Source organism: Ursus americanus, chromosome 18 (genome assembly GCF_024610735.1).
Source record: "Ursus americanus isolate L20-20 chromosome 18, mUrsAme1.1.p, whole genome shotgun sequence".
In the NCBI taxonomy this organism is placed as follows: domain Eukaryota; kingdom Metazoa; phylum Chordata; class Mammalia; order Carnivora; family Ursidae; genus Ursus; species Ursus americanus.
The window spans coordinates 11,948,779-12,020,867 of NC_142144.1; the positions used below are offsets into that span (position 1 = coordinate 11,948,779).

The 72,089-nt window shown below is 40.6% G+C and overlaps 5 protein-coding genes across 5 annotated transcripts in view; all 5 read right to left on the reverse strand.

Moving 5' to 3' along the window:
• Positions 1-1,299: 1,299 nt before the first annotated feature.
• LOC123788063 (olfactory receptor 1L4-like) lies at positions 1,300-10,108 on the reverse strand. Its single transcript, XM_045791148.1, has 2 exons — positions 10,017-10,108; positions 1,300-2,236 (listed from the first exon to the last, which is right to left on the reverse strand). Exons 1-2 carry the CDS (start codon positions 10,106-10,108, stop codon positions 1,300-1,302), a joined length of 1,029 nt encoding a protein of 342 aa, XP_045647104.1.
• Positions 10,109-21,523: 11,415 nt separating this feature from the next.
• LOC123788090 (olfactory receptor 1L4-like) lies at positions 21,524-22,453 on the reverse strand. The gene has a single exon (XM_045791176.2). The coding sequence runs from the start codon at positions 22,451-22,453 to the stop codon at positions 21,524-21,526; it is 930 nt and encodes a 309-aa protein (XP_045647132.1).
• Positions 22,454-34,914: 12,461 nt separating this feature from the next.
• On the reverse strand, positions 34,915-35,862 carry LOC123788091 (olfactory receptor 1L4). The gene has a single exon (XM_045791177.2). The coding sequence runs from the start codon at positions 35,845-35,847 to the stop codon at positions 34,915-34,917; it is 933 nt and encodes a 310-aa protein (XP_045647133.2). The 5' UTR covers positions 35,848-35,862.
• Positions 35,863-50,940: 15,078 nt separating this feature from the next.
• On the reverse strand, positions 50,941-51,888 carry LOC123788092 (olfactory receptor 1L4). Its single transcript, XM_045791178.2, has one exon. The coding sequence runs from the start codon at positions 51,871-51,873 to the stop codon at positions 50,941-50,943; it is 933 nt and encodes a 310-aa protein (XP_045647134.2). The 5' UTR covers positions 51,874-51,888.
• A 20,061-nt stretch (positions 51,889-71,949) lies between these two features.
• LOC123788064 (olfactory receptor 1L3-like) overlaps positions 71,950-72,089 on the reverse strand; it is a 978-nt gene continuing 838 nt past the window's right edge. The window contains exon 1 of the mRNA XM_045791149.2: positions 71,950-72,089. This exon is cut by the window's right edge and continues 838 nt beyond it. Coding sequence (XP_045647105.2) covers positions 71,950-72,089 — 140 coding nt within the window.

The window sequence follows — 72,089 nt, forward strand, 5'->3', positions numbered from 1 at the left end:
TCCTCATGAAGATTCTCTTTGATAGTGAAATTCTGGGGTGGAGGGAGGAGGGATGGAGAAAGGAGGTTGGGGGGCATTTTGTTATTGTGGATATTAGGGAGGCCTTCTCTGTACCCACTGGAATTCCTAAGAAAGTTGACAGCATAGTGGTGAGGTCCTAAAGACAGACTCATTTATAGTGAAACACTTGGAAACACTGAAATAATTTCAGGAGACCCTTGGACTGAACTCACTTTGAGGATGTATGGCAGTCTGACCTCATTACAGATCTTCAAATCTTATCTGGGAAAGGCCCATAAACACACTTTCGTATAATTTTGATATAGTGTCTGAAATTTATCTGGGGCTTGCTATATGCCAGACACTGTCCCAAATACTTAAAACAGAAATAATATATGTCTTAGGACACTTGTTACATCATTTAATCCCCACGACAATTCACTTTTCATATGAGACCTGAGGCACAGAGAGGTTAATGTACTTGTCCAAGATCATGGGGTTGGTAATGGTGGATTTGGGCTTCCAGGCCAAGTGGTATAATTTCAGAACTAGGGAACAGAAGCTCAGAGGGGTTAAGTAAATGATTCAAAGTCACTAAATTTAGAATTTTTCCTTTGATGCCCACAACCATGTGGTGAGATTATTGTATTTATTAGGTAGATAAGGAAAATGAGAGTTCAGGACACTTAGTGGCTTGATTATGGTCACACAATTTGTGAGACCAAGTTGTAACTTAAGTTTTCACTCAGAATCTTGGGGGCTAATTACTATGCCGGTGAAGCTGCCTTCTCTGACAGATATGCAGACAGCTTGGAGATGTTATGAGCTGTTCCAAAGGTAACAAGAAAATCCATTAGCCAGACCCAAGGAGTTTGTGCACAAGATGAATAACTCATATGATGAGAACATTGACTTACTGAGGCTTCGTATGAGCTGCCCTATATCCTAACAGATTAAAAAAAATTACTACAGAAGTTTTTCCAGCTTTTCACCAGGATACTTTATACACAACACTGGTTATGCCTGTGACACACATGAGCCAGAGACTGCAAAAATAAAAAAAGGAAACTGTGCATTTGATATAGTAAGACATCAATATCTGTGTCTCATTTTATTTATTTTTTACCAAAAAGTATAATAACCTATGGCAATTGTCTCATCTCCACTTATTGGACTGTAATTAATTTTGAAGACAGAGCTATGATTGATATGTCTTTGCAATATTTTCATAATTCAGTATAGTTCCTGGCACACAGCAGGTGTTTCATGGGTTCTCGTTGAATGAAAGAATGGGTTTTGCTATTCTGCCCTTCTGATCAGCTTTTTCAAGGCCTGCTTCATGTCCTTATTCCTAAGACTATAGATAAAAGGATTCAGCATGGGGGTAATGACTGTATAGATGACAGTGACCACACGATCCTTTGTCACTGAGTAGGTGGATGAAGGGCGAATGTACACAAATATTATCGTTCCATAGAATAGTGCCACAACCGTGAGGTGGGATCCACAGGTGGAGAAGACCTTGTACCTGCCTCGCCCGGAAGGGACCCTCAGAACAGCACGGGTGATAAAAACATAAGAGACAATGATCAAGATGAAGGGACTCATGATCACAAAGGAGCCCTCTGTGAAGGCCAAAAGCTCATTGACAGAGGTGTCAGAGCAGGAGAGTGTCAGCAGTGGCTGGATGTCACAGAAGAAGTGGTAGATGACATTGGGCCCACAGAAGGTTAGGCGGGCCATGAGAATCGTGTGGGTGAGTGAGTGGAGGTGGGACAGCACCCAAGATGCCATCACCAGCAGGAGACAGCGCTGGGGGCTCATGGTCGTGGTGTAATGCAGCGGGTTACAGATGGCCATGTAGCGGTCAATAGCCATGGCAGCCAAGAGGAAGCTGTCAGTGATCCCAAAGGCCACAAAGAAATACATCTGTGTGAGGCACTGGGCAAAGGGAACCTTCTTGTTCTTGCTCAACATGTTTGCCAGCATCCTTGGCACAATGACACTTGTAAAGCAGATGTCCACCAGGGACAGGTTGGAAAGGAAGGAGTACATGGGGGTATGGAGGCGGGCATCCCCCCGGATGGCTGCAATGATGAGTGAGTTGCCAGCCACGTTGGCCAGATACATGGCGAGGAAGCTGGCAAAGAGCCACCCCTGCTCTTTGGGGTCACTGGTCAGTCCCAGGAGGAGGAATTCAGTGATGTGACTCTGGTTTCCCCTCAGCAGTGATTTCCTGTAAGTAAAAAATATGAAGGAGCGTTAGGTGTGTGTCCTCTCTTGGGGTCTTCAATCTGGTAGAGGAGCTATTTTATAACTTTTTCCAGCTTGTGCCCTGCAGAAGGGAGTCATCCATGTACCTCCCCATATATTTTATGATATGACTTCATAGAATTGGTGTTGGGTACCTTGATTTCAATTCCAACTTTGCATCTGACTAATTTTGTGAACTTGAACAAGGTACTTCATCTCTTATTTTTTATCCAAAAGACAAAACTTGTAATACCCATGTTCTTAGGCTATTCTGATGATATGTGGTAAAGATCTTTGGAAAAATGTTCCGAAAGTAATCATTTTGCTTCATTTCCCAAGTTGTATCTAAGACACATATTTTGCTGGCCTCAGGTGTTTTGTTTTGTTTTTTGAGAGGGAAAGAAAGAAGGTGGGGAGGGGCAGTGGGAGAGGGAGAGGGAGAGAGAGAATCTTAACCAGGCTCCATGCCCAGTGTGGAGCCCAACATGGGGCTCGATCTCACAGCCCTGAGATCATGACCTGAGCTGAAATCAAGAGTCAGATGCTTAGCCAGCTGAGCCACCCAGGTGCATCTGGCCTCAGTTTCTTTTTTTTTTTTTTTTAAAGATTTTATTTATTTATTCAACAGAGATAGAGACAGCCAGCGAGAGAGGGAACACAAGCAGGGGGAGTGGGAGAGGAAGAAGCAGGCTCATAGTGGAAGAGCCTGATGTGGGGCTCGATCCCATAATGCCGGGATCACGCCCTGAGCTGAAGGCAGATGCTTAACCACTGTGCCACCCAGGCGCCCCTGGCCTCAGTTTCTGATCAGCCTGCTAACCTCTTGTTGCTTCTACCTGGTGCTTCTGGCCAGGATTTCTACCTTCTGCTTCTGCTGGGTAAGGAAGGTAGGGTATCCTAAGTTCTCTCTATAGAGATCACATAAATATTATAGAGATTGTATTCTTGGATTCAACATTTCTTGAAAAAAAATGTGGTTTTGGAATGCATTTGAGAATTTAATTATGGCCAAGAAGGTCAGACTAGGAGTGGTTGGGACCTGGAAATTTGGCATGTCCATCAGGGTGTGGAATTGTGTAAGGTAAGAGAGAAGTTAGAGAACTGTCTCTGGTAGAGGAAGCATAGCTACCTAACATTGAGCTTGGTGGTTTAGGGAGGTAGGTGGCATCAAGGAAGGCACAGAGGAACTAAATGATGAGTGCTCTTACAGGCAAGAAGAGTGTAAGGGGTGGTAATGTGGGCAATGGAAATGTGGGAAGATACAGTATTCTGGCAAAAACACACTGAGAGGAATGCACAGAAAGGTACTGAGGTTCAGGAATGGGTTCTTTGTCCTCCCAAAGGGCAAGAGCCAAGGAGAATAAGCCAAGGCTCCAGCCTGGCAGGAACCGAGGCACTAGTCATCTATCTACCAGGGTAGGGACTCAGTCATTGGGACATAGAATTAAAACCAGCCAGCAGCCACCTGGGTTGATAGCGAGATGCCGAGTCACAGAACATATGCTCAGTATGTCCACCCTGCCTAAGGATAGGATTGGCTTCAGAGAAAAGAGAGACTCTAAGTAGTGGTCAAGTAATCCTAGGTAAGGGAGGATAGAGGTAGGGATGCAGTTTGAATCGGAGAAGTCCATATCCTGTACTCCTTTGTGTCCTCATCATCTTTCTGTTACTTTTGATAATGAGTCAGAAACAAACTAAGTGCTAATGATATGTTTTTAATGCTTAGTGATAGTGAAAGAAATTGGTGGTCCTGCTTAGGAGAACTCAGGCCTTTTGTTTCCCTTTAAACATCTGAACAGGTGCATGCATACAGCAGCATTGTTTTCTGAAGTGTTTCCTTCCTCTCTGAGATACTTGGTGCTTAGAAAGTCTGAATTGGATCCTTCCACTAGGCAAGGAGCCACTGAAGCCATCCACACAGCACCTGGATAGGTCCACGGTGAAAGTGCTACCAAGGCAGGGTCCAAGTCTATTTTGCTCCCCACTGTTTTCCCACCTGGCTCATAGTAGTTGTGTAGTAAATACTGGCTGACAGATTGAACCAGAAATGTCATCCCTGACCACTCCTTGTAAGACTGTGGGTTTTATATTAGTAACCGGGTGACTAGACTCCTAGAATGGGGAGAGTTGATGGAAAAAAATTCATGATTAGTTCTGGTTCAGATATTGGATCCAGAGTGGTTCAGATAGTTCCCCTTGGAAATGGGGAAAATAGAATGTCATCTCTTAAAGTTTATTGTTAAGTTCAAATAAGACAGCATATCTGAAAACGTGAGATCTATAATATTCTATGTAAATGTTGCTTATACTACGAATGATATTTCTTGTTAGTATTTTGTACCTAATTGTGTACAGCTGAAAAATAGTAGATGTAATCTAGAGGAAGCCAGGCAGAGGGTGAGGGGGTGGGTAAGGCAGGGTAGTGTGCTTGTGGGAAGGGACTGGTCACTGGGAGGAGTGTAAGTGCTAAACTGGAGGGCACAACAGAGTGACAGGGTGCAGACCTAGGACAAATTGGCCTTTCCTGGGAAGAGAGGGAAAAGAACAAAAGTCCTTAGGGATTTTCTGCTCTTTAGGATAATTCTTATTGGAGTGTGTAGTTTTCTAGGGCTACTGTAACAAATTACCATTAACTTAGTAGCTTAAAACAACACAAAATTTTATTTCACAGTTCTGTAGGTCAGAAAGCTGAAAAATCAAGATGTTGACAAGACTGTGCTCCATTCTGGAGACTCCACAGAAGAATCCAGTTCCTTGCCTTTTCCATCTTCTAGAAACTGTGCACAGTCCTTGGTGAGTGGCTCCTGCCCTTTGTCTTCAATGCCAGCAGCGATGGGTGAGTCCTTATGTTACCATCTCTCTGGTTCTCTTTTGCCTCATTCTTCCACATTTAAGGACCCCGTGATTACACTGGGCTCATTTGTGTAATTGAGGATAATCTCTTTATTTTATGGTTTTGGACTTCTGGCTTCCAGAACTGTGAAAGAATACATTTCTGTTGTTTTAAGCCACCAAGTCTGTGGTAATTTGTTACAGAAGCCCTAGGAAACTAAGATAGAAGTCCTATAAAATATCAATGAAATAGACCCCTTGGCAAGACTAATCACACACACAAAAAAGAATGCCTGAAAAAATCATCAAGAAAGGAGAAATTATTTCAGGCATTAGGGATAAAATAATAAGTCTTACGAAATTGAAAATTTAATGGAAATTTAAATGAAAGGGGTACATTCTTCTAGAAACATACAAAATGTACAAGAATTATTTGAATAGACTAATCAATTATTGAGAAATTATAAATGGTGGTCAAAAACCTTCCCTTTCAAAAAATACCTGGCCCAAATGGCTTTAAGTTCTACCAGACTTTCAAATAGCTAATTCTATTTTATGCAAATTATCCCAGAAACTAGTAAACGGAGGGAAGAGGGTGACCTTCTGGCCCATTTTGTAAGATTAGTGCAATACCGAGTCCAAAACCAGAATAAGAAAGGAAAACTACAAGTCCATTTTGTTTATGTATATATTCTTAAATATGTAAAATTTTAAATAAAGCAATTGTTAAATGAATCCAAGATAGCACTCAAAATATTACGTCATGAACAAGTGGGATTTGGCCCAGTGATGGAGATTTCACAAACTTCTTCACATTAATAGAAGAAAGGAGAATAATATTACATGATAATTTTCATTGAAACAGAACAATCATTTTGCAGAGTTCAACATCTGTCTACAATGACCTCTGTTTGATAACTAGGAAGAGGGGATATTCTTAATTTGGTAAAAGCTTTCTGTACCCAAACCCTACACTAAATGGATAAACCTTAGAAGTATTCCTTTTAAGATGAGGAACAAGATTAGGATATCCGTTATCATCTCAGATGTTAACCATAGTATTGGAAATTTTGTCTAACACTATAAGAAAAGAAAAAGGTGGTAAAGGGATGGAAGGGAAAAAAATAAAAGTTTCATTATTTAAAGAAGATAAGATCATCTTGGAAAAAAAGAATAGAATCAATCGACAAACTATTAGAACCAATAAGTGAGTCCAGCAGAATGGCTGGGTACGTGATCAATATAAAAAATCAATAGCATCTCTTTGGAATAGAATATAAAGAACCAATAGAATAGACTGGAAATAACCAATCAGAATATGTAGTAATACATAAGATGTTATTCATGAATGCAACGCAAACTCTAAAGCTCTAGGAATTAATTTATCCAAGAATACATGAAACTGCTATGTGGAAACAAAGTCTAATAAAGGACTTATAGATGATTAAAATGAGTGGCGAGAAATCCATCTTCTTGGATGGAATGAATAATATTACAAAGATGTTATTTCCCACGGTAATCTATAAGTTTAATTTAATCTCCATCAAAATATCTGTGGGATGTTTTGAAGTCATTGATAAATTTAGTCTCAAATTTACATATAACAATAAAGATCAGGAAATAACTAAGTCATACTTGAAAATAGAAAGTAAAAAGAGGGCATTTGTCTTATTAGAGATTAAGGGGCACCTGGGTGGCACAGCGGTTAAGCGTCTGCCTTCGGCTCAGGGCGTGATCCCGGCATTATGGGATCGAGCCCCACATCAGGCTCTTCCACTATGAGCCTGCTTCTTCCTCTCCCACTCCCCCTACTTGTGTTCCCTCTCTCGCTGGCTGTCTCTATCTCTGTCGAATAAATAAATAAAATCTTAAAAAAAAAAAAAAGAAACATACTTTGTTAAAAAAAAAAAGAATAACAAACATTCATAATAATAAAACAGTGTGGTTTTGGTGCAAGAATAGGTGAAAGACCAATGGGAAAAACTAGATAGCTCAGAGAGATACCTATATTTATATAACAACTTAATACAGAAAAATGGTGGTACTAAAAACCAATGGGAGAAAGGATAGAATGTTTGGAAGTATTGGGAACATTGGCTCATTATTTTGAAGATTATAAGAAAAATTGCTATCTAATATCATGTATAAAGGTGGAATCAGTTGGATTATGGGCTTATCTGTGGTAACGCATGAATCTATAAAGTTAATAGAAAAAAACCGTAGGAGAATATCTATGAGCTAGAGGGGAAAAAAGTCTTAAATAAGACATTTGTCCTTAAAAATGGCAAAAATAAATTGTAGCATAATTATGAATAAAGGTAACAGACAAATGAAAGGCTGGGAGATGATATTTGCAATGTATAACAAGTAAGGTACAAATAGGTGGAATAGACAATAATCACTTTCACATCAGAAAGAGAAATCTATAAATCTCAATAGAAAAATGAGCAAGAAAGCCAAAAAGGCCAATAAGCCTATGAAGAAACGTTCAAATCCATTGGTTATCAGAGAAATGGCAAAGTAGACAATGAGATTTCACTTTACATTTGTTAGCCTGGCAAACATTAAAAAGGAGAATATAGGCAGCTCTTGCAAAGGGATATGGCTATGTAGGGATCCTTGGGCACTGCTCATTGGAATGTAAAACCTGTACGTGTAAAGCAATAAACTTGTAAAAACAATGCTCAGAGAACAAACTGGCATGATTTAGTCAAGTTAATGAATATCCCATGGCCCTGCAATCCTGCTCCTAGATGGATCCCAGAGAGATTGGTACACAGGCAAATAAAAACTATGGAGGAGGATATGTCTGCAGTAACGGGGAGTTTGCAGCAACCTGGATGTCCGTCACTAGGCTGGTAAACGTGGATAGGAGCACACCGTGGGTATAGAACAGCTGTCTAGAAATGACATACTGGAATTACTCATAGCTGCACTGATAGACTTTAAAAACATAATCTGAGTGAAAAAGTAAGAAAACGAATGAGATCTATAACACAAGATGTTTGATATAAATTAAAAATTCAACAAATGGTAATCACTTCATGATGTGTACGTAGATCAATACATCACATTGTGCAGCTCAAAAATAATTCAAAAATGCAATGAAATAACAAGGATATCCATACACAAAGTTGAACACTAAGCATATTAGAATGGAGGAGGGCAGCAGTGGGGAGTGGGTATAAATGTTCATGAGTGAGTGAGGAAGCAAACAAAAGGAAAAGGGGCCTAGTGTTGGTAGTAGTCCGTGAACTGGGGGTATGTGTTTAATTCAGCCCTTTGCATTTGAAGTCTATGAATAAGAAAAAGAATATCAAGTCTTAAATAAAACTCAGGGATTTCTCTTCCTTTCTACTTCTCAGAGCGTGAACCCATCAGAAACACAGATGCCAGGTCATCCCTCTAAAATATTGCCAGTAAATGGAGTCCGCTGTCTCCTAAATTGTGTCTCTTGTCCCTTTGCAATCCAAATTGGATAAGTCCATACATCTTGGATTGAAATGCAAGAGCCAAGCATTCTACTAAGCCTGGCAGTACCAGCATCCTGTTAGCTGGCTTTTCTTTTCGTTAATGATATTAGGTATGCTTTTCTTTCATGGGTTGATGGATTGGTTCATAATTCGCTTAACAAATTTTCACCAAGAGCCAAGAGATAACCTAAGCTTTGGGAGCACAGAAGAATCAGATACCATGATAGCCCTTCTGATGTTTGCAAACAATGACTATGTCCCCAGGTTTCTTCTCTGGCTGAAATTCCCCCAGTTCCTTCCAATCCTTACCCAACTGGACTTGGTATTAAGTCATCCCACCATCTACAGTCGCCTTTTTAAGCTTCTGGCTGGCATGGCTAAAGCTCCCTGTGCGATGGTCAAGTGTTTCCTTTTAGAATGTAAATTCCTGGGGGACATTTATAAAATTCTAGGTTGTTGAAGATGGAAGTGATTTTAGAATTTACCCATTTTGTAAGTTTCCAAACTGCTTCTCTGGGGACTCAGGGACCACCCCAAGAGGGATCGGGAAGCTGAGGGGAAGTCTGAATGGGAGGTTCTCTGGATTTCTTTTTCTCTTTCTTTTTTTCTTTCTTTCTTTCTTTCTTTCTTTCTTTCTTTTTTTTTTTTTTTTTTAAGATTTTATTTATTTATTTATTTGCCACAGAGAGACAGCCAGCGAGAGAGGGAACACAAGCAGGGGGAGTGGGAGAGGAAGAAGCAGGCTCCCAGCGGAGCAGGGAGCCCGATGCAGGGCTCGATCCCAGGACCCTGGGATCACGCCCTGAGCCAAAGGCAGACGCTTAATGACTGAGCCACCCAGGCGACCCTGGATTTCTTTTTCTAATCAGAGCAATTCGGCTATCAGTGTGTTTTACACATTGAATTACTGCATAAGAAATATGAAGATATAGTTGAAAACAGTGTACTCATTTTATGTAGGGAAAACTTGAGGCCCAGAGAACAAATGATTTACCCAATACCACAGTCTCCCTTACCACTCTCCTGTGTCAGCTCATGGCCCATGCTATTCTGAAGGTGTTCAGGGGTCAGGGTAAGGCCATAGAATCTGGAGTCTTCCTCACCAGACCTGGCTTTGGGGACAGCTGGGGGCCAGGCTGGGTCTCTCTGACAGCATCAGAACAGCTACATCTATTTTATTCCAAGTGCAGAACTTCTTTCCTTGAGGTCTTACTCGCCAATAAAAAATCTTTCCTATGTTAATTAAATGGAGAAGGAGAAATAGAGGGGTGTGGAGACCATGGCATTGGAAGCTTAGGTATTTGACCTGATTTGTGGTTTCAGCTGTGCTGAGTCTCGGATTTTGTCCTTGTAAAAAGAGGATGTAGGATGTCATACAAAATGATTTCTTAGTTTCTAATGCTCCAGGGTTTGTGGGATTTGGGCATAACGATGGGGTGGAAGACAACAGCTACTTACTCAGAAAAGGGCCGGTGACCTCCAGGGTGGCCATTCAAGAGTCCAGGCATCTTCTCCTCAGCCTCACTGGCCTTGGTGTTTAATGGGGACATGCGGACTGGGGAGAGATAGACAGAGCTTTCATATCAAGTGAGGAAGGACAAGATCCGGGCTAGGTGTGGGAGCTGACGGAACTCACTACACCCTGAATGTTGTGTGTGTGATTGTCGTCTCAGACACTTCTCTTCCTTTAGAGAGTAATCTTTCAGTGTAGCCTCAGGCATCTGGAACCCAAGGCTTTCTCCCATGCCCAGCCACCATCACTGGCATCTGCCAGTTTACTCAAATGATGAGGAAGGGTGAAGACCTGGAAGCAGGTGATTGCCTTTCACGTAAATCATCCCAAGGAGGCTGACAGTCTTTCTATCCACTGCCCCCAGGGGAGCTCATTAAGAAGGAAGCCTTGGGGAAAACAGTAGAGACTAAGGAATCTCTGCATTCCAGGGTGACAAGTTTCTTTGAATCTCACATAATTAGTGGCTTGTTACCGTTGTAATTTTGAGGAGATTGAGGTAGGTAAATGGAGAAGGCTTGGACTTGGGCCATCCCTGGGGTGCTGGGGAGTGATGTGTGGTGCCATGGAAAGGATCCTGAGTGAAGATTCTTGCGTTCTAGTCAGCCAGTGAGTAGTCGTGATTTGGAGCAAACTCTTAGCCTCTCTGAATTTTAGGTTTGTCATCTAGATTTTAGTACCTGTATGGCAGAGCGGGTTGCCTGGAGAATTAAATAAACTCAAGAATATATTCATATAATAATAACAATAATAATAATAATAATAAATTTATCAAATGCTTATGTAACATTTTATATGTCTTTTTTTGGTAACTCTTCAAGTGCAGTGTTCTTGTTTTTGCAGATGAGGGAAGTGAGGCTCAGTCTTATTAAATAACTTCCCCAAAGTCCCATAACTAGGAAGTGCTGCAGCTAAGTTCAAATTCAGGGTTTCCTGTATTCCACACGTATTCTACTTTGTTAGGTGGAGACTACAGCTAGGAATGTCTTTGATGGCTTCCTCTCATTTTCGCCTTCAAGGTGCTAGACCATCTTCAGATGTTCTACAAATTTATCTGCTTTTCCCTCTATTCTGGTAATCCTGACCAAACTCTTCCTCTACTGATAAAATGGCTCGTTGAGAGGTAGGGCCGTATCTTCTTTTTAGTATACCAGTGCATCCCCTCAACATCTAGCACAGAGTCTGGCCCATAGTGGGCATTCAAAAGCATCTGTTAAAGTAATAAATAATATACAAGGCATAATATTTCTTTTTAAAATTTTTGTGAAGAATTTCAAAAGTAATTCCAAACCAGAATAAATTCTTGTTGCTGTGCTACCAAAACAATAATTATATTTATAAAGTGTTTTAAGACTTCAGATAAAGGAATATGTTAAGCCCAGGAACAGCAAACAGAGGGACTTAAAGAGGGACTCCTACCATATCTGATGTAATGCAGCCATTGTATCATCAGCTTCTCAGGATGAGAAGGCCAGAAAATACTCTGAAAGTGGTTTTGTATTTAGTTATGTTGATTAAAACCTTCAGTTCATTTACTTCAGTACTTTATTAGATGCTAGAATAAAGAAATCAGTCGCACCAGGTGAGTCCTTATTGATACATTCTAGAGGGGAAAGAGACATGTCATTACAACGTGGAGTGATCAGTCTTATACAATAGGAATATGTAGGAGTCTTAAGGGTAGGGAAGAATGAGCATTGAATTCATGGTCGGGTGAAGCTGGGGGTTAGAGATGGGTTGAGAAAAGCATTTAGAGTAGAAATGACACTTGAGCTGATTCCTGAAAGTGTAAGTAAAAGATGGCCAAAGAGTCAATTGCGGAAGAACTTTGATGGCAGAGGGACCACCTTGCAGGCAGACATACTATGTCTGGGGATCTGAAAATAGTCATGTGACTCGAGTTTAGAATGAATATGTCGGAGTGACCAGAGATGAAGCTGGAATGTTAGGCTTGCTATATTTATTGAAAATAATTCAACTCCTTAGCTTGCCATTCATAGCTTTCCATGAGCTAGTCCTATTCCTATTTTTCATCACCTGTCAGTACTTCCTGAAGCCATAGCCATCCTTGACTTCTTGCCATTCTTTGCACCCAATTGCCATGTGGATTTGCACGTGCCATTCACTTGGCACTAATCCACCTAGCCTCTCCATCTTTGCTTTCTTGGAAAATTTTGTCTTCCAAGTCTAGCCTTCCTCTGCTGTGAAAGCTTGCCATAGTTACTCACCTTTAAATATGACTCATTTGATACTTCCTTTGATTTCATGTAGTGCTGGCTTTTCCATAGTCACATGGAGACTCCCTTTCTATCTGGTATGTTTTTATTTGTGTTCTTGCTTCATTTTCCTTGATAGATTACCAACTCTTGGAGGGCAGGACACATCAGAGTGGGATGAAGCAGACACCAGAGTTTGGTTCACCTAGTACTCAATCCAATCCCCCTTCTCCTTGCCTACCTTTAGAATACAGGCTGGAAAAATTATACATTGGATTTTCAGCCAGTATTTCAGCTGGAGGAGTCAGTCTCAGGCAATGAGAAGATGTAAGCATAAGTCATACATTGCTATCCCTTCCCTTTCTCTTTTTTATTGCCTTTAACTATTTCAGTTGGATCTGAAGTAGCCATCAAATGAAGAGTCAAGAGATTGAGTCATGTACCATATCTGACATCACTGAGGCATGGACCTAATGCTAGCAGCCATCTCCTCTGATCTCTTGGGGGGTAGGATATAAACACTCCCCGCCCAATTGATTAAGCCATTGTGGTCATGTTTTCCATTACTTTCAGCCAAATGTGAATCCAAGTTATACAGAGAACTTTGAGAAACTCAGAGTAGTAGAGAGATGGATCTAGACAGAGGAGACACACACTTGAGCAGAGTCCATGCTTGCGTGGACAAGCAGGGTGTGATCATGGGAGGCTATCAGGGCAGATAAAGTATTTGGAGGTGACAGGTAATGGGTCACAATTCAGGCAAGTGGTATTCTTGGGAAGGTCTAGTAACAGGGAGGCTATGAATAGGCTACATGTTTTGGCTCTTTTGTTTCCCTTAGTGAATCTCGGCATATTCAGGCCTTGTTCTAGTCTAGAGTAGTAAAGCGTTCATAGCGGGTGAGATCTTAAATATCACTGGTCACTGTTTGACAATTAATTTTCTCTCATATCATCCATCATTTTCTGGTACACCCCTGTGGTGAAAAGCTCACTTCTGCCCTATCCATCTTTAGGCAGCACCAGGATTTGTTCAGGTGCTTGGGATTGTTCTAGCCATATTCTCTTCCTTGTACCCTGTGATGACAAGTACTTGGCTCCTCACCCATTGTAAACATTCTCCTTCTCCTAGCTCTGCAGGACCAGCTGCTCTAGTCTCCCTCTGACCTCTCATTCATCTGGTTGACTTATTTGCCAAGGAGAATGACAGACACATCTGGAGTCTAAAGAATACTTCAGCATTTATGAGCTAAAGTTTTTAATTGTTTGTCAGGTATTATAATTCACCTCAACTCAGAAAAATGATTTCAAACAATTCTTATTTCTCAGCTTTATTGAGGTATAGTTGACAAATACAAATTGTATATATTTAAGGTATACTACTTGATGTTTTGATATATGTATGCATGGTGAAATGATTGCCACACTCAAACTAATTGACAGACTCGTCACCTCACATAGTTACCATTTTTGTGTGTCTGGTGAGAACACTTAAGATCTACCCTCTTAGCAAATTTCAAATGTATGATATAGTATCATTAACTGTTGTCACTATGCTCTAAATTAGATCTCAAGAATTTATTCATCTCTCATCACTGAAACTTTATACCCTTCGACCAGCTTCGCACAATTCTACAGTTGTGACATTACCAGTCAAGGCTCATCTAGTGATTATCAAGCACATGTTATTTACTCAGTGTCAGTAGCGAGCCAGGCTGAAAAGTGATGTGCATTTTTCCCACCTATATTCCTTTGGCTGGAACTCAGTTCCTTGGCCATATTTAACTCTAAGAAAGCCTGGGAAATGTGGGATAGCTGGGTTCACAGGAGGAAAAAGCCAAGGCTTTTGAGTGTCATTTGAATAAGATCTGAATTTAGAGAGAGACAGAAGTGTTGATGTGTGTGAGTATCTGTGGAAAAAGCATTCAGACAGCAGAAATAGTGAATTCAAAGGGCCTGAGATGGAAGCCATCCATGTTTATTTAAGGAACACCAGAGATCAGTGTTTTTGGATCGAAGTAGGTGAGGAAGGGGGCCAAAAGAAGTATCCAAAATCTATAAAGAACTTATCAAACTCAACACCCCAAAAATAAAAAAAAGAAGTAGGAAGTCAAGAAATAGGAATAGAACATGAACAGACATTTCTCCAAAGAAGACATACAAATGGCTAACAGACACATGAAAAAATGCTCAATGTTACTCATCATCAGGGAAATATAAATCCAAACCACAATGAGATACCACTTTGCACTGGTCAGAATGGCTAAAATTAACAACTCAGGAAACAACAGATGTTGGCAAGGATGCAGAGAAAGGGGAACCCTCTTACACTCCTGGTGGGTATGCAAACTGGTGCAGCCACTCTGGAAGACAGTATGGAGGTTCCTTAAAAAGTTAAAAATAGAGCTACCCTATGACCCAGCAATTGCATTACTAGGTATTTATCCTACTATTTATGCACCCCAATGTTTGTTTGTTTGTTTATTTATTTATTTTACTTTATTTATTTTTTTAGGATTTTTAATTTTTTAAAAATTTATTTATTTTTTTCCCTTATTTTTTATTGAGGTATAACTTACATACAGTAAATTCATTCTTTTTTTGTGCAGAGTTCTATGAGTTTTAAAAATGTGTACAATCATATAAGCACCACCACAATCAAAACAGAAATTGTCATCATCCAAGCATATTCTTGTGCCCCTTTTTAGTCAAATGATTTTTTTAAATTATAATAATATTTTTTTATTATATTATGTTACCATACAGTACATCCCTGGTTTTGATGTGAAATTCCGTGATTCATTAGTTGTGTATAACACCTAGTGCACCATGCAGTACGTGCCCTCCTTACTACCCATCACCAGCCTATCCCATTCCCCCAACCCCTCCCCTCTGAAGCCCTCAGTTTGTTTCCCAGAGTCCATAGTTTCTCATGGTTCATTCCCCCTTCTGTTTACCCCCTTTCTTTATCCCTTTCTTCTCCTACCAATCCTCCTACTTCTTATGTTCCATAAATGAGTGAAACCATATGATAATTGTCTTTCTCTGCTTGACTTATTTCACTTAGCATTATCTCCTCCAGTGCTGTCCATGTTACAGTAAGTGTTGAAAAATCGTTCTTTTTGATGGCTGAGTAATATTCCATTGTATATATGGACCACATCTTCCTAATCCAGTCATCTGTTGAAGGGCATCTCGGCTCCTTCCACGATTTAGCTATTGTGGACAGTGCTGCTATGAACATTGGGGATATGCACCCCAATGTTTAGAGCAGCACTGTCCACAATAGCCGAACTGTGGAAAGAGCCCAGATGTTCACTGACTGATGAATGGATGAAGAAGATGTAGTATATATACATAGTGGAATATTACTCAGACATCAAAAAGAATGAAATCTTGCTATTTGTAGCAATATGGATGGAAGTAGAGTGTATTATGCTAAGTGAAATAAGTCAGTCAGAGAAAGACAAATACCATATGATTTCACTCACGTGTAATTTAAGAAACAAAACAGATGAACATAGGGGAAGGGAAGGAAAACTAAGATAAAAACAGAGAGGGAGGCAAACCATAAGAGACTCTTAACTATAGGGAACAAACAGGGTAGCTGGATGGGCAGTGGGTGGGGGTATGGGGTAACTGTGTGATGGGCATTAAGGAGGGCAGGTGATGTAATGAGCACTGGGTGTTATAAGCAGCTGATGAATCACTGAACTCGACCCCTGAAACTAATAATACACTATATGTTAACTAACTTGAATTTAAGTAAAATCTGAAAAAAGAGAAGGGGCCAGTAGGGTGAGAAGGCAGAGAGGTATGGGGGGCCAGATCATGTAGAATCTGATAGGCTGTTACAAGGACTTGCTTCTTTCTCTGAGTGCATTGTGAAGCCATTGAGTCATTGTGGGGTTTTGAGCAGAGGAGTGATATGATCTAACTTATGTTTTTGTTTCCAAATTTTTATGTGGAAAAATTTCAAATTCACATGGAAAGAATATTGCCAACAAACACTCGTATATCCTTCACACAGATCCACCGGTTGTTAACCTTTTGGCAGATTTGTTTCATTCCTTTCTATTGCCAATTTATTTTTTGTGGGCTATTGAGAGTAAGTTGAAGGCAACGTACCATTTCCCCTTTAGGTACATCAGCAGGCATCTCCCATGAACCCCCAAACAATTGTAACCAAGAAAGTGAACACAAATTCTACACGTCATCCAGAATGCAGGGCTCCAAGTTTTCCTGTCTGGACTCTGGTCAAGGTGAATGCATTGCATTGGATTGTTCTGTTTCTTTTGTCTCTTCTAACAAGAGGACGACATTCCCACTTATGTTTGTTTGTTTTTCCTGACGACGTCTCTTCTTAAAGAGTCCAGCCTAGTTGCCTTGCAGAATGTTGCAAATTCTCTGTTTGTCTGATTTTTTGCACATGATTCAACTTAGGTTAAACATGTTTTTTAAAGATTTTATTTATTTGAGAGAGAGAACATGAAGGGGGGAGTAAGAGGGAGAAGGAGAATGCAGACTCCCCACTGAGCAGGGAGCCTGACATGGGGCTCAATCCTAGGACCCTGAGATCTTGATCTGAGCCGAAGGCAGATGCTTAACCGACTGAATCGCCCAGGTGCCCCTAGGTTAAACATTTTGACCAGAATACTACCCAGGAGATCTTGTGTGGCTCTTGCTACATCACATCAGTAGGAACCCAATGTCGGGCTCTCCTAGTGTTCATGTGAGTTTGATTACTTTGTTAAGACGGTAGCCAGCAGATCTATCATTGTACATGCAAAATTCCTCCTTTATAAATTAGTAAGCAAGCAGTGGGGTGAGATTGAGACAGTTTGGCTACCCCCTTTTCCCCCAGCAACCTTCTACTTTTTTTTTTTTTAAAGATTTTATTTATTTGACAGAGATAGAGACAGCCAGTGAGAGAGGGAACACAAGCAGGGGGAGTGGGAGAGGAAGAAGCAGGCTCATAGCTGAAGAGCCTGATGTGGGGCTCGATCCCGCAACGCCGGGATCACGCCCTGAGCCGAAGGCGTTTACCGCTGTGCCACCCAGGCGCCCCAGCAACCTTCTACTTAATGGTTTTAGCTTAGCTTTAGGTTAATGACTCTTGCCTGAATCATTTTGGGTATTTTACCCATATTATTTGTGAAGAAGCTGAAGTTCAGAGTGAAGTGACTTTCCTTAGATCGAAGAGCTGTTAACTAGTAGAGCTAGGATTCAAACTCAGAGCTGTTTGACCAGAGCCCATGCTCTTGACGACGGTATTAATTTCCCATTGCCGCTGTAACAAAATACCACAAACCCAGGGGTTTAAAATAACTCAGATATATTCTCTTATAGTTTGAGAAGTCAGAAGTCCAAATTTATAGTGTCAGCAGGGCTGTGTTCCTTCTGGAGGCTTCTGTGGAGAGTCTCTTTCCTTACCTTTTTCAGTTTTTAGAGGTCACCTGCGTTCCTCAGCTCGTGGCCCTTTCTCAGATCACTCCAATCTCTTGGTTCTATCCTCACACCTACTTCTCTGTCTGATCCTCCTGAATCCTTCGTATAAGGACTTTTGTGTTCACAGTGGGCCCACCTGCATAATCCAGAATAATCGTCCCGTCTCAGTATCCTTAACTTGATCACACCTGCAAAATGCCTTGTGCCATATAAGTTAACATGTTCATAGGTTCTGAGAATTAGGACTTAGATACCCTCAGGAGCCATTTTTCAGCCTACCACAACCACTAAACAATACTTTTCTCCCTCAATGTTGGTGAATCCTGTTTTCACTTTCAGTTGGGTTTACCGTGAAATGGATCTGAGCTAAAACTTAATTGTATCTAAAATACAATGATCACCAACCTGACCTTCATAAGCCTCACTGTGACGGTCAGCCCCAGTGGTGTTTTGGATTTGGGGGAATTAGTGTCAGTTAAGAGACAGCGTCTAGTCGTTTCCTACAATCCGGGTATTTCCTTTTGCTGTGCACAGTAAACCTGGTATATGGCTATAGGTCTCTATGGGGAAGGCTCCTTGGAAGATTTATAGTATACTTTTGTTTTTTTGGCCCTGGGTCTATGACCTGGCTCGAGAGTTGGAATTGGTGAGGAACTATGATTTAAGTTGTATTGTATGATTTAAGTTAGTTCTTGGTTTACCAGACCTTGAGGTTTTTTCTTATACAAATCAGGTAAGACTTTAGTGGGCTACCATCTATTTTAGTCCTAGTGACACCATAATTAATTAGCTGCTGCTCATCGGCATATATGCATTCTGATTTTTGATCTCTCTTAACCAGTATAGTAACCATGCCTACCTTGAAGACTGTCTCAGGAGGAATTATTCCAGCCTGTTATGGCAAGGGGCAGATAACTTCCCCAGAGAGAGGAGAAAAGACTATGTATAAGTGGCAAAGGAGGCTCAGACATTTGGGGCTTCCAAGTACTCCCGATTCATCACCATCAACCAAAATTTTCCCATTCCAATTTTCAGGAAATCATTCTTTCCCAAGAAATGCCCTGGCTTTAACATAAATGACAAGGCTGTAAATTTGATTTGCATCATTTTGTTTGTTTGTTTTTGTGTGTTTTTTCTTTTTATTTAGATTTTGTTAGTTAACATAGAGTGCAAAATTCAGATTGGGCAGCATTCAATCTAGCAGATAGAAACAAGCTCTGAGGAGCTGTGCAAGATGAAAGATTTGTATAGGCAGAAGGGAACAGGAACCAGGAAGTTACACTAGACAAAAAGGTGACACTAATGTTACATTGTGTGTCAACTCTCTTTCAAAAAAAAGAAAGAAAGAAAAGAAAAAAAAGTAAAAAGTGGGTCAGTTAGTGCAAAGTTGCTTCCCTTTAGGGGATGGCAGGGATCTATCTGGTGCATTACCTAACTAGTGCTGATCAGGTGATTCCTGGTTGACTGATGTAAGATTCCATTTCTGGGAGAGCCAAAATTGTAATTAAGTTAACCCCAGTTTGGTGACACAAGGCTTAGAATAAATGACTCCATTTTGGGCCTGTTGTCTTGTTTTTGACAAAGCAGGTGGTTCTCAAAGGCTTGTCTGGAAGATGCCATAACTCTTGAGAATCTCTGATAAGTTCCCACCAAGTGTCTTAGTCTGCAGTTGCAAAGCAGGTGGTTTTATGAGTTTGTTCAGGAGCTATTATAAATTCTTAGTGTGTCCACACATTTAGCTGCATCCAGTTCCAGGGAACAGTGCCTTCCACTTTACTTCCGTGTTCCAAATATCATACAAGCTCCTTTATTGGCAAACTTTATCCCAGAACCATAGAGATAAGGGAATTCTGGGAAATATAGTTCTAGAGTCCTCGGAAAGTTGATAAGTCAATCCAACACACTATGTAAATGAATAAAATGATCGAACTTAAAATAACTGAAAGTTTTATTACTATGCAAAATTGATAGGATACAATAATTTGCTGTAAAATATTTATCACATCTTTATTTCATGGAAATAAGTTTTTATGACAGTGATAATATGTATCTCAATATTTCATTTTCTTCAGAAATGGTCACTAGGTTTGACATTCTTGTGACATTGAAGGTCTTTAGTGGATTAAAGTACTGTTTAAAATTTTGAAACAATCTCAGAATTACAGAAAAATGCAATTACGACACAAAACATTTAAGATTAACAGTCGACCTATCTCCCTTCCTTAGTATGTATTTCCTACAAAGACTTTCTCCTCTGTAACCACAATAAAACCATTAAAATCAGGAAATCAGGAAATTAACATTATACATTACCATATCTACCACATCAAGTTTTACTGCTTGTCCCAATAATGTCTTCATAGCAAAAGGAATAATAAAAATATCCAGTTCAGAATCCTGTATTACATTTAACTTGTTTCCCTCAGTCTGGCATAATTCCGCCAACTTTCCTTGGCTTTCATACAACTGACATCTTTGAATATTATGGGGCACTTGTTTTCTAGAATGTCCCTCAATCTGGTTTATTTTTTCTTCTTCATGACTAGGTTCAGGCTATCCATGTTTGGCAGGAATATCATAGGAGTAACATTTTATTCTCCTCTTTGCATTTTATCAGGTGGCACATGATTTTGAATTGTCCCATTAATGTTGATGTTAATTTTGATTACTTAATTAAAGTGGCATCTGACAGACTTCTCTGTGAAGTTACTTTTCCTCTTTGTTAGCAACATATTTTATGAAATGATCTAACTATCCCATTCCTCATCAAAATTCTTCTCATCTGTTCATTTACCTATATTGGTATGGACTCATGTTTCTTACTTTATTCAGTGAGTTATAATTTATTGCTTCTATGTCCTTTTGATATGTTCCCACCATTTTCCAGGCACTTTCTTGCTTTCTATCACAAGATGTTCCAGGATCATCTTATTTTTTCTCTGTTCCAGTCTTGGAATCCACTGCGTCTCCAAAAGCCAGGCTCCCAACAGGTTTGCCCTCTTCACTCTACTTGGATTCAGGACACACCAAATCACCCCTCCTTGAGGATACTCTCATCACCCATTTTTGTATCTGACTCCCCTTTCTAGGATCGACTCCACACAGATGCCTATTTTGTCATTGAAGGAAATGAGACTTAGAGTGATAGCCTTCTTCACAAAACTGGGAAGGCCAAGTTGTGACCTAATTTAGGGTTTCTTGACTTAGAATTCTAGAGCCTTTTTACCACTCCAGGTTAGTCCATTATCCCCTTAGACCATGAAGTAAACAGCTATAGAGTGGTTAGAGCTTTATTATATTTATATTTGTATTTTACTAAGCAAATCTGTGCAGGTCCAAGGGAACCATGTGTAGAATTGATGACTTATTTGGTAGGAACATTAAACCATATGACTAAACCATTGAAAATACACATTGAGAAGCATTTCTTCCTTATTTTTTTATGGCTAAACATATTGGTTTACACTGGTAATTTACATAAGATTCATGAACTAGAGATTATAAAAAGGAAGAGATAAAAGAAGAAGGGAGGAGTTGGGGAATTATTTTATAATCTATTAAGATATTTATCATTATTTAATTTTATGAAAAAGAAAGTCAAATTCTGATTACAGTAAGCTGTTGGCAATCTTTTCCTTTCTGATAACTAGACTATAAGTATTTTTGAGGACAGAAGTGATGATTTATTTTGCCTTTCTCACAGAATTAAACGTAGTACCTACAGGTCATAGGTGCTTAACCTTTAATTATTGGATCAATGAGTAAACTCCTAGAGGGAGCCAAATATTCGTATTCTATTCTTTTCTCCTAGTCAGCTTTCTCAAGGCTCGTTTCATGTCCTTGTTCCTAAGACTGTAGATAAAAGGGTTCAGCATGGGGATTACCACTGTATAAATAACAGTGACCACACGATCCTTTGTCACTGAGTAGGTGGATGAAGGGCGAATGTACACAGAAATGGCAGTCCCATAGAATAGTGCCACAACCGTGAGGTGGGATCCACAGGTGGAGAAGACCTTGTACCTGCCTCGCCCGGAAGGGACCCTCAGAACAGCACGGGTGATAAAAACATAAGAGACAATGATCAAGATGAAGGGACTCATGATCACAAAGGAGCCCTCTGTGAAGGCCAAAAGCTCATTGACAGAGGTGTCAGAGCAGGAGAGTGTCAGCAGTGGCTGGACGTCACAGAAGAAGTGGTGGATGACATTGGGCCCACAGAAGGTTAGGCGGGCCATGAGAATCGTGTGGGTGAGTGAGTGGAGGTGGGACAGCACCCAGGATGCCATCACCAGCAGGAGACAGCGCTGGGGGCTCATGGTCATGGTGTAATGCAGCGGGTTACAGATGGCCATGTAGCGGTCAATAGCCATGGCAGCCAGGAGGAAGCTATCAGTGATTGCACAGGTCACAAAGAAATACATCTGTGTGAGGCACTGAGCAAAGGGAACCTTCTTGTTCTTGCTCAACATGTTTGCCAGCATCCTTGGCACAATGACATTTGTAAAGCAGATGTCCACAAAAGATAGGTTGCAGAGGAAGAAGTACATGGGAGTATGGAGGTGGGTATCCCCCCAGATAGCTGCAATGATGAGGGAGTTGCCAGCCATGTTGACCAGATACATGGCGAGGAAGCTGGCAAAGAGCCACCCCTGCTCTTTGGGGTCACTGGTCAGTCCCAGGAGGAGGAATTCAGTGATGTGACTCTGGTTTCCCCTTGACATTGTTATCCTGCAAGTAGAAAATATAAAGGAATTTTAGGCACGTGTCCTAGGTTGGAGTCTCCAGTTGCTCTAACTTCCTATGAGTGGCTGGTATAGTTGATGGGAGTATGGATTTTGGTGTCACAGCTTTCTGGCTTTCCATTCTGCCTCTGTCACTGATTTACACAGAGCACGAAGTCACCTCCTGAACTTTCATTTCTTCATCATGAAGGCAGAAATGATGAAATTTACCTCCTCAGACTATTCTGTTTTGGCCAGGATTTCTCTCTGTTTGGCTTCTAAAAATGGATATCAGAAGATCTTAACTTCTCCCTGAAGAAAAGACAGATATATATCCTAGAGGATGTACTCTTAGCTCCAACCTCTTTGGGAAAAGCTTGCAGAATGGGTTTGGATGTTGGAATAACGTATCAGGAGTGTCATGAAACTGGAAAGGCTGCAATCCCGCAGGAGGTGAAACTATATGGCATGAGGGCAGACCACTTTCTGGCAGTGGGAGGGCTTCTGTCTGGTTTGGTTAAACTTTTGTTTGTTTATATGTTTACTTTTTATTTTTTATTTTTTAATTATTTTTTATGTTTTAAAAATATTTTAAAAATTATGTTAGTCACCATACAGTACATTCCTAGTTTTTGATGTAAAGTTCCATGATTCATTACTTGCGTATAACACCCAGTGCACCATGCAATACGTGCCCTCCTTATTGCATGCAAGTGGGTGGCATTAAGAAAGTCATAAGAGGACTAACAGGTGCATATCCTGAGAGTAGATTAGGGTGGAGTAGAGTCATAGGTGCTTGTCTGAACATGAGAATTATATAAAAGGTGCAGATAATACTGAAGGACTAGATAGCAAAGTTCTGGGCTTCAGGAACTGGATTCTTACCTTTGAAATAGGTGCAGAGAAGCAAGATACAGAAGGAACAAAGCAGGATCCAGTTTGGAAGGAATTGTGGCTCTGCTCAGCAGTTACAAAGGCAGAGACTTGGCTGCTGTGGGCCATGATCAGAAATCCATTACCTGCCATTCGTCCCCAGAATCAAAACCTGGCTCTTGGCCAGAATGACTTGATCCTGAGTCAGTCACTATGTTCCTGGCCTTGGGCTCCTAATGTTCACCTTGCCTAGGGTCAGGATTAGTGCCAGAGCAGAACTCAGGGAGAGATTTGCAGATGTGCATCAGTGATTCCAGGTAAAGGGAGAAACAGGTAAGGGAAGATGAGTGAGAGGAAGTCTACACTCAAGGGCACTGAGTACCAATGATTTTTTCCCCCCGATGTTTAAAGCACGGAAATAAAATACTTTGCAGTGTTGGAAAGGACCCATATTGTCTGCATCTCTCTAGGCATTTTTCTAAGATACAGAAGCATGGGCTTCTGAAGTATCTTTTTTTCTCCCAAGTGCTTGGAACTTTGGACCAAATGATTTCTCCTACTAGGAAGGGCACAGTGAGACACCATTAACTCGGGGAGGCCCAGGCTATCACTTCAGGGAGGGCAGGGACCCGTCTGGCTGTTAAACACTGTATCCCCAGCTCACCACCATATCCATGTAGCAGGTGCCACATGCAAATACTGAACACATTGAGAGTATTTACATGTGCTAGATACTGTATCATGATTTAATCCATATAAGAACTCCGACAGTATACAGATGAGGAAACCAAACTGTAGATTTATTAGAGACTGCTCAGTAACTTGCTCAAGATCATATTATTAGTAAGTGACTGTATTTCCAACCCAAGCAGTTTGGCCTTAGGGTCTTGTTCTTTGCCATTATGCTAGATTACCTCTCTGTCTGTTGTATATTTGCTAACAGTATAAACTCAGAATGGACAACTTTGACAGCAACTTCAATGATGGGAGCATGTTGCATAGGTGGCCAGAATTAGATACTTTGGATCAGGAGAATTAGTGGAAACAGTCCAGGATTTGGTTTTAGTCCTGGTGTAGTTACTTACCAGCTGTTTCCCTTGGAAGATCTTTGTGCCTTTCTTATTTTTCTCATGGGAAAACGAGAGAGGTACAACACCATTTCCATCAGAATGTTGTGGGCATCAAATGAAGGAACACATCTGAAAAGTGGTTTGTAAATGAGCAGGTGCTGTATCATTGGTAATTGTATAAATAATATGTAAAGTAATATATGAGAATGGAAAATAATAATCCTCATATTTAAGATATACTACCTGGTCTAGCTAGTTAAGACAAAAGAAAGTGAGGAAGTAAGTGTGTGTGAAATGGTTGAGGTGATCATAGAAAGGAGAGTAAGGTCCTAGCTTCTGGAGAGGTGCCGGACAGGCAACATTAGAATTTCCTGATCAGAGAAGCAGAAGGGACAGAGATTCCAGTGGGTTTCCTGCTTTGTAGAGTCTTTTCTGCAGTAGTGATGGGTAAGTGATGGATAATGCTGACAGTCTTCCCACAACCAGGTCACTGAGAGTGGTTTGTTGTTGTTGCTGTTTTTAAGGTGAATATTGTTTTTTTTTTGAATTTTATTTAAATTCAATTAATTAACATAGTGTATGATTAGTTGCAGAGGTAGAGTTCAGTGATTCATCAGTTGTATATAACACCCAGTGCTTATCACATCAAGTGCCCTCCTTAATGCCTGTCACCCAGTTACCCCCATCCCCCCACTCCGCCTCCCCTCCAGCAACCCTCAGTTTGTTTCCTAGAGTTTAAAAGAGTCACTTATGGTTTGTCTGCCTCTGATTTCGTCTTATTTTATTTTTCCCTCCCTTTCCCTATGATCCTCTGTTTTGCTTCTTAAATTCCACATATGAGTGAAATCATCTGATATTTGTCTTTCTCTGATTGACTTATTTCACTTATGGTTTCAAATAGCTCAGCAAAGCCAGATGACATTTCTTCATCCAGTATTTGGACTTACTCATGTCTTTTGATGTGGGGCAAGAGACTGGTTTGCTACAGCACCCTCATTCCTATGACTATCTCTGTGCATCCTCCTTGGTTCCAAGGCAGGCTGCTTCTGAGCTGAGATAGTGGGAGGAAATGAGGAGGACAGCAAGAGGCAAGGGGGCGTGATGATGGCGTAGGTGCGTGTGTGAGGTAGTGTCAAGGGCCTTGCCCAAGAAGTTTCCAATTAAGAAGCAAATGATTGAACTCCTACAACTCAATAGTAAGAAACCTGATAACCAAGTGAAAATATGGGTTAAGGACTTGAATAGACATTTTTCCAAAGAAGATATGCAAACGGCCAACGGGTATATGAAAAGATGCTCAACATCACTCATTATCAGGGATAATGGCTATTGTCAAACAAACAAAAGACAACAAGTATTGGCAAGGATGTGGAGAAAAGGAACCCTTCTACGTTTTTGGTGGGAATATAAATTAGGACAGCCATTATGGAAAACCTGTATGGAGGTTCAAGAATTTAAAAAACAGAATTACCGTATGCTCCAGCAATTCCACTTCTGGGTATATAGCCAAAAAAATTGAAATAACTATTTTGAAGAGATAGTAGCACTTTATGTTCATTACAGCATTATTCGTAATGGCCAAGGTGTGGAAACAACTTCACTGTCTGTTGACAGATGAGTGGAATGTGTTATATATCTACCAATGAAATACTGTTCAGCCTTAAAATTGAGGGAAATTCTGCCAGATGTGACAGTGTGGAAGAATTTTAAGGAACTTAGGCTAAGCAGAAAAAAGGCAGCCACGGAAGAATAAATATTTCGTAATTCCACTTACGTGATATATCTAAAATAGTAAAATCCATAGAGTCAGAAAGGGAAATGGTGGTTTCCAGAGGCAGGGCAGTGAGGAGTTATAATCAATGGGCATAAAGTTTCGGTTAAGCAAGATGAATACGCTCTAGAGATCTGTTTTACAACATGGGATTTATAGTCAATAATAATGTGTTGTACACTTAAATATTTGTTGAGGATAAACCTCACATTAAGTGTTCTTACTAAATTTTTTTTTAATTTTTTTAAATTTTTATTTTTAATTTTTTTTTAAGATTTTATTTATTTATTTGACAGAGATAGAGACAGCCAGCGAGAGAGGAACACAAGCAGGGGGAGTGGGAGAGGAAGAAGCAGGCTCATAGCGGAGGAGCCTGATGTGGGGCTCGATCCCATAAGGCCAGGATCACGCCCTGAGCCGAAGGCAGACGCTTAACAACTGAGCCACCCAGGCGCCCCTAAAAAAATTTTTTTTAAAAAGGAAGCCAAATAAGGACAGCAGAGAGGGGATTGAGGAGAGTGTAACAGGATCTCTTAATCTCAGGACCATGTGGGGTGTGACTGGGTTGGGTCCAGCTGCAAACTCCACTGAGTAGCCTTGTGGCTATGATTGAGGACTCATCAGACAGTCCTGGGTTCAAGCCCTAGCCTCACCTGATTTTGGCAGAGTGACTTGGGGCAAGCTGCTTAACCTTAAACCTTAATTTTCTGGTTTAGGAAACAAGAATTATATAGTAGGATTTGCCTCTAGACAGTTATGAGGATTCTCATAATATGCATATAAATCAGTTAATAATATAAGTGGGACAGAATAAACTCCTGATAAATCCCAGCTGTAATTATTTCTGTTCTTTGACATTATTTAATGGATTTGTGTATGTAAGCCTTAGGAAACTGGCACATAATTGATGTTCAGAAAGTGCCCGAAGAAATATGTAGAGATCTGAATAACCTGAGTCAGAAGAAAACTCAGCAATCATCACTTCCAAACCACCACAGGGCAGGAAACTTGCAGTAGCCCTGATGATGGTCATCCAGCTTGACTACATCTAGTGACAGGAAACTCACTGCTTTCCAATTTTTATCCATGGAGTTCTATTGAGCTATAGTTACATTTTTGGTATTAAAGCCAAGAGTCAAGAATTCTAAACCTCATACTTCCAATATCCTTTCTTAACTGATTTCAGTTGTAACAAGTGACCACAATTTTGCTCTTCTTTTACTTGTGGAGTTTTTGATTTGTTCAGCATTCAGTAAGTACTTTCTGAGTCACGGTAGGCCAGCACTCATGGGAGGTCCTGGGGACACAAAGGTCAACAGATACCAAGTTATCCCTACAGGTGTTTGAAGACAGGGACCATGTCTGCCTGCATCTTCACTTTTCCATGTCAACTATCTCCTGCCTTCTCTGGCCTAACCCCTCCAGGACACAGCCTCAAGTTTTCCCTCATCTCCAGTCACCCTCTTCCTCCATCCCATGACCAACACTCCCATGTGACAGACCTGTCACCAGCGAGGTAGAGTGTGAATAGGGACTGAGGAGTCCCAGGATCTTCCTCTCTACCCAAAAAATTCTGCTTTCATGTGTTTTACAGATTTTAAAAAAAAGGATGATTTTGAAGACATGCTCTCAGTGCTAAAGAAAAGTGTCAAAACTGAAATTCTAATCTACATGATCAATTTGCAGAGGGCCATTTGAAACCCAAAGAAGGAAGCTGGTCATTTATGTATTTATTATATTGAAGTATAATTGACACACAATGTTACAGTAGTTTCAGGTGCACAACATAGTGATTCGAATACCCTATACACCATGCTGTGCTCACAGTAAGTGTAGCTACCATCTGTCACCAGTTACATTGCTATTACAGTACCATTGACTGTGTTCCCTATGCTGTGCCTTTCATCCTCACGATTTATTCATTCCATACCTGGAAACCTGTATCTCCTACTCCCTTTCACCCATTTGGCTCTTCGCCCAACTCCCTCCCCTCTGGTAATCATCACTTTGTTCTCTGTATTTATAAGTATTTTTCTGCTTTTTTGTTTGTTTGTTTTGCTTTTTAGATTCCACATGTAAGTGAAATCATCTGGTGTTTGTCTTTCTCTGTCGATGTATTTCATTTAGTGTATTACCCTCTAGGTCCATCCATGTCACAGATGGCAAGATCTCATTCTTCTTTATGGCCGAGTAATATTTCATTGTGTATATATAGCACATGGAAGTTGGTCATTTAATACTGCACCGTGAATTCACAGCAGAGCTGGAGTGATGGCCCAGGTCTTAGGAATTTTCTCCTCCCTTACCATTTCTTGTTTCAGCCTTTCCCACAGCCTGTATCCCCTGCTACTCTGAAGTTGGGGTAAGGCCACTGATGTGGGTTCTCTTTAGTGCAGGACTGACTTTGGGGACACTATGAAGCCAGGCTGGGATGACAGAGGCTGAACTTTTACCCCCAGCATCCAAGCAGCTACACCATTCCTCTGAAAATGTCAGTCTCTTTGCTTGGAGTCTCACGCATTCATCACAAATCCTTCCATTTTTTTGTGAATGGAGAAGAGAAACAGAGGCACATGGAGGAGTCTGAGACAAAAAGTAATGGAGGCTGGGTGGTAAGGGTCACATGACTTGGCTTGTAGTCCTACCTGTGGCATTAACATGTTGCATGTAATTGGGCAGCTCATTTTCCTTCTCTGTAAAAATGAATGTATTTGTAGGTTTCTGACACTCCTGGTTAGAAACATCTAGGTGGGGTATGGTTGGGGATACCAGTTACTTACTCAGGTAAGGGATGGTAAGCTCCAGTGGCCTTTGGAAGATCCAAGCACCTTCTCCTCAGCCTTGTTGGTCCTGATGTCTAGCAGAGGAATGGAGGGTTTGGAGCATAGAAAGAATGTTCATATCAGGCCAAGAAAAGGAAAAAGCCCCAGCTTCTGGTGAGAGGTGTCAAGACCTGCAATGTTGGGTGTGTGGGGCATGTGTGATTGTTGCTTCAGTCTAGAGATAAGGTTATCAGCAACTGAAGTTGATGCTTTTCTGCTTCCTCCAGAGAGGTGACCCTTCAATGTAGCCCCAGGCAGTGGAATCATGATTCTTTCTTGCATCCCCAGTCATCCACCACCTTACTGCTTCAGTTCCATCAGATGTTAAGGGATAAGGTGTGTGCTTAGAACTATCTGACTGTCCTGTATGCGACCTCACCCCAAGGAGGTAGGCAGCCTCCCCAGGCACCAACCCCAGGGAACTCATTAAACACTGTGTCTGGGAGAGAAGTAGAGACCTCTCAGTAGAGACCAAGGAAAATCAGGCTGCCCTACCAGTGTTTTTCTTGGATCTCCAGATAATTAGTCACTTGTTATTCTAGTGATTTCTAAGGAGAAAAGAGGCAAATGCATGGAAAAAGCCTGGGGCTTCTCCCAAGATGTGGGAGAATGCATAGAGTCAAGGGAAGAGTCCAGGTATTCACATAAAATTACTCCTCTTTGCTGATAAGCTGGTGCTGATACAGCCACACCTATCAATCCATTCATTAAAAAAACCACTTTTTAAGTTGTAAACTATACAGAACATAAAACTTATCATTTTAATCATTTTAAAATGTGTAGTTCCGCGGCATTAAGTTAACAATCTTGAGCATCTTTTCATATACTTGTTGGCCATTTGTATGTCTTCTTTGGAGAAATGCTATTGAAATCCATAGCCCTTATTTTTATTTACTTATTTTTTTAATAGTAATTTTTTATTATGTTATGTTAGTCACCATACAGTATATCCTTAGTTTTTTATGTAAAATTCCATGATTCATTATTTGCGTATAACACCCAGTGCACCACGCAATATGTGCCCTCTTTAATACCCATCACTGGCCTATTCCAATCCCCCATGCTCCTCCCCTCTGAAGCCCTCAGTTTGTTTCCCAGAGTCCACAGTCTCTCATGGTTCATTCCCCCTTCTGTTATTCTCCCCTTCATTCTCCCCTTCCTTCTTCTACCGATCTTCCTATTTCTCATGTTCCATAAATGAGTGAAACCATATGATAATTGTCTTTCTCTGCTTGACTTATTTCACTTAGCATAATCTCCTCCAGTCCCGTCCATGTTGCTGCAAATGTTGTGTAATTGTTCTTTCTGATAGCTGAGTAATATTCCATTGTATAAACGGACCACATCATCTTAATCCAGTCATCTGTTGAAGGGCATCTCGGCTCCTTCCACAATTTAGGTATTGTGGACAATGCTGCCATAGCTATTTTAAAATTAGGTTATTTGTTTCTTTTCTAATGAATTGTAGGAAAATACTATTTCCCCACAATATATCTTATAATGGGCTAATCTCTTAACCTAATAGATGATCAGATATGTTTTGAAAGTATTTTCTGCTATTCCCTAGTGGCTTTTTTTTTTCACTCTGATTGTTTTGTTTGCTTTGTAGAAGCTTTTTAGTTTGACACATTCTGACTTGTCTAGTTTTTTTTGTTGTTGTCTGTGCTTTTGGTGTCACATCTAAGAAATCACTGCCAACACCAATGTCAAAGAGCTTTTTCTGTAAGTTTTCTGTAAGAGTTTTATGGTTTCAAGACCTACATTTAAGTCTTTAATCAATTTCAAGTTGGTTTTAGTGAGTAGTGTAAGAAAAGGGTCCAATTTCATTCTTTTCCATGTGGATATCTAGTTTTTGTAACATCGCTTGTTGAAGAGACTACCTTGTTGGGGCACCTGGGTGGCTGAGTCGTTAAGCGACTGCCTTTGGCTCAGGGCGTGATCCCAGGGGCCCTAGGATCGAGCCCCACATCAGGGTCCCTGCTCCCCTGGGAGCCTGCTCCTTCCTCTCCCACTCCCCCTGCTTGTGTTCCCTCTCTCACGGGCTGTCTCTCTCTCTCTGTTAAATAAATAAAATCTTAAAAAAAAAAAGAGACTACCTTTTCCTCATTGTATAATCTTGATGCCTTTGTTTAAAATTAGCTGACTGTATGGACTTGAGTTTATGTCTGGGCTTTCTATTCTGTTTCATTAGTCTTTACACCAGAACCATACTGTTTTGATATTGTTGCTTTGTAATATATTTCAGAATCATGAATTGTGAGCGTTCTACTTTGTTTTATATTCTCAAGATTGTTTTGCTATTTGGGATTCTTTGTACCTTCTTTTTTTTGTTTTAAGATTTTACTTATTAATTTGAGATAGAGAGAGCACACAAGCGGAGGGGGGGGAGGGGCAGAGGGAGAGGGAGAAGCAGATTCCCCACTGAGCAGGAAGCAAAATGTGGGGCTGGATCCCAGGACCCTGGAATCATGACCTGAGCTGAAGGCAGATGTTTGACTGAGCCAGCGAGGTACCCCTGCACTTTCTTTTTAAAAAAATTTTATTTTATTTGAATTCAATTAATTAATATATAGTGTATCATTAGTTTCAGAGGCATAACACCCAGTGCTCATTACATCATGTGCCCTCCTTAATGCCCATCACCCAGTTACCCCATTCCTCCACCCACTTCCCCTTCAGCAACCCTCAGTTTGTTTCCTGTGCTTCTGAGTCTTTTGTGGTTTTTCTCCCTCTCTGATTTCATCTTGTTTTATTTTTCCCTCCCTCTGTACTTTCATATGAATTTTAGGGTTCCTTTATTTATTGTTGTATATGCCATTGGGATTTTAGGATTTTTAATAGGGATTGAACTGAATCTGTAGATCACTTTGGTTAGAATGATATTTTGATGGGGTGCTCCGGGTGGCTCAGTGGTTAAGTATCTGCCTTCAGCTCGGGTCATGATCTCAGGGTCCTAGGATCAAGCCCTTCATCAGGCTCCCTGCCAGTGGGGAGTCTGCTTCTCTCTCTGTCTCTCTCCTTTGCCCATGTGCACACGCTGTCTCTCTCTCAAATAAATAAATAAATAAAATCTTTAAAAAAATGATATTTTAACAATACTTAGTCTTCCAATCCATGGACAGGTGGTATTTTGCCTTGTATTTGGGACGTTCTTTAACTTCTTTTATGAAATGTTTTTGTTTCCATTATTTAAGTCTTTCACCTTGTTTTTTTTTTTTTTTAAGAATTTGGGCTATTACGTCTTTACCTTTTCAATTTATTTATTCATTTATTTTATTTTAATGTTTTTTATTATATTATGTTAGTCACCATACAGTACATCCCTGGTTTCTGATGTAAAGTTCGATGATTCATTAGTTGCGTATAACACCCAGTGCACCATGCAATATGTGAGTTTATTCATAAGTAATTTATTCTTTCTGATGCTACTGGTGAGGTAATTACTTATTTCCTTTCAGACTGTTCATCGTGAATGTACAGAATCACAACTGAATCCTTAACCCACACCAGTCTCCTTTCCATTCTTCCATTGCAGCTTCGTTAACAATGTCACCAAAGGCCTTCATGCCATTAAAGTTAATGGAGAGTCTTCCAGGCTTATTTCACTTAAACTCTGTTCATATTTTATTTTTATTTATTTTGTTTAAGATTTTTTAGTTATTTGACAGAGAGAGAGAGCCAGCGAGAGAAGGAACACAAGCAGGGGGAGTGGGAGAGGAAGAAGCAGGCTCCTAGCGGAGGAGCCTGAAGTGGGGCTCGATCCCAGAACGCCAGGATCATGCCCTGAGCCAAAGGCAGACGCTTAACTGCTCTGCCACCCAGGCGCCCCTCTGTTCACATTTTAATGTTGGTTAATAGTCACAGCCTCTTGAAACTTCTGTTCTTAGATAATATGACTACTCCTTTTGTGTCCTCTTTGCTAATACCTTCTCTGTCAGACTCTTCAATGTCAGAAATACTCAGCACTCTTCTCCTCAGCCTTCATGTTTCACACCCCTCCTAGTTTATGTCACTCACTCTGATTAGCAGGCAAAATATGTTCAAGAAACTAAATTTTTGTTAGTTTAGTATTGAGCAAAATCTCCAGCATTTACATATATATAATGAGCTTGCAGTAGAAGGACCCGATACATTTCCCTTCACAGTTCCTCCTTAAACAGGTTTCTAGTATTATTTCGCTATTGTACTTGGCCAGCCTCACAGATTATCTCTCTGTATGGTGGGAGGAGGATCTGTCAAGGGGTTTCCTGGTCTCCTCCCAAGGGCCACATAGAAACACTTTACCTGACTTGGCAGGATGTTCAGGAGGCCTACTTAGACCTTTGTTCTGATTACATGTACTTTCAGAAGGGATTTATTTCATTCTTACGATGTTTATTAGCAAATTTCCAAGTTCACCCTAGGCTTTTTTGTTTGGATAGCAAAACTTTGATTAAAGTCCTTTGATACTATCTGCTCATCAGCTCCCTCCTTCTGAAGAGTGGTAGCATATCTTATGGAAAGTGCCTCCTACTGTGATAGACAGCACTCTACCTCTGGTTGAGAAGGTTAGGACTAACCTGGGGGACAGATTTGTAACACTTTCACCACAACATATATCTCCTGGTCTTTTTTTTCTTTAAAATATTTTATTTATTTGAGGAAGAGAAAGAGTGAGACAGCACAAGTAGGCAGAGGAGCAGAAGAAGAGGGAGAAGTAGACTCCCCCCCTAAGCAAGGAGCCCAGTGTGGGGCTCCATCCCAGACTCCAGAGATCATGACCTGAGCTGAAGGCAGATGCTTAACCAACTGAGCCACCCAGGTATACCTCATTTTCTCTTGTTATCTAGAATTCCCTTTAGTGTGAACTTTAGGGAGATTACTTGTTGACAATGAATTATCACAAGTGGTGTGAGTCACACCTAGACCAGAGTATTTAGATGGCAGTGCAAAATCTTCAGGTTTTCCTCAGCTTCTGATGGAGTGATGATTAAGGTTTACAGTGGTGTCTGCTCCATCAGCTTTGGTCCCTGAGTGTTTAAAGTGAGCAGCACCCTATGCTTTTCAGTGGTGAACATGCAGTGTCAATATGAAATAAATCTTTGGTTTCGGGTCCAATGATTTTGACATTGTTTGTTTCATCAGCACAGCCTAGCTTATCCTGACTGACACACATTGCTATTCTCCAGGATATAAAGGACATTTCAGCGAGGATCATGGCCATGTGGACAAAGGCAGAAGCAAGGGGGAAGGGAAAGGAGTCAAGTGCTGAGAATTCACTGTGAGGACACCCTGGTGTTGGTGCGGGCACTACATCTGCTTTGTAGATTCTTCCATCTCCCCAGCCTTATTCTCTCTGTTCTCAAACCGAACAAGCCTCACAGGGCTTTTCCACTGTCCCTCAAACACATTCCAGTGTTTACTGTCTCCTCCTCTTTGTGTGGTTCCCACTATTTGGAATGTTTTGCCCATTTCCTGCTGTATTGAACTTTGATCTGTCCAAATCAGTCCATCCTTCAGGACAATCTTAGGTCGTTATTCCAAGAAGTTTTTTCCCAATTTCCTACCGACTTTGTGTATCTTCTTATTCTCAAAACCAGTAGGACTTTGTACTTTCTTGAGTTCTAGCCAAGGTCAAGCCCATGGGAGAGGTGTTTGGAGATAGCTTTATTTTACTTCGAGATGGCTGTATTTATATACATGGCAGGACCAGTTTCCCTGAAATGTGGATCCCTAGCAGCACTTGGCCTGGGATTGCACATGTAATTGGTCAAGGTCATTGGTAGAAACCAAGTGTTCTATCTTCTAGTCAGGGCTCTTATTGCTTTCCAGCACTACCTTCTCTGACCTGTTTGGGCACCATGTGAAAAATGGGCAGGAGGGGAAGACGATGTGATCATCTCTTAAGTCATCTCCCAGTTAAGGTGTTCCATCTATTTGCTCTTCCTATGAGTGAATTCTGTCCCTTAATTTCCCCAAACCCCTCTTCATATCTTTGTTCCTCAGGCTATAGATGAAGGGGTTCAGCATGGGTGTCACTACTGTGTACATGACTGTGGCTACCCGGTCCTTCACCACTGAGTACATGGACAGGGGCCTAAAATAGACATAGATGATACTCCCATAGAACAAGGCCACTACAGTGAGGTGGGAGCCACAGGTAGAGAAGGCCTTCCACTTGCCAGCTGCAGAGGGAATTCTGAGCACAGCGATGATGATTCGCAGGTAGGAGAAGAGGATGCACAGGAAGGGGGTCGCGATGACAGCCAGGGTCTCGGTCATGACCACAATCTGGCTGGAGGATGTGTCAGAGCAGGATAGCTTTAGCACAGGCTGGGTATCACAAAAGAAGTGCTTAATGACATGGGAGGCACAGAAGGACAGGCGGGACATGAGTAGCACCCGGAGCAGGGAGTGCAGGTGGGAGATGGTGCAAGAACCCAGGAGCATGAGGAGGCAACGCCGTGGGTTCATGACCATATCATAGTGGAAGGGGTTGCAGATGGCCACCAGCCGGTCTATGGCCATCGAGGCCAGAAGGTAACTGTCCGTGTTCCCACAGGCTATGAAGAAGTACATCTGGACCAGGCATCCCACGAAGGAGATAGCCTTGGTCTCTGATAGTAAATTTGCCAGCATCTTGGGCACAATGACTGTTGTGAAGCAGATATCCGTGAAGGACAGGTTGCTGAGGAAAAAGTACATCGGGGTGTGGAGTCGGGAGTCAGAGTGGATAACCAGAATGATGAGTAAATTGCCCATCACAGTGACCAGGTACATGATGAGGAAGATGGCAAAGAGTGGTTTCTGTAGCTGAGGGTTGGAGGAGAGGCCCAGGAGGATAAAGCCCGAGTCACTGCTGTAGTTCTTTGTCTCCATGTCTGTGCCTTCGTGGACAGGGTGTGGAGAAGCAGTTGGAGAGATGTGAAGGGCAATTTCATCAAGTCACCTTCTTCCCTAATCTCCAGCCTATTAAAAAAAAATCCCTCTGCTTTGTTAGAATTTTAAAGAACATTTACTTTAAGAAACTATTGGGAAGGGAGAGTAAAATCTGACATGGAAAAAATAAAGAAAATTCTAAGCTGCTTTCTCAGTAAGGAACTAAAAGTTTATCCCACATGTCTTAGGAACTTCTAGCAGCCTACCATGTGTGTGAGTTCTTCTCAGTTCTCTTTTTAAATATTCTTCTTAGGTTGTTTCTTGACCAACTGTTTATCTTCTTTTTTTTTCCCCTTCATGTGGCAGGGGAAGAGGCTATTGGGTCCCAACTTGAGTCAGGATACTTTCATAGAAGGCATATCCATGAATGATGTCGTTTCATAAGGATTCTGTCCTACTCATAGGAGCAGAGGTGGTAGCTGTGGTAATGGGGATAGGATAAATAACATCGTCATCGGTTGTCCTTGGTATCCACAGAAATTAGATAAGCCTCGCTTAAGTCTTCAGAGCAAAACCTGCTTCATGCTTCATGTTTATTTAAGCGTTTTTGTTTGGCTAATATGATTTAGATACTTACGGTTTTGGTTCAGGGATGCCAATCAAAATAGAAATACTACCATGAATAGCTTACATTACTGTGGTTAATTATTAAAGTATATATTAATTTTTTGATTAAAAAACTATGAAATCCTCATTCTCAACATTCATATATTATTGGAATAGAAAACTTTGAATGTAAGACTCTTTCTTACCACTATCATGGATAAAAACCACACATTAAAAGATACGGTCATTTTGGGAGGTGATGGAGGTCTTAACTAACCGTTCTGTGGCAATCATTTCAGAATATGTACGTGTATGAAGTCATCATGTTGTACACCGTAAAGTTACACAATGTTACATGTCCATTATATCTCAGAAATGCTGGAAAAAGAAGTCAGTTTTCTCAATTTATAACATTCAGTGTGCCTATAACAATACCCAAGGGCATTTTAATGGAAGTTGAGAAGGTCATTTTTAATGGAAGTTGAGAAGGTCATTATAAAACTCATCTAGAGGAGGAAATGGCTACAGAAAGACAAGATAATTTTGAAAAAACTAAAATAATAACAGAAGTTTTCTTTTTTTTTTTTTAAAGATTTTATTTATTTATTTGAAAGAGATAGAGACAGTCAGCGAGAGAGGGAACACAAGCAGGGGGAGTGGGAGAGGAAGAAGCAGGCTCATAGCGGAGGAGCCTGATGTGGGGCTCGATCCCATAAGGCCAGGATCACGCCCTGAGCCGAAGGCAGACGCTCAACCGCTGTGCCACCCAGGCGCCCCAATAACAGAAGTTTTCTAACCACAATTCAAAGCATGTAATAATGAAAGACAGTAAGCTAATGGAACACACAGAGAAAAACAAATGAGGGGTCAACGTAAAGAATTCTTTATACCTGTATTTAGACCTGTATTTGGATCTTGAACTATGAGCAATTTCATATAATGGGTTTATTTCATAGCAATGAAAAATGGATGAACTATTAAATCAGATATTTGATATTTATGGCAATTGGCTGCAACTTTAGAAAAGTTAAAGCTGGATTTCTATCTAACACACATAGAAATAAATCCCATATAAATGAACAAAGTAAAGATATACAAACCATAAAGTAAGTATTAGCTCAAAAGCAGTATATATTTATGGTCTCAGGACAGGAATGCCATTCCAAGGAAGAAAAAAATGTGGAGGCATAATGACAAAATACTGTACTCAAAAATATGAAAATTACACCAAAAGAGGTAATATGTAAAGCTAAACTATATACTCATGACTCAAAGAAAATGTCTGCAACACATTTCTGAAAAACCATAGAGAAAATGCTTGGCTTCCTTAGTAATCAGAAAATATACATTAGACTGAAATATAATTTTCACCCTTCAGATTGTCAATAGTTTTTTTTTTTTCTACATTATCCAAAGAGAAAAAGAACCTCACGTATACTGATAATGAGAGGGTAATCACTGTAGGATTTTGGCAATCTCTATCAGAATTGAATATACATTTGTTTATCGAATTGTTCCACTCACAGAAATATACCCTGTAGATAGAGTAGCACAAAGATATGTACACCTTTTTATTTTAGCATTACTTTAATGCCAAACAAAACAATATAAACAAACACTAAATTCTATCCCTGAAACTAATAATACAGTATATGTTCACTAAATTGAATTTAAATAAAAAATTAAAAGAGAAAGAAAGAAAACAAACATTCCCCAAACATCCTAACTATCCACAATAAGTGAATTTTTAAAGCAATTTATACTGTATTCTCTTTATGCAATATCGCACAGTGTCTGAACAAATACTGTGGAGCACGTCAGCCAACATTTATTAGCATTCAGTGTATGTCACACTACTGAGCTGAGTGCTTGGCATGTCTTTATCATTTTATTTTCTCCAAATCCTAGGAGATAAGCACTGTTATTATCCCGATTTTAGACACAAAAAGTAGAATTTAGTAAAGGTAAGTAACTGACTAGATCCCACTGTTAGTAAGTGGTAGAGCTGGGATTTTAACTCAGGCAGTCTGATGGCAGAGCAGAAGCTGTATGTTGCTAAGCTGTATTATCAAGCTTACACTGCTGTCCCTGATATTTTGTTAAGTGAGAAAGCAGGTTGCAGAAGGATACATAGAGAATAATTTTTGTAAAGAAAATATTTTATGTTGTGTTTGTTGTGGTTTGTGTGTTTACTTGTGTGTGGCTTCCTCCTGAAGTGAGATTGAAGACATGCACTGGGGAGTTCCTTCCATATTTAACTTTTTATTTTATTGTCCGTATTTAAAAATACTCTACACATGTTTCTTTATATTAATTATATAATTAAGAAGGTGAAATTTCCCTATAATTCCAGTTTTCACGGAAGTAGAGTTGTGTGCATATTTAAAAGTTTTTTTTTCTCTGCATAGATCTAGACAAATACTATATACAGTAAGTGTATCCATAATGCTTTTCTCCCCACAGTTGGTGTTACAGTGGGTATTTGTGTGTGTGTGTGTGTGTGTGTGTGTGTGTGTGTGTGTGTGTATCTTTGCACTCATGAGACAGTTTCTTTGGTATGGAATACATCTTGAGATGTAGAATGCTGAGTTGGAGTTTATGAACATTGAACATTTTAATAGACACTCCGAATCCGAGACACATAACCTTCATCCCACTATGGGGCAATGTGTTCATTTGACTCTCTGGGCTCTTTCTCCATCTCCTTCACCGTGTCTTTCAGCCTCACTGCTGGGACATCATTTTCCCTGGTGGTGAAGGGCTTCTGATCCTTTTTGGGCTTGTACCTGGAATTCCCCTGATCTAGGCAATATTTCTCTGGGGCAGTAGTTAACCCCCTACCCACTGAGCTGAATCAGATAAAATTGTATATTTTCTTATGCCTTGGGCAAGTCGCTTCATCTCCTTAGAGCTGTCAATAAGATGTGCTGGTTCTATATTCTGTCCTGCCTACTCCTGTCACCTGGACACTCCAGTGCCCCTTGACATACGCATATACCTGTGATAGCCTCACATGAAATTGCATTAAATATGTGCAGTTTTTTTACATATCAATTATACTTCAGTAAGGGTGTAAAAAAAAAAAGGAGAAGGGGAAGAGGAGGGGTGAAGGAAGGGAGGAAGGGGAAGGAAATGGGAGGGGTAGGGGAGGGGGAGGAATAGGAGGAGGCTAAGAAGGAGAGGAAGAAAAGAATAGGTACCCCACAGCCTGTCACAGATTTACCTACACAGGTAATGATAAGAGGACCCTGCCCATTTGGCAGTCCCTGAATACTTTCAAAGGTAGACCTGAAAAGAATTCAGTGATTTTGACTGTGGTTGGTTGAGCAGTCTCTGTGTTTTATGTCTGTGAGTCTCATAGACGAAAGTCAGCTCCACTTACTTGCCGTACTTGTTTGCTGTCCCCAGAGGACAGTTAGTGGAGGGATACTCGTGCTGTATCTAGTGCCAGATAATTACCATCTTCTCTATCCTGAGATTTTGAGGTGAAAACGCGGTGTTAATAATTATTGTAGTAGAATTTGGAAATGAAGTGCCTGTGCCTCCTTTCAAAAGTTTAGCCTATAAATCTTAAAAAAAAAACAAAACGTGGAGGGGGGCGCCTGGGTAGCTTGTCAGTTGAGCCTCCAGCTCTTGGTTTCAGTTCAGGTCACGATCTCAGGGTGGTGAGATTGATCCCCACATTGAGCTCCGTGCTTTGTGCGGAGTCTGCTTGAGATTCTCTCTCTCCCTCTTCCTTTACCCCCCTAAAATAAATAAATAAATCTTAAAAAAATAGTTTAGCCTCCCTGTCACGTCAGTACTGGTTTTGCCTGACCCACCTAAGGGGGAGGTCTGATGAGGCTTTATCACAGCTCTTGCGATGAATAAGAAGCAGCATGGGGTTTTGATTCACAGTCAATTTGAGAGTAAAACTGAAAGGCCTTTGATTTCTTTCAAAAGCACAATTATTATAACGTTATTGGATTCTGTGCCTTCTTAAGTTTGTATTATTAATTTACATACAGTGTTTCACTACCTTCCTATTGTGTAAATGAGATGATGTGTGCAAACACATTTTGACATGGTATGGCACCATGTAAATGAAAGTTATTATGGTTAGTAATAAAACATTTTATGTTCCTGGCCAAAAAAAGAGAGTTGAGTGAAAGAGCTTGGTGAAGCTTTCTATAGGTGGTTAGTATGATTGCTCATGACATTTTATTTTATTTTATTTTAGATTTATTTAAGTATCTGAGTGAGAGAGAGAGGAGGGGCAGAGGGAGAATCTCAAGCGGACTCCCTGCTGAGCACCGAGCCCATCCTGGGGCTCCATCCCTTGATCCTCAGATCATGACCACAGCTGAAACCAAGAGTCAGTTGCTTCATGGACTGAGCCACCCAGACACCCCAAGAAATGACATTTTAATGACGATTCTGGTCCTCAGTTAGTGGTGGGAAGGACCAGGGCAGACTTAGGGTCTTTCTAAGACTTTTACTTTTATTTATTTATTTTTTATAATAATTTTTTATTATGTTAGTCACCATACAGTATATCCTTAGTTTTTGATGTAATGTTCCATGATTCATTATTTGTGTATAACACCCAGTGCACCATGCAATACGTGCCATCCTTAATACCCATCACCAGCCTATCCCAATCCCCCTTCCCCCTCTCCTCTGAAGCCCTCAGTTTGTTTCCCAGAGTCCAGTCTCTCATGATTCATTCCCCCTTCTGTTTACTCCCCCTTCATTCTTCCCTTCCTTCTCCTACTGATCTTCCTATTTCTTATGTTCCATAAATGAGTGAAACCATATGATAATTGTCTTTCTCTGCTGACTGATTTCACTTAGCATAATCTCCTCCAGTCCGTCCATGTTGCTGCAAATGTTGTGTAATCGTTCTTTCTGATGGCTGAGTAATATTCCATTGTATATATGGACCACATCTTCTTAATCCAGTCATCTGTTGAAGGGCGTCTCGGCTCCTTCCACAATTTAGCTATTGTGGACAATGCTGCTATGAACATTGGGGTGCATGTGGCCCTTCTCTTCACTACGTCTGTATCTTTGGGGTAAATACCCAGTAGTGCAATTGCTGGATGATAGGGTAGCTCTATTTTTAACTTTTTAAGGGACCTCCACACTATTTTCCAAAGAGGCTGTACCAACTTGCATTCCCACCAACAATGTAAGAGGGCTCCCCTTTCTCCACATCCTCTCCAACATTTGTTGTTTCCTGCCTTGTCCATTTTTGCCATTCTAACTGGCGTAAGGTGGTATCTCAGTGTGGTTTTGATTTGAATTTCCCTGATGGCTAATGATTTTGAACATTTCCCAAGACTTTTAAATTACACTATCCCACCTTAAAAAGTATATACTCCCTTCCCTGTTAGATGGGAAATAGAAACTATTTCTCTACTTCACAACTTCCTCTATTGGAATTTCCCACGTTGTGGGCATCCATCATCTCAGGTTGGTGTTCCCTTCATGCTTGCTCACCATTGATGCAGGGCCCTTCTCCTAGCTGCCAAACCACATCACACCGGGGGCTATATGCTTGAAGCAGAGCATGCCCTTCCTAAGCAGGAAATAAAAGTGGTTGGTGTGTAATGTGCTGGTGAAAGCTGCACATCATGCAAGCACCTACTCCTGTGAATGAGCAAGGACAGTTGGGAACTGACTCAACTGGAAAAAATTCAGCTACCCTTTCTTGGGAAGGTTCTGGGCTTAGCACTTGTCCATTGACTCCTCACACTAGCACTATGTTGTTAGAAGCGTTGCTTTCCCCCTTTGATAGAAAAAGGGACTGAAATTCAGAGAGCCACGCAGCTGATAAGTGGCATTGCTGAGACTCACACCCAGGTAGGTGTGGCTTCAAATTGTGTTTTATCTGTGCTAAACGATGCTGTCACACCTATTTGCCACACCATGCACATGTAGTAGAGGTACTACAGAAGTCCTCTTACTTCCCAGTGCCTCATGCCTCCTGTGACCCAGTTCTCCTCCTCCCTCCTTTGTGCCCGTCCACTGGAATCTTTCAATTTCCTTCTTTCCTACTGCCCTTACCGCCTCCGATTCCATGAAGCCATGTGCTCGCCCCTCTTCCTTGCCTTCAGAGAGGAATGATTGCAGGAGACTTTGGACCTCAGCTCTGCCAGATTCTGAGAAAACAGTAGCTCTTTCCTTTTGCCGCATCAGTACCTAACTTAGAGTCTCTCCTGGGTCAGGTGCTTAGAAACCAGTTTCTCTCTGACCTCTCTCTTCCCTCTTCCAGCAGAGGGACGAACAGATACAGAGCATCTTGAACAGATCTGACCTGCTTTGGGATCCTGCAGAGCCCTTTGCAGGCATGGCCCTTGTCTTTTCAGTTCTCTGAAATCTTTATGCCTAGCTTTCAGTCATCAGATTAGAGCTTAACCCAGCCATTGCCAGCTGTTAAATCATAGATTCCAAGGCAAGAGGACGTTGGAAATATGCCCACTGGATTCTTTTTTGTGAATTCAGTCTGTCTCAACATACCTTTGGGATCCCTCTGACGGACCAGAAGTGCTTAAGGTGGGAAAGTGGGACTTTTGCTAAAACCCAGTCTGTTGTGTCCCTCTGCTGAGCTGGCAGTGCCTCACCCAGATGTCTCCTATTGGAGACACCCACTTCACTGCATCTCTTCCCGTGGCTATTCTCAGTCATGGTAACAGAATAGCTAGCAGTGACATGGTGCTTATATGTGCCAGACACTGCTTTACGAACTTGACATACATAAATCATTTAGTTTTTGCAACACCCCTTTTCACAGATAAGGAAACGGAGGCACAAGGAATTGAAGTGACTTACCTGAGTCCACACAGCTAGAAGGTGTTGGAGTCCAGCTTGAGAAAGTGTGCTCTTATCCCCTACATTGCACTAGCTTTCTCATTCACTTGTTTTCCCGCTGCCCTAGTTTCTTTAAGGAGGTCACCCTGAGGCTCTTGGTTTGCATGATGTCGGCTGTGCCCCTTAAAGGAAGGGACCAGTGCCTTGCATGAGCATGTTCTCCAGAAATGTGTGATAGATGGTAAAAAGAAAAAAAAAAGAGAGAGAGAGAGAGATGAAATCTGTTGGCTTTTGAGATGGAGGAGAGAAGATAGGATTAGGAAAAGGGCGGAAGATCATAGTTGACCCCCAGTTTCTGTTCCCAAAGATCCCTCAGCCTGCCTACCTGTGGGCCTGCCTACCTGTGTTCAGAGGAGATTCAGGGTCCTGACCAGGCTAGGGGACCTGCCAGGGAGTTAAGATCAGGCTCTGAGTCTGTGAGGGAGTAGGCCAGGGCAAGTGCAGACTTGCTTTCAGAAATGTGCTGTCTCTTCTCCCTATGTACAGTGGGTGTTGGTAGTGGAAAGGTAGACCCAGGGGTCTGTCCTCTGTGAATGCCAGAGCCCTGGGGGCATTGGCCCTGCGGTCTTCCCAGGAGAGAAGAACATTACTGATGTCCTTACTGAGCTCTGTGTTCAGGAGCTTGGTGGGAACCTGGGCTCTAGAGGTGTCGCCTCATGTCCCCGGGAAGGGAATTAGGGCCGTGCAGCAACAGGGGTGGAGGTTTTCATGCACAGTTATGTGAAGCATGGGCACAAACATGTGAGTTCATGCACACATGCGTGCTCTCTGTTCATGTGTGGGCTCCTTGTGCATGTCTGTGTGTAGGCTTATGTGTGCCTGCCTGGAAGGAGAGGTGATGGTGTCTGACATCTCCGAAGTTCTGTGTCTGCATGCATGACTGTATCTAGGTGCAGGTGTAGTGTTCTGGGGGAGGGATTAAGATGTGGGTCTGGAGCCAGCTGGAATAGATTCAGATGCTGGCTCTACCTCCTATAGGCTCCTTTTGCAACTTTAGACAGATATTTTTTAAGTGATTATTTGAATTCCAGTTAATTAATATACAGTGTAATATTAGTTTTAGGTATACGATATAGTGATTCAGCACTTCCATACAACACCCTGTGCTCATCACCACAAATGCTCCCCGTAATCCCCAACACCTGTTTCCCCCAATCCCCTCCCCCCATGGTAACCATCAGTTTGTTCTCTATAGTAGTTAAGTGTCTGTTTCTTGGTTTGCTTCTCTCTGTTTTCCTTTGCACATTTGTTTGGTTTTTTAAGTTCTACACATGAGTGAAATCATATGGTATTTGTTTCTCTGACTGACTTATTTCACTTAACATAATACTCTCTAGCTCCATCCATATTGTTGCAAATAGAAACATTTCATTCTTTTTGATGGCTGAGTAATATTCCATCATAGATATATATATATATAGATATATATATAGATATATATATATATATGTGTGTGTGTGTGTGTGTGTGTGTGTGTGTATGTATATATGTGTGTATACCACCTTTTCTTTATCCATTCATCAGTGGATGGACACTTGGGGCGTTTCCATATTTTGGCTATTGTTGATAATGCTGCTACAGACATCAGGGTGCATGTATCCCTTTGTATTCTTTGGGTAAATACCTAGTAGTGTAATTGCTAGATCATGGGGTAGTTCTATTTTTAAATTTTTGAGGAACCTCCATACTGTTTTTCAGAGTGACTGCACCAGTTTGCATTCCCACCAGCAGTACAACAGGGTTCCCCTTTCTCCACATTGTCACCAGCACCTGTTGTTTCTTATGTTGTTGATTATAGCCATTCTGACCAGTGTGAGGCGATATCTCATTGTACTTTCATTTGTTTTTCTCTGAAAATCAATGATGTTGAGCATCTGTTCATCTGTCTGTTGGCCATCTGTATATCATCTTTGGAAAAATGTCTGTTTATGTCTTCTGCCCATTTTCTTTTCTTTTTTTTATAGTATAATTTTATGTATGTATGTATGTTAGTCACCATACAGTACATCATTAGTTTTTGATGTAGTGTTCCATGATTCATTATTTGCGTCTATCACCCAGTGCTCATTACAACACGTGCCCTCCTTAATACCCATCCCCCCACCACCCTCCCCTCTGAAACCCTCGGTTTGTTTCCCAGAGTCCATAGTTTCTCATGGTTCATCTCCCCCTCTGATTTCCCCCCTTCAGTTTTCCGTTCCTTCCCCTAGTGTCCTCCATGCTATTCCTTATGTTCCACATATGAGTGAAACCATATGATAATTGTCTTAATCTGCTTGACTTATTTCACTTAGCATAATCCCCTCCAGTTCCATCCATGTCGATGCAAATGGTGGGTATTCATCCTTTCTGATGGCTGAGTAATACTCCATTGTATATATAAACCACATCTTGTTTATCCATTCATCTGTTGAAGGGCATCTCGGCTCCTTCCACAGTTTGGGTATTGTGAACATTGCTGCTATGAACACCAGGGTGTAGGTGCCCCTTCTTTTCACTACATTTGTATCTTTGGGGTAAATACCTAGTAGTGCAATTCCTGGGTCATAGGGTAGCTCTATTTTTAACATCTTGAGGAGCCTCCATACTGTTATCCAGAGTTTCTGTACCGACTTGCATTCCCCAACAGTGTAAGAGGGTTCCCCTTTCTCCACATCCTCTACAACATTTGTTGTTTCTTGCCTTGTTAATTTTTGCCATTCTAACTGGTGTAAGGTGGTATCTCAATGTGGTTTTGATTTGAATTTCCCAGATTTCTGCCTGTTTTCTAATTGGATTATTCCTTTTCTGGGTTTTGTTGATTGTTTCCTGATATTCTTTAAACATTTTTTCCTTTAATGGACTTAATTTTTTAGAGCAGTTACAATGCCACAGCAAAATTAATTACATAGTACTGAGTGTTCCTGCATACTCGCAACCCTCATACATTCACAAACGCCCTAATTATCAACAGCCCCAGCAGAGTGCTACAGTTGTCATAATTGATGAACTCCACTGACACATCGTCATCGCTCAAATCCATAGTGTACAGTAGGATTCATTCTTGGTGGTTTACATTCTGTGGGTTTTGACAAGTGTATTGACAACATTATAGCATCGTAGAGAATAGTTTCTGTGGCCCTAACATCTTTGGTATTCCACCTATTCATTCCTCCCTTCCACCTGGCAATCACTGATCCTTTACTGTTTCCATCACTTTTCCTTTTCCAGAATGTCATATAATGGAATCATATAACATTGAGCCTTTCAGATTGACTTCTTTCATTAAGTAATATACATTTAAGGTCTTCTATGTGTTTTTCAGATTTGATAGCTCATTTCTTGTTTGTACTGAATAATACTTCATTGTCTGGATATACCACTGTTTATCCACTCAGCTACTGAAGATATATATTCAAAAATAGCTGGAGATGATTTTACTGTTACATGGGGGATGTGAAAATCTTATTCTGCCACCTGATGCAGTCTTCTGTGTTGTGTATGGTGCTTCAGTTCAGAAGCCTGGCCTCTATCCCAGGTTCCCAGCTTTACAGTGGCTCCAGAAGAGTCCTGTGTATGGGTACTGTCTTCCACTTTACAAGACTTGCCATAATAAAGAAGATGTGGTCCATATATACAATGGAACATTACTCAGCCATCAGAAAGAACGATTACCCAACATGGACGGGACTGGAGGAGATTATGCTAAGAGAAATAAGTCAAGCAGAGAAAGACAACTGTCAAATGGTTTCACTCATTTATGGAACATAAGGAATAGCAGGGATATTGGTAGGAGAAGGAAGGGAAGAATGAAGGGGGGATAAACAGAAGGGAGAATGAACCATGAGAGACTATGGACTCTGGGAAACAAACCGAGGGTTTCAGGGGGATTGGACTAGGCCGGTGATGGGTATTAAGGAGGGCACATATTGCATGGAGCACTGGGTGTTATACGCAAACAATGAATCATGGAACACTACATCAAAAACAAATGAGGTACTGTATGGTGACTAACATAATAAAAAATTTAAAAAAAAATCTGTACACACAACAACAACAGCAACAACAACAACAACAACAAGAACAACAAAAACCCAAGACTTGCCATAGTCACTGTTAGGTTGGGGTTGGAGCGGGAGCCCTTCTTATGGTTCCTTACCTGGTTTCTGACTCCTAGGCTGCCTCTGATTTAAGTAGCTCTCCCACCTCCCTAACAAGGGGCAGCTGTTTGTTGGGTTAGGGTGGAGCTTGGTGGTGGCCGGATTGGATTAGGGAAATCTAAAAATCACAAGGCCTTCTGGCAGGAATCTGAGAGCTGACCATGGTAAAAGCAGTGGGACTAGGTCCCCAGGTTCTTTATGCCTATGTGGACCTGGCTAGTTTCACCTTCATCTTTTGAAGTTCTCAGTTCCATTAAACCCTGATTATTTCCATTTTGTGCAGGAAAAGCAGGGTTACCTATGATGCAGAATAGTAGGACTCTGACTCAGATGAACTGAGTTTCTAGGTATGTCCCTAAGAATTTCTTTATGGTATGTGTCTGAAATTCTTGATACATCCAGAGACAATGACCTTTAGAACATATCTCCTGTCCAGGGAATGCAGGGGCTCTGGAGAAGCTTGGTGGTGTTTGTACTTAGCATTGAACACCAGGTTCATCCTAACTGGCTCATTTGCTTGTTCCGTGTGTAAGTTCTGCTGGTGGACGGCTGGAGACTGGTTGGCTGGGAAGAGATTTTCTGCTGTGGGGGGGAATAAATCCATAACCTCATCTCTTGAAACTTCTACTCTTGGAGGATTCGACTCCTCCTTTTCTGTCCTCTTTGCTAATACCTTCTCTATCGGACTCTTCAATGTCAGAAATATTCAGCACTCTTCTCTAGGTCCTTCTCAGCATTCATGTTTCATACCCCTCCTAGTTTATGTTACTTACTCTGATCAACAGGCAAAATATGTTCAAGGAAGTAATTTTTCTTAGCTCAGTATCGTGCAAAATCTCCAACATTTTCATATATGTAATGAGCTTGCAGTAGAAGGACCCAATAAATTTCCTTCACAGTTTCCTCATCAAATGACATGCTTCTAGTATTATTCCACTATTGTATTCAACCAGCCTCACACGTTATCTATCTATACGGTAGGAGGAAGAGCTGTCAAGGGGTTTCCTGGTCTACTCCCAAGGGCCACGTAGAAGCACTTCACCTGACTTGGCAGATGTTCAGAAAGCCTGCTTAGACCTTTGCTCTGACTATATGTACTTTCATAAGGAATTTATTTCATTCTTACTGATGTTTATATAACAAATTTCCAAGTTCACCTTGGGCTCCTTTGTTTGGATAGCAAAACTTTGATTAACGTTTTTCGGTACTACCTGCCAACATCAGCTCACCCTTCTGAAGTGTGGCAGGATATCTTGTGGAAAGTGCTTCCTATTCTGACAGAAACAGTACTCTAGCTGTGACTGAGAAGGTTAGGACTAACCTGGGGGCCAGATTGGTAACTTACCCTAACGTGTTATCTCATGGTCACCTGTCATGTACTTTATGGAATACCTATAGAATTATACCTAAAAGATCTTGATTTCTTAGTGACTACGTGTTGTTGAGAAAAAGGAGTCTGGGACTGATGGCAGAGGGGACTCAGAAAAAAAATATGTTTAGGGCGCCTGGGTGGCTCGGTCGTTAAGCGTCTGCCTTCAGCTCAGGGCGTGATCCCAGGGTCCTGGGATCGAGCCCCACATCGGGCTCCTCCGCTGGGAGCCTGCTTCTTCCTCTCCTACTCCCCCTGCTTATGTTCCCTCTCTCGCTGGCTGTCTCTCTCTCTGTCAAATAAATAAATAAATAAAATCTTAAAAAAAAAAAGAAAAAATATGTTTAGTTTCCTGGAACCAAATGACTTACTTATGTTTAGAAGTTACTGGAAGGTGTAATTAATGAATTTGTGTATTCCATATATGCCAGGCATTATTCGTTTTTAAAGTGGTTGATTATACATGATTCAAATGATGGCACAGACATATAGGAAGTAGAAAGAGTACAGGCTTTGTAGGCCAGCATCCCAAAAGCTGAGTGACTAGTGGGGATAGTGGTGCAAGCCAGGTATGCCCATACAATATGAAGGCAAGTGCAGCTTGAGTTTTTTTGTTTTTTTGGTTTTTTTTTTTTTGGGATTGCTGGTTGCTTTTCAATCACTGGACAAGTCACAGTAACAGCAATGGCAGGAACCTTAATGTGGGGCCCCAGGTATCCCTTTGTTCCATTAGGCCACTATACACCTCTGGTTAGGGTGTTAAGGCCAAATGTCTGATATTCAAGTTGAACTCCTGCCATCAGCAAGCTTATGGTTAATAAAAGCTGGCGGTTATTCAAACTTGATGAAATAAATGAGGCAGGATTCTCAGACAATATAGGATCTTATGTTATTTTTGTTATTGAAATTGATAATCAGGTGCAATTGATTAAGCAACAAATTCACACTTGTGTATTTGTGTGTTATTAGAGTTGTGTATGGTCTTAAATTTGTGCATCTGGTAATTGTGGTCTCCATTTGACAGATGCACTATTGAATTGTGCCTCCTGGTTCCCTTGTGTTTGAGAGGGGTTGTAAGTGATGACAAGTGGTGTGAGTCACACCTAGACCAGAGTATTTAGATGGTAGTGCAAAATCTTCAGGTTTTCCTCAGCTTCTGATGGAGTGATGATTAAGGTTTACAGTGGTGTCTGCTCCATCAGCTTTGGTCCCTGAGTGTTTAAAGTGAGCAGCACCCTATGCTTTTCAGTGGTGAACATGCAGTGTCAATATGAAATAAATCTTTGGTTTCGGGTCCAACGATTTTGACATTGTTTGTTTCATCAGCACAACCTAGCTTATCCTGACTGACACACATTGCTTTTCTCCAGGATATAAAGGACATTTCAGCGAGGATCATGGCCGTGTGGACAAAGGCAGAAGCAAGGGGGAAGGGAAAGGAGTCAAGTGCTGAGAATTCACTGTGAGGACACCCTGCTGTTGGTGTGGGCACCACATCTGCTTTGTAGATTCTTCCATCTCCCCAGCCTTATTCTCTCTGTTCTCAAACCGAACAAGCCTCACAGGGCTTTTCCACTGTCCCTCAAACACATTCCAGTGTTTACTGTCTCCTCCTCTTTGTGTGGTTCCCACTATTTGGAATGTTTTGCCCATTTCCTGCTGTATTGAACTTTGATCTGTCCAAATCAGTCCATCCTTCAGGACAATCTTAGGTCGTTATTCCAAGAAGTTTTTTCCCAATTTCCTACCGACTTTGTGTATCTTCTTATTCTCAAAACCAGTAGGACTTTGTACTTTCTTGAGTTCTAGCCAAGGTCAAGCCCATGGGAGAGGTGTTTGGAGATAGCTTTATTTTACTTCGAGATGGCTGTATTTATATACATGGCAGGACCAGTTTCCCTGAAATGTGGATCCCTAGCAGCACTTGGCCTGGGATTGCACATGTAATTGGTCAAGGTCATTGGTAGAAACCAAGTGTTCTATCTTCTAGTCAGGGCTCTTATTGCTTTCCAGCACTACCTTCTCTGACCTGTTTGGGCACCATGTGAAAAATGGGCAGGAGGGGAAGATGATGTGATCATCTCTTAAGTCATCTCCCAGTTAAGGTGTTCCATCTATTTGCTCTTCCTATGAGTGAATTCTGTCCCTTAATTTCCTCAAACCCCTCTTCATATCTTTGTTCCTCAAGCTATAGATGAAGGGGTTCAGCATGGGTGTCACTACTGTGTACATGACTGTGGCTACCCGGTCCTTCACCACTGAGTACATGGACAGGGGCCTAAAATAGACATAGATGACACTCCCATAGAACAAGGCCACTACAGTGAGGTGGGAGCCACAGGTAGAGAAGGCCTTCCACTTGCCAGCTGCAGAGGGAATTCTGAGCACAGCGATGATGATTCGCAGGTAGGAGAAGAGGATGCACAGGAAGGGGGTCGCGATGACAGCCAGGGTCTCGGTCATGACCACAATCTGGCTGGAGGATGTGTCAGAGCAGGATAGCTTTAGCACAGGCTGGGTATCACAAAAGAAGTGCTTAATGACATGGGAGGCACAGAAGGACAGGCGGGACATGAGTAGCACCCGGAGCAGGGAGTGCAGGTGGGAGATGGTGCAAGAACCCAGGAGCATGAGGAGGCAACGCCGTGGGTTCATGACCATATCATAGTGGAAGGGGTTGCAGATGGCCACCAGCCGGTCTATGGCCATCGAGGCCAGAAGGTAACTGTCCGTGTTCCCACAGGCTATGAAGAAGTACATCTGGACCAGGCATCCCACGAAGGAGATAGCCTTGGTCTCTGATAGTAAATTTGCCAGCATCTTGGGCACAATGACTGTTGTGAAGCAGATATCCGTGAAGGACAGGTTGCTGAGGAAAAAGTACATCGGGGTGTGGAGTCGGGAGTCAGAGTGGATAACCAGAATGATGAGTAAATTGCCCATCACAGTGACCAGGTACATGATGAGGAAGATGGCAAAGAGTGGTTTCTGTAGCTGAGGGCTGGAAGAGATGCCCAGGAGGATAAAGCCCGAGTCACTGCTGTAGTTCTTTGTCTCCATGTCTGTGCCTTCGTGGACAGGGTGTGGAGAAGCAGTTGGAGAGATGTGAAGGGCAATTTCATCAAGTCACCTTCTTCCCTAATCTCCAGGTTATAAAAATGCCCATTGACATTTTTTTTCTGATTTTAAAGAGTATTTACTTCAAGACATTCTAGAACAAGAGGGAGTAAAATCCAGTAAGAGAAAAATAAGAAAATTTCAAGTTGCTTTTTACATGAGAAACTAATGTTTTCCCTTGTGTCCTTAGGTAATTCTTCCTTGAAAAAATTCTGTTAGCCTAATTTGTCTGAGTTTTCTCAATTTTCTTTCTAAATATTCTTTTTTTTTGATGTGTCAAAGTTTATTAAACACTTCTGTTCGCATATTAAATAACCATGCTAAGAAAAATATTCTGGTGGCAGTAGTAGGGATAACACTGGCAATGGAGTAAAAAAGTATATCATTGTTTTCTCCAGGTGTAAAATAAAAGACATTTTCTTTAATTGCAACTTCAGTCTAACTAGGAAGTGAAAATAGCATTTTTCTCCAGCCTCATTGAGGTATATTTGACCACATTTTATATATTTAAGGTGTACAACAAGATGAGCTGATATATGCATACATGGCAAAAGACATTTTAAGGACAGGAAAAAAAAAGAAATTTAGCACAAAATGCATATAAATTTGAGAATATGGTGCTTTAAAAACAGACATCTGCTTAAAAATTTCAGTAAGGAGCACTGGGTGTTATATGCAAACAATGAATCATGGAACACTACATCAAAATCTAATGATGTACGGTATGGTGACTAACATAACATGATAAAAAAAATTTCAGCAAGGGTCATATTCTATTTAGGTTGTTTCTTGAGCAACTCTTTAGATTTTTTTTTTCTTCTTCTCCAGGGGATAGCTTTACATACATGACTTATTTTGACTAAGAAAGTATGAAGCCCTCATTCTAAACATTTAAATATTACCAGAATAGAAAACTTTGAATGGAAGCATCCCGTTCCACCAATTAGGGGAAAGACAACACAAGGATGGCCTCTGTTACCACTTTTAAGCTATAGTGCTCAGATGGTAGTGTAGGCCTGTGAAAAAGCAAAATTAATGAAATAGGCATAATATTTAACTTGTCATTATTCTTAGCTGACTTGTTTGGCTATCTAGCAAAATCCAAAATCATCTGAGAACTTTTAAACCTATGAAGATTTATCAAAGTGGCCAGATATAAGATATCATACAAATATTCATATTTATCTTGTAGTAGAAAAATATAATGGAGTAAAAGGTTTCAATTGGAAATGGCAAGAAAGTCTAACCATCCAGCCACTGTAGTGTCTGCCTTGACCCAGACCCTCTGTCCCTACATCGACTAGTAGTGCAGCCCCACAGCCTCACACTGGTGTAGGACGTGAGAGCCTGTGCTCCAGTAGGAAATCCAGCTTCGTTGGAGACATTCAAGCGAAGGTTGGAGAACTAATTTTCCAGAACAACAAGGAAAGTCATGCATCAGGAAAGGTATAAACATACCAAAAGCATATGGCAGCACAAATACCAGAATCTGATCAGACCAAACAGCTTAAGGAATTTCTTGGAACCTACAATAAACTTACAGAAAGCTGCTATTTGGACTGTGTCAAAGACTTCACAACAACAGAAGTAGAACCTGAGGAGCTGTTCAGAACATCACTGACAGAAATATTTGACAATGAGACAAAGTATATCCATGAGATTTCAGGAATATCATATTTAGCTGAATGAGGCCCTGGCAACCAAAGCAGAACCCTTTGGCCAATCAGGATAGAGAAGTCCTGATGGATGGACTTTTGACAAAAGAATGCCAGCAGTTGTTGTGATGGAAAAGAGGATTCATCTGCTGGATTCTTCCTCCCACCCCCTCTGTCCCTCCCCGCTTGTGCATTCTCTCTCTCTCTCAAATAAATAAAAATCTTAAAAAAAAAACCAAAACCATTTGTTTCTTCCACAAAAAAAAGAAAGTCTAAAAAATATTTGGTAATAAATCTGATAGAAAAAAGTAAAAAGAAATGAGAAAGATCTCTCTTCAGAAAGTGTAACAGAACACAAAAGGATGTCTGAATAAATGGAGATACTATACTTCTAAAAAGGGAAGAGTCAATTTAAAAGTGCCAATTCTGAGATTGCACATATAAGTACATTATACATTAGCTGTCTTTATCTGTTTAGCATCATGCCCACAAGTTCCATCCAAGTTGTAATTGGCAGGATTTCCTTCCTTTTTTTGGGAGTCTAAAAGAGACAAATTCATAGAAACAGAGTACAATTGTGGTTACAGGAGGCTAGGATGGGAGAAATGGGTACATGTTGAACAGAAGGTACAAATTTCCATTTGTAAGGTCAATAAGTTCTGGAGACCTAATGTAAAGTATGGTGACAAAAGTTAGCAATTTTGTATTATGTACTTGATATTTGCTAAGAGAGTAGGTATTATTTGTTTTAATTGAGATATAATTGACGTATGACATTGTGTAAACTTAAGTTGTAAAATGTGTTCATTTGATGCATTTAAATTGCAGTGTGACTATCAACATAGCATTAGCCAACACCTCTGTCACACCACATAATTATCATTTCTTTTTTGTGATGGGAACAGTTAAGATCTACCACTCTTAGAAACTGAGAGGTTTATATATAATTCAGTATTGTTGTCTGTAATCACTATGCTGCATGTTAAATCTCCAGGATTTATTCATCTACTGGTTTCGAGATTGTATGCTTAAACATCTCCTGGATTCCCCCACTCTCCCAGCCCCTCCTGACCAACATTCAGTTTGAGAGAGTAGTTCTTAAATGTTCTTATAAAAGAACCAGAAATGGAATTATGTGGGGTGAAGGAGATATTAACTAACCATACTGTGGGAATCATTGCACAACATATATCAAATCATGTTGTAGACCTTTAACAAACACAATATTATATATGTCAATTATATCTCAATAAAGCTGTAAGAAAATTCTTCTAGAATTAATAAAATTTAGTGCACCTGTGATAACACCCCAAGAGCATTTCTTTACCCAAGGGCATTTTTTTAAAAAAAGATTTTATTTATTTGAGAGCGAGGGAGAGAGGCAGAGATAGCGACAGAGATAGCAAGAGCATGAGCGGGAGGAGAGAGAGAAGCAGGCTCCCTGCTCAGCAGGGACACCTGGGCACACTCAGACACTGGGCTCCATCCCAGGACTCTGGGATCATGACCTGAGCCAAAGGCAGACACTTAACTGACTGAGCCCCCCAGGTGCCCTCCCAAGGGCATTTTTAATAGGACTTGAGAATGTCATTCTAAAATTCATCTAGAGGAGTAAATAGCCTGGGAAAGACAATTTTGAAAAAAATTAGAATAATGACAGGGTTTTTCTTTTCTTTGAGAGTGAGTGGGGGAGGGGCAGAGGGAGAGGGAGAAAGAAAATCTTAAGCAGGCTCCATACCCAGCACTGAGTGTGACATAGGGCTCCATCTCACACCCCTGAGATCATGACCTGAGCGGAAATCAAGAGTTGGATGCTCAGCTGACTGAGCCACCAGGTGCCCCAACAGAGAGTTTTTCTAACTAAAAATCAAAGTATGTAATAATGAAAAAAAAAAAAAAAGATAATCATACACAGAGAGAAAAACCAGTCAATGAACCAACTTAAAGAATTCTGTATGCCTATATTTACACATGCATATATAATCTTAATCAATAGACATGCTAAACCTTTGTAAAAAATAAGGCTAGATTTTTTTTCCTAACCACATAGAAACAAAACCCATATGCACAAACTAGAATTAAAAAATCCAAATCTTAAAGTATTAGCCAAAAATAAAGGGCATATTTATGTGGTCTCAAGATGTGGATGCCATTCCAGTTGAGAAAAAAATGTAGAGGCAAGAATGACAAAACACTATGCTCAAAAATGTGAAAATGACACCAAAAGAAATCATAAGTAAAACTTAAATATTAACTATTGACTTAAAGAAAATATCTACAACACATTTACCAAAGAAAACATACCAACCTAGTTGGTAATCAGAAAATGTAAATTAGACTGAAACACAATTTTCACTCATTGGATTGTCAATAAAATTTTTTAAGCAATATTCAAAAGGAAAAAAACCCCTCACATACACTGGTAATGAGAGGATAATCAGTATAGGATTTTGGCAGTCTCTGTCAGAATCGAAAATCTACATTTCTTTGTCCAGTAAAAATCTATCCTTTAAAAATATTCATATATGTGTAGCATAAAGATACATACACACATTTTTGTAACATTACTCATAATACCAGATTAAGAGAAAAGAAAAACAAAAAAACCAACAGAGGAAACAACCTAAACATCCGTAAATTATGAAAACAATTAATAGTGCATTCTCATTACTCAATAGCACCCATCCTCTAAAGAAATAAGATGGCTAATGATAGTCAACATTTATTAGTACTCAGTATATTCCACCCTGAGGTAAGTGCTTTTCATGTATCTTATGATTTTATTTTCCCCTAATCCTAGACAGGCACCATTATTATCCTTCTTTTTCTTTTTTATTAGATTCAGAGGTAGAATTTAGTGATTCATCAGTTGCATATAACACCTAGCGCTCATTACATCAAGTGTCCTCCTTAATGCCCATCACCCAATTACCCCATCCCCCTACCCACCTCCCCTCCAGCAACCCTCCGTTTGTTTCCTAGAATTCAGCATCTCTTATGGTTTGCTTCCCTCTCAATTTTTATCTTATTTTATTTTTCCTTCCCTTCCCCTATGTTCAGCTGTTTTGTTTCTTAAATTCCACATATGAGTGAAATCTTATGGTATTTGTCTTTCTCTCAATGACTTATTTTGCTTAGCACAATACCCTTATTTTCAGTAAAAGAATAGAATTTAGTGAAGTAACTCACCAGATTCCCCAGTTAGTAAGTGGTAGAACTGGGATTTTAGTTCAGGCAGTCTGATGGCAGAGCAGAAGCTATTCATTGCTAAGCTATATAATCAAGGTAATACTACTGTCCTTGACATTTTGTTAAGTGACAAAAGCAAGTTGCAGAGCAGTGCATATAGAATAATTCCATTTTCTGCAAAGAAATATATCTCCTTTATATTTGTGTTTGTTGTGGTGTGTGTGTGTGTGTGTAAGTGTGTGCGGTTGCCTTCTGAAGCAAGATTATAGGGATGGAGTGAGGAATTCCTTCCATACTTAACTTTGTATAGAGATATGTCTGCTTAGGGATCGCACAGGGCTCTTTCCAGGCGTGGTTCTTCTCTTTTCAGCAGTGTTCAGTGTTCACTCCTATATCAGGTTAGAATTTTACCCAGCCATTTCCAGCTGTTAAATTCTAGATTTCAAGGCAAGTGGACATTGGAAATATGCCCCCTGGAATTCCTTTTTTGTAAATAATTGTCTTCTGTCAGTCGCAACATACCTTTGGTGTCCATCTGATGAACCAAAAGTACTTAGAGTGGAATTTTTGCTGAAACCCAGTCTCTTGTATCCCTTTGCTGAGCCGAGTGCCTCACCCAGATGTCTCCTACCCGAGATACCCACTTCATTGCAGCCCCTTCCCATGGATTTTCTCAGTCATGGTAACATAATAGCTAGCAGTGACACAGTGCTTATGTGTACCAGTCACTGCTCTAGGAATTCTACATACATTAAGTCAATTAGTCTTCACAACACCACATTTTACAGATAATGAAAGTGAGGTACAAGAACTGAAGTGACTTGCCTAAGTCCACACAGCTAGCAGGTGGTGGAGGCCAGCTTCAGAATGTGTGCTCTTATCCCCTGCATTATCCTAGCTTTCTCATTCACTTGTCTCTTGTCTTTGAGATGGAGGAGAGAAGATGGGATCAGGAAAAGGGAGGAAGATCATATGAAGATGTCGATCCCTGTCTCTGTTCCCAAAGACCCCTCAGCCTGCCTACCTGTGGGCCTGACAGAGGAGATTCAGGGTCCTGACCAGGCTAGGGGGCCTGCCAGGGAGTTAAGATCAGGCTCTGAGTCTGTGAGGGAGCAGGCCAGGGCAAGTGCAGACCTACTTTCAGAAATGTGCTCTCTTCTCCCTATGTAAAGTGGGTGTTGGTGGTGGAAAGGGAGACCCAGGGGTCTGTCCTCTGTGAATGCCAGAGCCCTGGAGGCATTGGCCCTGCGGTCTTCCCAGGAGAGAAGAACATTACTGATGTCCTTACTGAGCTCTGTGCTCTGAGCCTTGGGGAACCTGGGCTCTAGAGGTGTCGCCTCATGTCCCCGGGAAGGGAATTAGGGCCGTGCAGCAACAGGGATGGAGGTGTTTCATGCACATATGTGAAGCATGTGCATGAACATGTGTGTTCTCTGTTCATGTGTGCTCTCTGTTCATGTGTGGGCTCCTCGTGTGTGTCTGTGTGTAGGCTTATGTGTGCCTGCCTGGAAGGAGAGGTGATGGCATCTGACATCTCCGAAGTTCTGTGTCTGCATGCATGACTGTATCTAGGTGCAGGTGTAGTGTTCTGGGGGAGGGATTAAGATGTGGGTCTGGAGCCAGTTGGAATAGATTCAGATGCTGGCTCTGCCTTTTATAGGCTGTGTAGCTTTTGCAGTACTAAACTTTTTGAGCCTTGTGTGTGTGTGTGGGGGGGTTTGTTTGCCTTTCTTAAACATTTTATTGCTTCAGTTTCTTCAAGCAGATATCCCAGTTTCACTAATTACTAAGTGGGGGAATTTGGGCAAGTTGTTTAGCTTTACTAAACCACATTGTCCTCATCTATAAATGCATAGCAATCACAACTTAGATATTTTCTTTTTTTTTCTATTTTTTCCCTGTAATAGTCTTAATTTTTTTAGAGCAGTTATAAGTTCACAGCAAAATTGATCACATGGTTACAGAGAGTTCCCACATAGTCACAGCCCCCACACATGCACCAAACCTCCCGATTATCAACATCCCCACCAGAGTGCTACAGTTGTCATAATTGATGAACGCCTCTGACACATCATCGTCACTCAAATCCATAGTTTACATTAGGGTTCACTCTTGGTGTTGTACATTTTGACACATGTCTCTTGACACCATTATGGTATCATAGAGAATAGTTTCACTGGCCTTAAACTGCTTGGTGCTCCACCCATTCATCCCTCTCTCCCACCTATGCCCTGGCATCCACTGATCTTTTACTCTCTCCATAGTTTTTCCTTTTCTGGAATGCCAACTATTGGAATCCTATAGCATGTAGCTTTTGCAGATTGGCTTCTCCCATTTAGTAATATGCATTTAAGTTTTCTCCCTGTGTTTTCCAATCTTCCTGGCGCATTTCTTTTTTTGTCCTGAATGATATTTCATTATCTGGACATACCACTGTGTATTTATTCATTCACCTACTGAAGGAAGGACAGTAGCAACATCCTTGGTGCTTCCAAGTTTGGCAGTTGTGAACAGAGGTACTATAAACATCCACGTGCAGGGTTTTGTGTGGAGGTAAGTGTTCAGCTCCTTTCGGTTAGCACCAAAGCGCGTGACTGCTGGATCATATAGTAAGAGTATGTTTAGTTCTGTAAGAAACTGCCAGACTGTCTGTACTTTCTGAACTTCCACCAGTAGTGACTGAGAATTCTTGTTACTCCGCATTTTTGTCAGCATTTGGTATTGTCAGTGTTTTGAATTTTGGCCATTCTAATGGATGTGTTGTGGTATCATACTGTGGTTTTATTTTGTATTTCCCTGATGACATATTTCCTTTGCTTATTTTCTGTGTATTTTCTTTGGTGAGGTACCTTTAAAATCTTTGTCCTATTTTATTGGGGTAATTTATTTTCTTATTGTAAAGTTTTTGAAAGGGAATCTTTTGATACATATCTCAGCCTCAGAGAGCACAGAGCAGGGTGGAGAGGGGCGTAAAGGGACAGATAGAAGCTTTCCATCACAACCCCATCAGATGACCAGAATGATCTATATTAAATTATAAACAACTTGGTAATTATTTGGTTACTTCTCTGGTCTACATCCTTCAAAGGGTCCCCTTGCTGACATCCTGTGTTTTCTAAGTGGTTTGTCATGATATGTAAATATACAGAATTAACATGGAGTAATGTCAATTTTACTCATTTTTTAAGAGGGAGAAGAACAGCATTGTTCTATATTTATGGCATAGAATGAGAGCTTTGCATGAATCGTAGTGATAGAACATATATAACCTGAACGTTTACAAGTTCTTCATCCTTCAGGAGAGTTGCTTTTCCCTTGAAAACTCACCTCTCACAGGGTGACATATGGAAGTGTTGAATTACTCTATTGTACACCTGAAACTAATATAACACTGTATGTTAACTAACTGGAATCAAAATAAAAACTTAAAAAAAAAAAAGAAGAAAAGTCAGCTGTCCTGGACCATGCCCCCATGCTCAATACAGAATACCCTTGCTTGTCCCGTGAGCTTATCTCTGCTGTTGCTGTTCACTCTGATTTGTTTCACTGCAAAGTTTGACTAGATCCTCTCTCATTTTTCAAAACACACAATGCTCAAGGCTTTGTCTACCAAGACTTGAAGGTAACACAAAGAGATAGCAATGGAGAAAACTATAAAAGTAGACGGCTGATCTTACTGTCCCTAGATGCCATTGGCTCTGCACTCTTTTTTGAGGGGCTTCCCTTCTGATCCTTTCTTTCCTTATCCTGGCAGCATAATCTTATGGCAAATTTATCTTTCCCAGAGGAAAGACCCTTTTTCCATGTTCTCATTTTCTCGAGTTTAAGTCCCTAACAACATACTTCTGGACACAGCAGAGGACTGTAGGGCTGCCAGACTTACCAACTCTATGGGGAACTAATATCAATAATCTCCACAGAGATGATACCGTCCAATGAAGACAGTCATTTACCTTTGTAACAGAATGCATGCTATCTCAGTCTGAAGCTCTGCAATGATAATATCCTGGCTCAGGGCCTCCTCTAGAACAGTGAAGAAGTATTCTGTTTACAATTTTGTGATATAAAAAAAATCTCACTAGGAATGATTTCTCCCCGAAGAAAACTGATAGCAAAGACCCGTAAGTAGTAGGTAGTAGAGGGTGACCAACTGGTCACATAATCCATATTCCTGGATGGGAAGATAATATAGTAAAAATGTCAGTTTCCCCAAATTAATACATATATTCAATAGACTCACAAAATTCTAAAAGGGTCTTTATGGAATATGTCAGATCTACTCTAAAACTTGTTATGAGACTTTTGGGTTTTCCACATAAAGTATTATGTCATCTGCGAAGAGAGAGCGTTTGACTTCTTCTTTGCCAATTTGAATACCTTTTATTTCTTTTTGTTGTCTGATTGCTGTTGCAAGGACTTCTAGTATTATGTTGAACAACAGTGGCGAGAATGGGCATCCTTGTCATGTTCCTGATCTTAAGGGAAAGGTTCTCAGCTTTTCCCCATTGAGAATGATATTCGCTGTGGGCTTTTCATAGATGGTTTTTATGAAATTGAGGAATGTTCCCTCTATCCCTACACTGTGAAGGGTTTTAATCAGGAAAGGATGCTATATTTTGTCAGATGCTTTTTCTGCATCAGTTGAGAGGATCATATGGTTCTTGTCTCTTCTCTTATTAATGTGTTCTGTCACATTGATTGATTTGAGAATTTTGAACCACACTTGCATCCCAGGGATAAATCCCACCTGGTCATGATGAATAATCCTTTTACTATACTGTTGGATCCTTTTAGCTAGGATCTTGTTGAGAATTTTGGCATCCATATTCATCAGGGATATCGGTCTGTTATTCTCTTTTACGATGGGGTCTTTGCCTGGTTTTGGGATCAAGGTAATGCTGGCCTCATAGAATGAGTTTGGAAGTTTTCCTTCTATTTTTTGAAACAGCTTCAGGAGAATAGGTATTATTTCTTTTCTGAATGTTTGGTACAATCCCTGGGGAATCCATCGGGCCCTGGACTCATGTTTTTTGGGAGGTTTTTGATCACTGCTTCAATTTCGTTACTGGTTATTGGTCTATTCAGATTGTCAATTTCTTCCTGTTTCAGTCTTGGTAGTTTATAGGTTTCCAGAAAGGCATCCATTTCTTCCAGATTGCTTAACTTATTGGCATTTGGTTGCTGATAATAATTTCTAATAATTATTTCTATTTCCTTGGTGTTAGTTGTGATCTCTCCCCTTTCATTCATAATTTTGTTAATTTGGGCCCTTTCTTTTTTCTTTTGGGTAAGTCTAGCCAGTGGTTTATTGATCTTATTAATTCTTTCAAAGAACCAGCTTCTAGTTTCATTGATCTGCTCTACTGTGCTCCTGGTTTCTAATTCATTGATCTCTGCTTTAATCTTAATTATTTCTCTTCTCCTGCATGGCTTAGGGTTTATTTTTTGTTCTTTCTCCAGTTCTTTAAGATGTAAAGTTCGTTTGTGTATTCAGGATTTTTTTTGGAGTGAGGCTTGGATGGCTATATATTTTCCCCTTAGGACTGCCTTTGCAGTATCGCATAGGTTTTGGACTGATGTGTTCTCCTTCTCATTGGTTTCCATGAATTGTTTAAGTACTACTGGGTATTTACCCCAAAGATGCAGATGTAATGAAAAGAAGGGCCACATGCACACCAGTGTTCATAGCAGCAATGTCCATGATAGCCAAACTGTGGAAGGAGCCAAAATGCCCTCCAACAGATGGAAGGATAAAGAAGTTGTGGTCCATATATTCAATGGAATATTACTCAGCCATCAGAAACGATGATTACACAACATTTGCAGCAACATGGATGGAACTAGAGGGGATTATGTTAAATGAAATAAGTCAAGCAGAGAAAGACAATTATCATATGGTTTCACTTATATGCAGAACATAAGAAATAGCATGGAGGACGTTAGGAGAAGGAAGGGAAAAATGAAGGGGGGGAATCAGAAGGGAAGATGAACCATGAGAGACTATGGACTCTGGGAAACAATCTGAGGGTTTCAGAGGGGAGGGTGGTTGGGGGATTGGTTAGCCCAGTAATGGGTATTAAGGAGGGCACGTATTGCATGGAGCACTGGGTGTTATATGGAAACAATGAATCATGGAATACTACATCAAACACTAATGATGAACTATATGGTGACTAACATAACATAACATAATAAAATAAAATAGAAAAAAAATAAGGAGCATTTAAAAAAATTTTTTAAAGTTTTTTTATTATGTTCAGTTAGCCACCATATAGTACATTATTAGTTTTTGATGTAGCGTTCAGTGATTCATTAGTTGCATATAACAGTGCTCATCAACTAATATTACACTAACATTAAATACCTCGAATTTAAATTAAAACTTTTTTTAATCTGATGCCTTTCAACAGATAAAAAAAGTTTTAATTTAAATTCACCTTAGTTAATGTTAGTGTAATATTAGTTGCAGGTATACAATATGGTGATTCAATATTTCAATATAATACCCGGTGCTCATCACAAGTGCTCTTAATCTTTATATTTGCATATGTCAAGATATCTTTCTCTAATAGGTTTGTGGGTAAAGCTCAGGAGGGATTTTCAGTTTGTACATTATAAGTTCTGTTTAAATTTCACAAGTAGACTGTATTCATGTATTATCTGTATCCTCAGAAAATAAAAAAAAATTGACAAGGCAAAAAACAACAAATGTTGGAGAGGATGTGGAGAAAGGGGAACCCTCTTACACTGTTGATGGGAATGCAAGTTGGTACAGCCACTTTGGGAAACAGTGTGGAGGTCCCTCAAAAAGTTAAAAATTGAGCTACCCTAGGACCCAGCAAATGCAGTACTGGGTATTTACCCCAAAAATACAGACGTAGTGAAGAGAAGGGCCATATGCACTCCAATGTTCATAGCAGTATTGTCCACAATAGCTAAATTATGGAAGGAGCTGAGATGCCCTTCAACAGACGAATGGATTAAGAAGATGTGGTCCATATATACAATGGAATATTACTCAGCCATCAGAAGGAACGATTATACAACATTTGCAGCAACATGGACAGGACTGGAGGAGATTATGCTAAGTGAAATCAGTCAAGCAGAGAAAGACAATTATCATATGGTTTCACTCATTTATGGAACCTAAGGAATAGCAGGGAGATCGGTGGAAGAAGGAAGGGAAGAATGAAGGGGGGTAAACAGAAGGGGGAATGAACTACGAGAGACTATGGACTCTGGGAAACAAACTGAGGGCTTCAGAGGGGAGGGGGGTGGGGGATTGGGCTAGGCCGGTGATTGGTATTAAGGAGGTCACGTATTGCATGGAGCACTGGGTGTTATACACAAACAATGAATTGTGGAACACTGCATCAAAAATTAATGATGTACTTTATGGTGACTAATATAACATAATAAAAAATTTAAAAAAAGGAAAATTTTAAAAAAGGAAAGAAATGTGGAAGGTGAGAAAAATAGAATTAAACTATTTTTAACACAGTGCCTCTTCGTATACTCTCTTAGCATCAAATATTGACATATAAAAACCTTAAATAAATACTCCAGGATATATAAAAACATAGCTAGGAGACAGAGAAAGAAGGTCATTTATTTGCTAAGCCATGAAATCCTAACAGTGGCAGTACCAAATTTCACGAGCCAGCTGGGGTCCCCTAAAGAGATCAGTGGTTCACAACCTTGACTGTTCTTTGGAATCACCTGAGCTTTAAAACCACTGATACCTGGGTTACATCGTAGAGATTTTGATTTAATTGGTCTGGGATGCGGTCCTGGACATCAGGATTTTTTGAAAGCTCCCCAGGTGATGCTACATGTGCAGAGGAGGCTGAGAACCACTGCTTTAGATAAGGTAGACACTATTGCAAAGGTCTTTAATTAGGAGACCAAAAGGAATGGGGGAGTTGATTTTTATGCCTCAAGGATAGTGTTCTTCTTCTTCTTCTTTTTTTTTTGGTTCCTTCTTTTTTTTTTAATAATATTTTTTTATTATATTATGTTAGTCACCATACAGTACATCCCTAGTTTTTTATGTAAAGTTCCATGATTGATTACTTGCGTATAACACCCAGTGCACCATGCAATACGTGCCCTCCTTAATACCCATCACCAGCCTATCCCATTCCCCCACCCCCCTTCCCTCTGAAGCCCTCAGTTTCCCCCCCTCCCCTCTGAAACCCTCAGTTTCCCAGAGTCCATAGTCTCTCATGGTTCATTCCCCCTTCTGTTTACCCCCCCTTTCTTCTTCCCTTTCTTCTCCTACTGATCTTCCTACTTCTTATTGTTCCATAAATGAGTGAAACCATATAATTGTCTTTCTCTGCTTGACTTATTTCGCTTATGTTCTTCAAAGCATATAAGGGAAAAAGTTCTGGCTAGAACTGGCTTAAACATTGTTTCCCCCTAAAACTGGTTACTCAGTAGCTCCTTCTAATGTTGCCCTTGCATGAATGGGCTCATATGGGAGGAGGCAAAGCCTTAAAGTTATGGCATCCTCAATTACCTTTCTAGAATCAGAGCAGAATGTAGCCCCTTGATAGGAACCCAGGGGAAAGCAGGAGAACTCTTTAATGACATTGTGCCTGAAAAGTTTCTGAATAACTATCATGGTAGAAGCTCCCTCAGAGGGATGAGGTACAATCTCAGCTTTCTTAATGAGACTCTGGGGAGATTTTGCTGGTGAACCTCTAGGATCCCTTACTTTGATGCTAATTAACCACTGAGGGTAGCTTCTTACAGCCCAATTAAATCGAGTTCTGAGGTAAAAGTTAGTCTTCTTGTGAATGGTTGCTTGGGAATTAATCCTGGAGCCTCTCAGCACATCAAGTCATTCTCAATGTAACCATGGCCACAGCTGATCACAACACTATCCCTAGTCAAAGAAACAGACTACCCAGGCACACCCATTTCATTGTGTAGTCAGAGAAACTGCTGTACATTGAGAATAAAAGTGTTGGTGTCCTGGTCAGAACATTAGTCATCTGGCTCATAACTCTTCTGGAATAGGAGTCCAGAAAGGATTCTGGGGAAAGTTATGGCTGTTCTTGAGGATATCCTCACACAAGTTAAGGTGGGGTCACAGATTGCTCCCATTTCTCCCCATGCTGTTTGGGTAGACACTTGGGATGCAGAGTTAGTCAGTTCTGAATTTGAGTTCTGTTTATCACTTAGCTGCTGGTGACTTTGGGCAAGTCACTTCACCTCCTTGAACTTCAGTTTCCTCTTCTTTAAAATGAGGTCATTAATTCCCATCAGTCAGAATTATAGGTGATTGATTTATGCTAGTTATCTTCACATTACCATGAAAACTTGGTGTATATTGGCTGGCATTTTTAAGTTTATTAAAACTGTACCCCAAAATGTCAATGTTAGCTCCTGAGATGATGGAAATTATGAAGGCATTATGGCCAGGGAACTCAAGAAAATTTGGATTCCCCTCTAAGACTCAGCTGCCTCTTTCTGTGAGGTTATTAATGAAAATGGTGCCCAAGGAAAAATGGCAAAATGGAAGTAGGAGATTTGGTGGTTGGTGCTTGTGCTAGTTGCTTTCCAAAAGCCCTGAAGGGTGGGGGCTGGATTGCCAGTGCTAGAACATTCTTTAGAATGTAGGGATTAGAACCTTCATCCTTGGCTTTGGAGCTTATCTGCTATTCTGGCATAAAAGATTAATGTCCCAGTGGAAGTCCTGTTTCTAGGTGCACTTTGGCCAGCCCAGCATGGAGGTATTCCCATAGGCACCCTCAGCCTCACAGTCCACAGCCTCATCTCATCTAATGACTTGTCCTTCTTTTAAAACTCATCAAGAATGTACTGGGGAAAATTTTGGGCCCCTGAAACACCCACAGTTTTTCTTTTGAGCAAAATGATCTTGTTTGAAATCTCCTGTAGAGAGAGGAACCCTAAGCAGATACTCATACAAAGCAGTTATATTTCCTTTGTATGACATAAAGTTGCCAGTACAGTAGTTACATTGTATGAAGAATGATTTGCTATTTCTTTAACTTCTTTTTGAGTCTTGGTTGTAATTGGTTCCTTCTTTTTTTTGTGGACCTAGCAATGCATCTAAGGTCCTTTTCTTTCTTTGTTTTTCTTGTAAATTAAGGTGGTGCACTAATTATTTTTTTCTTTTTTGAGAGTTTTTATTGAAATTCCAGTTAGTTAACATACAGTGTAGTATTAGTTTCAGGTATACAATACAGTGATTCAGCACTTCCATACAACACCCGGTGCTCATCAAAAGTTCGCTCTTTAATCCCCATCACCTATTGAAACCATGACCCCACCCACCTCTCCTCTGGTAACCATCAGTTTGTTCTCTGTAGTTGAGAGTTGGCTTCTAGTTATTAATGTTAGAAACAAATGGAAAAGCAATTTAGTTAAATTCAAGTCAGGTCAAGTAAAATCTTACTAGGGAGAATATGGTCTATTCAGCTGTGACCTCACCTGTGTTAGAAGAAGGCAGGATAAGAAGCTGTCACAGGGGGACACCTGGGTGACTCAGTCGTTATGCGTCTGCCTTCGGCTCAGGGCGTGATCCCAGCGTTCTGGGATCGAGCCCTGCATCAGGCTCCTCCGCTGGGAGCCTGCTTCTTCCTCTCCCACTCTGCCTGCTTCTGTTCCCTCTCTCGCTGGCTATCTCTCTCTCTGTCAAATAAATAAATAAAATCTTTAAAAAAAAAAAAAAGGAGCTGTCACAGGTTCTTCTCTTTCAGAGCTTAACAGGAAGGTAAGACCCTCTCAGATTTCCCACATAACTCATGAGACCAATGGCAGGGACATCTTCTAAGATCCTGTGGTCACAGTAATTCTTTACCTACTTGAGACTTCAGTTTAATTAGTGTTCCCTTGTCTTTTTGTTGTAATGTTGACTTTTTCACCCTCATCTCTTACTAGTTGAGTTCTTGGTCTTAATTTCTAGTTGAGCGAGAGGTTATGTTAAGTTCCCAGTTTCATGGGGCGCCTGGGTGGCACAGCGGTTAAGTGTCTGCCTTCGGCTCAGGGCGTGATCCCGGCGTTATGGGATTGAGCCCCACATCAGGCTCTTCCGCTAAGAGCCTGCTTCTTCCTCTCCCACTCCCCCTGCTTGTGTTCCCTCTCTCGCTAGCTGTCTCTATCTCTGTCGAATAAATAAATAAAATCTTAAAAAAAAAAAGTTCCCAGTTTTATATTCCCGGAGATAATCCACGAATCTGAGACCTTCAGGTTTTGAAAACAGATTTCATTGCCAAAATGGAAGATTTATGGCAAGCAGATATTGTGAATTAAAAATTTGGGGATTACTACAGAAAAGCTAGCTTACCTAGACAGCCAAATCCGACCGACATCTTTCCACTAGTGGAGAGTCAGTGGAGGGGCTAGTGAGAAGGTGAGTACATAATAGCGTGAGTGCTTGGGTTGTCATGGAAACTGGAGTGTGTGAGGCCACAGCCAGGGGAGCTGAAGAGCCATTGAGCACTCCCCCCAGATGCTTGGAGACTGGCAGAGCCCGTTGGGATAAACACTCCCGCCCGGGGCCCTTCATAGCAGGGGTCACCCTTGGTTCTCCCTGAGCTTGCTCAACAAGAGAAACAAGGTTTCTTAACTGTTTCACCGTTTTTTGTTTGACTATATTATTATCAGATATATATGTAACTGTAAAGAAACAATCATATGCATTGTCTTTCTTTGTTATTCATGTAATATTCTGAAATTAAATTTCTTTTGTTTCATAAAAAAAAATTTGGGGATTAAGCACCACTTACTTTCATTTATTTTTATTCTAAAGAATTTATTTCTTTTAGAGAGAGAGCGAGCGAGCAGGGGGATGGGCAGAGGGAAAAGAAGAGAGCAAGGAGCCTGATATGGGGCTTGATCTCAAAACCCTGAGATCATGACTTGAGCCGAAACCAAGAGTTGGATGCTTAACCAACTGAGCTGCCCAGAAGCCCTAGTACTTTTCAGTTCTCAGCAGCAGAATTATCAAAGATATTATATTAATTTTCTGGGGCTGCCATAACAAAGTGCCATAGATTTGATGACTTAAGCAATGGAAATTTATTTTCTCACAATTCTGGAAGCTGAAAGTCTGAGGCCAAGGTATTCGTAGGGTTGGTTTCTTCTGAGGACATTGTTTTTGGCTTGCAGTCTTCTATCTGTATCTTTGCAAGATCTTACCTCTGTGTGTTTCTGTGTTTTAATCTTCTCTTCCTATAAGGACACCAGTCATCTTGGATTGGGGACCACCCGAATGACATCATTTTAACTTAATTACCTCTTTAAAGACCCTATCCCCAAATAAGTCACATTCTGAGATGAGCAGGTTAGGATGTCAACTTATGAAATCATGAGGAAACACAATTCTGTCTAAAACCCCAATGTGTTAAGCACCAAATTCTGAGCTCTCACTTGGGATCCACATATATCCCAGGGAAGAGTTGAAGGAGAAATCAAAGCAATGGAACACATTTAGATAACACTAGAGAGTCTCTTGCAAGGTCCTTCAAGTCTGAATCTGACAGTAGATTGGACATGTGCCCTGATCCCCATATGAGGGCTCTACTGGTGCTCCTTTTGCTCTCAAAATTAAAAAGAGAAATAGAAAACGGTGGCATTATATTTGTAGACAGCAGAGACTGGGCATTGCCCTTAGTATTTTCCTGTAGGTTATTTAAATTGTTTTTTAAGGACCTAGAGTGGCTCATTCAAATAGATGAGTCATGGGCATTAAGGAGGACACATGATGTAATGAGCATTGGGTGTTAAATACAGCTGATGAATCACTGAACTCTACGTCTGAAACTAATAATACACTATATGTTAATTAATTGAATGTCAGTAAAAAAACCAAACAGATGAGTGACAGAAACAGAAGCCAAGTTGACGGAGAGACTAGACTAATATCAAAGGGCTGTGGCAAGAACCCTTCATGTTGGCCAAGGCTGGTATCACCATTGGATCATCATTACAGAGCATAAGAAGTCATGTGGGCCAGTCATCAATCTCATCAGCAAGGCCTAGCCATCACCCATGGTGAAAAATGAATGGGAAAAAGTCAGATGTCAGTAAGTGAATCAGCATAGTACCAAAGTACAGACTAATCTAAACAAAACAAAGCAAAAAACAAACAAGAAAAATCCTGTTGTCTTTGAAGACATCAGGGGGAAGTTGTGTGAGTCCTGAGAGTTTAGAAATGGGACTTGGAAGGAACAATGATATCCATGAGATGTGGGAAATGAATGAATGGGGCTCAATTAGAAATAAAAATTCACTGAGATAATACTACACTGGGTTAAGAAAAGTCAGAATTGGGATACAATGAGATAGACTGAGGGCCCAAAACCAAAAATAAATTGAACTATAGAAATGAAGATATGGAAATAAAATTCCATTTTCAGATGCCCAAGGCCTGAGGCTTACAATCCTGTGAAAATTCACTTGTTATATATGTACCAGTACTTCTTGCACCCACAGCCATAGCAGACACTGTAATCAATCTTTATTCATCCTCCTGTATTCAGCCCAGAGTTTGATACAAGTTTTTTCACTACAGCAAGACAGGATGTCCTTATCAACTATTGAGAATTGGCATGGAATTTAAATTTGCCACACGTGGAATAAAGGAATGAAATTGAGGAATATATCCTCACCCAGGATGTCCCTTGCCCTAGGTTAAGGATGACTGAGGCAAAATCAAAGGGATATAAAGACTCCTTAGTCTATTATTTAAAACTTTAAATTGGGGCGCCTGGGTGGGTCAGTCATTAAGCGTCTGCCTTCGGCTCAGGGTGTGATCCTGGTGTCTGGGATCGAGCCCCATATCAGGTTCCTCCACTGGGAGCCTGCTTCTTCCTCTCCCACTTTCCCTGCTTGTGTTCCCTCTCTCGCTGGCTGTGTCTCTCTCTGTCAAATAAATAAATAAAATCTTAAAAAAAATCTTTAAAAAAAACTTTAAAATTATGCATCTATTTTTTGTCTGAAATACCATGAGAGATTAATTTTATTGACTTAGACATTTCCATCTCTAAAATGCAAACACCTGGATAGAGAGAGAATCTCACTATGTTGCTGTTGTTAAGTGTAAAACAATTTCTTTACTTAAGCATAAAGTAATTTATCTGACTGCTTTCGTATGTAGTTCTTTTTCCAACTGAATTGAGAACCTCTTTTTTATGAGGCTTTGTAAACCAAAAGCATCTTACTAGTAGTAGTTTACATACATTGATTTTTTTTTCTTTTTTAAAAATTATTGTCAATTAGCCAACATATAATACATACATCCATTGGTTTTTGACTCTGTCTTCAGGGGCCATAGGAAATATTTTTGATTACATAGAACAAATTTTCCTTCATTCTGAAAAAAGTAACAAATAGAAAATACATGGATATACAGGCATCTTTAGTGAGAGGAGCACACAGGCAAGGAGTTTCAGGAAGCATTGTTTGATGAATGCAACTTATGAAAGGCAGGAAGAGTAGAGAACAGAACACATATGGAGGCATAGAGCTGGCTTACTAATAGTTACGTGATTGGTGTCGGATTTTGTGAATCTAATGACTCCAGAGCCCAGGATATCCAGCTGTTGGGAGAATTAATAAAAAGAACCATAGTTGTATCATGGCATGATCAGAGAACACAGACTCTGCAGTTGGGAAGCTCGGAAGCTCCTAGTCCAATAGGGAGGTAATACACACACACACACACACACACACACACACACACACACATCCCCAACCATTTGCTAAGAAACTTCTATTTCAGATAGAACAGGGTGGTTATAAATGCAAAACATTTTTGCACATATGTAGATTTCTACATAAATGTACAAAAATTCTCTTGTAATTCAAGTGACCAAACTTGGATGAATTTATAAATGAAGGAAACATGGGCGGTTCCATATAAATATAGAGGAATAAAGGGAATATGATTTTCTGTAATAGGGAGATACAGAGGTGATCTACATTGTAGCATACATACCAAGACATGGAAGGTACTGTCAACTATGGTATGACAGACACCAGAGGTTGGAAAAGTACAGGGTGCAGCTACAATTGAGCAAGAGTATATTCTTCCAAAATTTTTTTTCTCACATGCTGGTGTGTGTCTGTGCATGTGCGTGCACCTGTGAGTTTGTGCAGGTGTATGTACATGAGCACACACACCCACACCCACACTTTGCAGTCAGGATCCACAGATTTTGTTGGCTCGTGTAGTAGAAAGCATATTCATTTGAGCCTTCATCCTGCTTATCAGTTTCTCTAAGCCCCGTTTCATGTCTTTGTTTCTCAAGCTGTAGATGAATGGATTCAACATCGATGTCA

Excerpts from the sequence above, each read along its gene's own strand:
- LOC123788063 (XM_045791148.1), bottom strand. The coding sequence starts at position 10,108 with ATGTCCCCATTAAACACCAAGGCCAGTGAGGCTGAGGAGAAGATGCCT. Across the intron at positions 2,237-10,016 it reads GGTCACCGGCCCTTTTCTGA|GAAATCACTGCTGAGGGGAA; the intron begins GTAAGTAGCTGT and ends TTTTACTTACAG.
- LOC123788091 (XM_045791177.2), bottom strand. The coding sequence starts at position 35,847 with ATGGAGACAAAGAACTACAGCAGTGACTCGGGCTTTATCCTCCTGGGC.
- LOC123788090 (XM_045791176.2), bottom strand. The coding sequence starts at position 22,453 with ATGTCAAGGGGAAACCAGAGTCACATCACTGAATTCCTCCTCCTGGGA.
- LOC123788092 (XM_045791178.2), bottom strand. The coding sequence starts at position 51,873 with ATGGAGACAAAGAACTACAGCAGTGACTCGGGCTTTATCCTCCTGGGC.